This window comes from Pinus tabuliformis, chromosome 3_1 (assembly GCF_031772625.1).
Source record: "Pinus tabuliformis cultivar Carrire ecotype Pingquan chromosome 3_1, CPIR1, whole genome shotgun sequence".
Taxonomy (NCBI): Eukaryota; Viridiplantae; Streptophyta; class Pinopsida; order Pinales; family Pinaceae; genus Pinus; species Pinus tabuliformis.
The window spans coordinates 558,819,821-558,891,909 of record NC_142301.1 but is presented as its reverse complement, the minus strand read 5'-3'; the positions used below and the strand labels follow the sequence as shown (position 1 = coordinate 558,891,909).

Here is a 72,089-nt window from a genome sequence, read left to right as displayed (position 1 = left end):
TTTCCCCCTCAAGTTCTGTTACTATGTATTTTTGATGTCGTTCTCGTTCAAATTTTATTTGATTTGGTTTACCATTATAGGGCAGCCACATGTGTGATAGTCAGTTGCGACGTATCCATGAAGTTTTTCTGACCAATCTTTGCTAAGAATTAAGCCATAAAATTCTGGAATATCAGCAACTAAAATGTCGATAACTTGACATACCTTTAGGTTGGATGACAGCCTTATGGTAACTTGATTTAATTCGCCAATCACTTTGACTTGCGATTGATCTAGTTGAATTATTCACACAACAGATTTTTGTGGTTGAACGTTCAATTTTGTGCATATTGACATTGGTAAAATATTCGATGAAGCTCCAAAATCCACTAAGCAATTATGCACATTTTTATTAAAAATTTCATAAGTAAGGAGAAATGGGGGAGTATGAGATCTCGATCTTCCTCCAATTAAGGCGATATCGTTTGGATCAACTTTATTCATCGCATTAGTTGGAGGTCTTCCCATGTCATGGGAAGCTTTAGAGATTACAACAGCGGGCAAAGGTGCAACTGGCACAACATGTAATTCTTTCAAAAGTACTTTTTGCTGGTGTTTTAACTTGCTCAATTCTTAAAAAGTGATATTGGCCCTAGTATTTTTCATGTCTTCTATGATATTATACTCCATTTCATCTGAAACAATCAACGTTTTAGATGGAGTTTATGAATCTGTTTGCACTGAGCTGGTTTTAGTCGCTTTAGATGTCATTTTCTTAGTTGCGTCTTTATCCTTCATTGCCGAGCTTGCGCTCTTTAGCTTAGGGGTAGCTTGAGGAGGATCAAGCTGATTTCTACTTCGTGTACTAACCGGGAATGCTTCTTGATCTTCTTCTTGTAGGAGGATGAAATCCCACATACCTTGTAACTCTACAACCTCTTCTTCATTGGTTTGCTCTTCCATAGCGATTTCCTCTTCTTCTTCTTCAGATTCAGCACTTGTAATAGCATTGGGTGGTTTTGAATCAGTCGAAGGGTTTCTTTTAATAGCTTTGTATGGCTTTTTCAAAGAAGTTTCTACCACTTGTTTCTTGATGTCGACCATCTCATTAGACATGGTCTTCAAAACTTTTTGTAATCCTTCTAAATCGAATGGATCTTTCGATTGTTTTTTCTTGGGATCTTCTTTGAAAGAGACCTTCTTAGATTTTCTTTCTTCCATTGCATTTTTCTTTTCTAGGGCCATAATATGTTTCTCTACTGCTTCACTTCTTTCATATTTTTAACCAAGGTTGTTTTGTTAGCCCTGTCAACAAAGATTGCTATGTTTGATGGTAAAGCAGTGATGTACCATTCACTTCGCACTTCTTCGCTAGGCTGGGAAGCAATAGGAATTTTGTTTAAGATTTTATTGAAACGTAAATTGAAATCTTTGATAGGTTCTCTTGACTCGGCCCTAAGGTTTGACAAGTCATTTATCAGTGTCGCCGTAGACCTGTCATCACCGAACTTGGTCAGGAATTGTTCTTGGAAGATGTCCCAACTAGTGATAGATCCAAATGGTAATGAGAAATACCATGATTCAGCTGTTCCTTGCAGAGTATAAGGAAATAGTCGAACAACATCATCTTCGTTGGTAACTCCACTAAGATTTATGGATAGCATAAAGTTATTGATATGTTCTTCCGCTAGCATGGCTGATTCAAGATTAAACTGAGGCACCCATTTTTCAGGATGGGTCGGTATCTGACTTAAGGGCACAGGCATTAAGATTGCCCCTGGGTTATTCCATGGAGTTTAGGCCATTACTGAACTACTAACAGAGGGAAGTGCAGAAGATGATCCCTGTGGTTGGGAAGATGAGGATATTATGACTCCAGATGGTTGAGAAGGAGTTGAGGAAGTTCCAGTAGGCTAATGGACAATGATCTGAAGTGGAGGGGTGGATGGTTGACTTCACGGTGAAGAGGTTGAGATGGATGATGATGATGAAAAAGTCTCACTATCAAATTCTTTAGGAGAATTCCTTGCTTTCTTCCTTGTAGGCAGATGTAATTCGGTTGGTTAAACACCAAACTTTTCACTCTTTAATCTAGTAAGAGGATGAGCAGGGTTATATTGCGAAGTCACGCTGCCTTTAGATTTATCAAATTTTGAGGAGATATAGAAAATCACTGAAGTTTGTAAATCAAAGATTCGACCTCAAGAGGTTTAATAGTAGATTGTTCTGAAATGTCAGGGTTTGTAGCAGCGACTGTTGATCCAGCGACTTCTAGTTCTGGATTTAACGATTCTAAATGCAATGGATAAGTTGGGGGAGATGGTGAGGACGATTTACTCTCAGAATGGTATTTAGATTTATATTTTCTTGCCATTCACAGTTTGGGATCTCCTTCTAGCACGAAATATGTTGAAGGCCCCGAAAATCGGGTCTACAACAAGGGGGATACCCGCCCGGTCTGGACCTTGGTTGGCAGCTCCTTTTCCGTTTGGTATAGCAGGTCCAACTGGGGATATGGGACTAGTTTCCCAATTTGAGTGTGTGTGTGAGAAAGATTGATATTTCTGGTCTAACAGTTCCTAATTAAGATGCTCTAATTCTAACTTTAATCTAATGATATGCAATTGCATTCTAATCAAGCAGAAACATCTAAATCTATACTAACCCGGGGTGTAATCTTTCTTCTATGCGATCTAAAAGGATTTCAAATAACAACTGGTAATAAAGATCATTCAGCTATTATGAGAAAAGAATTCAATAAAGATGAACCACTTCGTATAAAAAGTTAGACGAAACAGTTGTGAAAAACATATCGCATAATGAGCTATTCATACAGTAAGCATAAATAAATAGCTATCATTGTACAAAAGTGCCAAATGATAACTCAGGCATTCACACATTAATATATAAACAACTAAACTTGGATATCACTTTATCACACAGGAAGAAATAGTTAAGAGATAGAAGTACCATTTATAACTAGTCCTACTCATGGGTTTCAAGTGATAATGATTTATCTCCTTTTGGTCTAACATCCACTAAGAGTACAGAAGTTCAACATCAGTAGCAGATATCAAATGCAAATATCAATAAATCTTGTTCCATTCATTCATCAAAACATCCTCAGAGGGTACAAAAGTGCATGTTCTGGGGATAAGTTTTTGATAAATTTCTGGACCCTTCTCTAAATGCATGAGAAGGGTTTAAATACTACTAACTAAAACTAAAAATAACTTATTTACAAAAATTTAGGATACGGTTTAAATGACCATCCTTTCTTTAGGAAAAAATAAAGCAAAACTATTTCTAAAATTAAATCTAACATCTAACTATTTCTGTATTTGCTCCTTAACGTCGCAAGCATTCAGTATTTCCTTGGGTAGAGTCGGTTGACTGTATTCCGATTTTAGCTGAGCTAAGCAAAAAGAATCGGCAAGATCTGGCTCCATATTCTCAGCAGATGATATACTTGAGAGTCATCCACTGAATATGTGGCTTTACCAAGTATGCCCAGTAATAATCCCAATTCAACTTGGTTAACCCTTGGATTGCTTCTACCTCTTCTAGAACTTTCTGTTTCCAATTTGTTTCTATCGTTGCTTTCTTGCAATTTTTGGGGCTTGCAGGTGACTGAGCAATCAGAAGCTCCCCTTTTCGAGAAATTTTCCTTAGCTAATCGCGCATTGGAAACTGCCTATGTTTCTTGATCTGGGCTTCCTTAATGTGTTTTCCACCTTTTGCGCTTCTTTCTTTTATAGGGTATAAAGCTAAAAATTTGTAAAAATAATGAATTCGTGAGATCTTGACCCTGAGCATTAAACTCTCTATTTTTGATATCATCATTGTTCAGTACCCATTTAACCATGACTGTATATGAGAGAATTTTGGGCCTTGTAGCTATCTGGTGCAGGAATGAATAGACTAGCTCTGTGATGGATGCTTTAAAAGAATTCTGTGAGCCTATAATAGCTGTAAACTCCATTACCTTGGGATTTTCTTCCTCAAGTAGATTATACAAGCCTTCCCAAGTGGAAATACCTGTGTCTCTATTGCATTCAGTGTTTGTGTCCAAGAGCGCCATTTCTTTATCTTCAGACATTGGAGTCTTGCCTTTCTTCCCCATAGTTTCCTGTATACTGCTTTGTATAACCTTTTGTTCTTCATTCCTGCAAATTACAAGTGAGGTGAGAGTAATTATAAGAAAAAGTGTCGGGAAATCATTAAATGCTGAAGACATGTAAAATGTACCCCCATACGTGAAATGGCTCTTCGAAAAACACAAAACCATATTTCATTAACAACTGGCAACTACCTCATTAATTAGCATTAAAGCGCATAACCAGGTCTCGTTTTATGGAAAAGTTTTTCTTGAATAATGAGCCAGAAAAAATCTGCGATGGAGCAGTTTTGTGATTTGCTTTGCAATATTGCAGAATTGTGACAGCTTGCTGTATTGCATTATCACATAGTTATGTCGCTTTATTGTAAAACTATGATATCGCACGGTCACTATGTCGCAACATCGCATGGTTACGATATTGCAAATCGCAATATCGCATATCCTTAGCATATGGCTCCGTTTTCTACGGTGTGTGATTTGCGATCGGCGTCATCACATATCGGCGCTGTGAGGCTTTTTTGGTATGAGTGTTCTTTAATGCATGCAATCCGATGGAGTTTCGCGTCGCAACCTCGCACTTTTTAGACTTCTACCTATATGGAGGTATCTGATATCTTTTTTGCAATGCGATCTTCTTTTAAGGAGTGATTTTATCTTTTCTCATCACGAAACTTAAGCTTTTTAGATTTCATAAGGATATTTTCTTAAGTTTATGATGGTAAGTTTTATTAAAAATGAATTATAATCACTAATTGATTTTTAAATAATTTGACTAAGGGTCCCCACTTATTTAGTATTAGTAATAACACTAAATAAGAAGGGGGGTTGTTGGTGGCTACAACAGGTCCACACCCTCGGCATCTATATCTTCGTTTCACTCTTCGGCTTCCAAATCTACAACCTTATCACATTGCTTGTCCTTCTTCTAGGTAGCAGAATGGTTTCTAAGCAACTCGCACACTAGCACTAGCTTCTTTTTCTTATCTTTCTTCAGCTTGTGTGTTTCACACAGTGGTGTAGCCTTTGGCCTAGGCGACCTCAACATCATAGGCACAGGAGCTGAAACCTCCATACTCACAACCTCTGGAGTCACTCCTTCGCAGGAAATAGTTCCTCTAGTGCTTGCAGTCTCACCTGGTCCTGACATAATGCTACAAATAAATTGTTGGGTTTCCTCGGTTAGAGTATCAAACACAGAGTTGGTGACCAAGTCTTTGAAAAACTTACAATTCATAAGCGACAGATATCACAACTTAAAAACTCTAAATGTGAAAAGTGTTCTTTGTTGGATGGGCACATGTAATTTAAAGGAGATTTTGAATTCAAACTTGACCATTCCCCCCCAAAATCCGTTCATAAATTTTGATTTGCTGGTAGCTATCCAAATATTTCAACCCTAAATTCTAGCCCCCTCTCCTCTTAATTATCTCGTGGCTATCAAATCATGAACAGTGACTCTAACGGTCACTTTCTCATGGTGCTGCGCATAATCTCCCGCTCATAGCGGAGCTTCCTTCGTGCCACTTCTGGCACTGTGACATCACCCTTTTTCCCGCAGCCCCCTTGTTGCGTAGTTCCACAAACCAGACAATGTATTTTATAGTTTCATGCTCCCTTGCAGTTGCCTGGAGCACTAGTACTGTCCTACCATCATGTATTCATTGAAACAGATCTCCTCCATATGGCTTCAACCGGCTTCGATTCACCTTTCCCAGAAAAGGTTCATCGTTCAGCTTAGCAAGTTGAACCGCGTCCCCATCTATGATTTCTTTGATGACATATGGCCCTAACCAGTTGTTGAGTGATAAAAGGTGCCCTTTTAACTCCTAATTATATTCACATTAATTATCAATCCAGGCAAGCCTTTCTATTTCAGGAGTGTACACAGTATGTGGCAGCTATTTAACTCAAAGAGTAGTGCTTCTAAATTGCAGTATAGTTCTTTCAAATACAAGAGTAAATGGATGCAACAAGTAAATTCTAATTGCAACTAAGAGAAAACTCAATCCTCTAGTGAAACTAAATCAGACACTTGTCAAAGTAACAATAATCATCAGTCAAGGATACAGTAGTAATAACTCATTCCTCTTTTAACTCATTTATTCTCAATCAACACAATTCTTAATATAAGCAGCATATGATAGTGATTCTTAATATAACTAGCAGATGATCTCAATCTGAGAGCTTCAATAGCAGTAGTCAATGCTCTTTACAGTAGATGATCTCAAAACAGAATACTTAACCAAATAACTAGATCTGAAATAACAATAAACTGTATCAATAATATTACTGCAAAATATATGAACAGAAAAATTCCATTGAGATTGGAAAACAGGAAATAGAAAAGCGATACAATTGCAGAAAGTAGAAATTCAATCAAACCATCACACTGCAAGAATCATAAATTCATGATACAGGAAAAGCAAGTGAATCCACCAAGGCTGGGCCCTTAGCCTCTATTGAACACTTCCAGATTACTTCAGGAGATGTGAAGGAACAACAATTGTTTTATATCTTAATCATTGCATAAGCGTTATAGTAAATTCATGCTCTGCTCTGCTCAGTAACAAGAGTCAGTGATAAACGTTACAATTTCTAAATAGTAATTCTCCTCCCCTCTGCTTACAATTATTTCCTTTTTATAATGGGAAAGAGATAAAAAGATAAACAGTAACAGCGATCCCTCAGGATCTCTTGATCCTGACTGATTCGCACAATTTTCTAAGCTCAAACATTTTTCCCTCCATGTGCTGATCCTATTGATTTGCTTTTGGACGTATCTGTAACCGCCGTGTCCTTCCTTGTCTTGCTTCTTTCTCGTTGTTCCTTGGTTAGGGAGCAATATTTGTCTCTTTTCGTATTTTTCTTGCATAAATAAGGATACGATCAGATAAATTGTAATTACATATATTTTCCTCATTCTTACCATAATCATTTGATATATTAACATTTTAGGATATAAAAGGGATATAACTAAAGGAAAAGGATGATGAAATAAGTAACATATGCATAGATTTTGCACGACTCAACATACTCCCCTGCTTACCCTTTTTTATGTCCTCATGAAAATCATGTAGTTCGTATGGAGAGCAGTCAAGGAATAAGCTAGAGAAGGGACGTCGTAAAGCGGTTTGAATCCATGATTTTTGGCCATGATTTGAAAAATGTGCCCTGTTTGTACTTGAGGGAGCTCATATATAGCCTGGTACCCCTCATCTGGATACCAAATAATAGGGCTATGAAACTAACAGCCTAGCCAATAAGGGCCTTCCCTTAGGATGAGATTACTATAGATGACAACGCATTCTGTAGCGAACCTAAAGTTTTTGGTAATTAAATGGCTCTCTATTCTATACATTGTTATTGGAAACTGTCCATCTAAACTTTGTTGCGGCCAAGGAACTTTCTTGAATGGAAAGGAAATACTCGACTCCTTTTCAGACAATTTCTTTCTGAATAGGCCCCAGAGTCTGGATTACTCCTTCCCTCTTCATCAAACTTTTGTGGTTGGCCAGCATTTGTAACAGGTGTTTTGGTTCAACTCTAACCCAAAGGTCTAGTCCATTTTCCTACCTCTGGAACGTGTTGTAAGACTTGAACCATTTCAGTTGGTTAACGACGAATGAAATGAAAGCCTGAAACTACACATCTCCTATAAAAGGACTGGGGTTCTCTTCAAGTTCTTGTTCTAATACAAAATTGTGTAAATAAAATTCACACAGTAGCCTCTATCCTTTTATCCCATGATGCTTACAACAATTTATAAAATCATCGATTGTTTTCAACTCTATTGGTTTTCTAGCTTTGATATCTTTGATCTTTAATTGTAAGTATCTTTCCATCAAAAATAGGGCATAGTTATTGGCAGGAGATCTGCATGCCAATATGTTAGTATATAAGGAGCAAATAGTATCCATTTGACTCCTAGCCTTTTCCAATCTGAGCTTTATTTTCTCAGTGCTCTCTTCTGCCTTTCCGTATTTCTCAAATGCCTCACTTTCTGACACATTCATATCCTGTAGTTGCCTATGTAATTCCTAGTACCTTTGTTGGGGGACATTTTCTTCCTGAAGCCATTTTATGGTAAGCCAAGCCTGTGCCAGATTTTTTTGAAGATTTGCTATACTAGGATCGCTGCTTGTCATAATGTCCTTGGCTTGAATATCTATCTGTGTACTCTTGCTGTGAGAGTGGATTTTTATTGTCTATGTCTTCTTGTTATGGGACTGAATTCTTATAGTCTGTGTACTTTTATTATGGACAGTGCATCCTTCTATCTGGGTGGCCATGTTGTCGGAGGGTACCACTTCCGTTTGAACAACTACGTTACGAAAATGTATACTCTCTGTTTGGGCAGCTGCTTCTACAATAGTGATGCTCTATTTCTTAACAATTGGAGTGAATATGGGCTCATTTTCAGTCCCAGTGACCTTTGTATCATGAAGTTCAGTTTGAATGGCTGCGTTCATTATTTCTAGGTTTCTACCTGAGACTTTCCCCCTTTTTAATGTCCTTATCTTTTGCCTGAGTGTTTTCACTAATTTCTGCAGTGCCTTCTGTTCCTTTTTAAGCCTTCTAATTTTTCTTTTCTTCTTTTCGGAAGGAACAACTGTTCCACTAATCGTTTATGCTCTTAGCGAGCTCGGTTGCTTATCTGGATTTTGTTCTTCAAGAGTTGTGTCCTTACCCTGACTTGTTCCTATTTCTCCTGTTTGTCCCACATCCTGTGTATTTAAACTGACCTGACTGGGTTCTCCTGGAGGTGCATTACTAGTTTGGTCTGCCTCTTCCTAAGTGGCTTCTGCCCCCGATTCTTCTCTACCGATTACATTTTCTGATATGCTCCTATTATGGGCAGAGTTTTCTTCCGATTGTGTTACTTCAACATTAAAGTGGAGCGGGCTGTCAGACTGTATAAATTCATTCATATTGGCCAAAATTTGGGCCAATTCAATATCAAATAAGTCTCGTGGGGGACTCGTGTTGGGTTTTAAGGGGAGTTCTATTTCATTCCTCTCCTCTTCACTAGAGTGCTCTATTTCCTCCTCAAGTTCCGACTCTCGGTCATCCCATCCTTCCAGTTGTAAATGTTTCTAATTTTCTGGACTAGATAGTTCTAGGGGTTTTCAGTTGTTCCCAAGCTTGTATTGGCAAAGTGTTTACTTTTTTGTGGAATGTTTGTTGTGCTGGTAGTCCTCTTCCTTTTTAGAACAGGGTTAGGAGCAGGTAAAGCTAACCCCCCTTCTATGGTAAATACTAATTATTACCAACTTGTTTGCTGCTGGGGAAGGTTGTAGCTTACTATTAGCCTAATTAATTAATGATGACTCACAACAGTTTCTATATGCCGGGATTTTTTTATGCTTCGAGCAGCATCATGCAATACGAAATTCAAATAAGAAGGCAAGTTTATAGAACATTTCTATTTCAAAACTGCTAATAATTTAAGCTGTCATGGCCTTACCACATCTTTTCCTCTGTCACATGTGATATATATTTGAACGATTATGGCCAGTTCTGTCCACGGTTCTCCAAGGGATGAAGGTTGAACTCATTTGCCTTTGACAATCAAGTCCTGTCCCTCATCCCAAAAGACTACAATTGTGTCCTGCAACCTCAATTTTTTATGAGTCCATATGGGTCCGACTGTTGGTAATCCAGACACTTCAGCTATTACTGCGTCTATCACTGTAATTTGACTTCCTCTTATCGTAGAATGTTCATTATGAAAATTCTGTAAGAATTCGATAGAAATGGCTTCATTGGGTTGCTGCAGTCATGTGAAATATGCAACCCATCCGGCTTCGACTAGAATTTCTCTGGCGGCGTTGGAAACAGCTAGTATCAGCAGCTCCCTGCGCATTGTTCTTCCTCCCATTTTTCCTGAATTCTGCACACTGTTAGCTTAACACAGGTAACACAGCAATAGACAGAGCCAACAATGGAACAACAAGTTGTTAATATCAAATGATACTTTTTCAGCATAGATACCGTTAAAGACTTGCTATTATGGAATGTCGTATAGTCCAGTATAACCAAATAAAGGACTAACATGCATGCATGAGTGCTTTGGGAGTCACCCTCCCCCCCCTTAAAATGATAGGTCACCTTCGACCGGTTAAATGAAGGAATGATGCACTGGCGGTGACGTATAGGAGTGGTAAAAATGGCAAGGTATACATATTTATGATAGGATCACAAAAATATCGGGGTACTGAAATTGATGCATAGAACAAGATTATGAATAAATGTGGACATGTCGTGGAATGATTCGAAAAGGGAGAAAGGACATCTTACGTGGGCAAGATGCTTTGCGGTCATTATTCCACTTAAACCACTATGATTGATTTTTAAAATATATCTCATGCATAAAGGTTCAAAAAATAAATTAGGGATATAATCTCTCTGTAATAAAGATAAAGAATAAGAAAAGGGAGTTATAATCACTATTGATGTTGAAAATTTGACTCCAATACCATCAGCAGAGCTTCTGTTGCCCACAGGTGTTTATAACCTTGACAGAGTTTCTTTTTCACCCTTTGGAACCATGATCCTTTATGTATAATTAGGAAAGTGCCTTATGATGTTAGAATGGAGGCCATTGTGCTGGCTTGGTGACCAGATGAATCACAATGCCATTCACTGGGGAGGAGCAAAAGGTGGGCAGGCCAACTCGTGATGAGACCTCCTATTCCAAGGACTTTATTTTTTCTGATGCATCCATTGGATCATATCCCTGGTGTGGTGGCCATAGTGGGAATGCCACTTTGCTGCTTCCTTATGATCATGGTAGGCTGGCTCATGATGAGACCCCCTATCCTCCACCTGAAAAATCATAAAATTGTTAGTAAATATATATATATATATATATTATTTAACTTTTTTTAGATAGAACTTCCTATTTATATATAGAGGGTGGCTCAACACTCTTTAAGAGTAGGGATGGTGGAAGAAGTTTGAACATACCAATAGAAAAAAATATGCCCTTACTCTTATTCAATGATAATGAGCAAAGAGAATTATAGGGGTTAGGGAAGAACCAACATGTTATAAATAATCAATCAATTTGACTTATAGTGAAGATAAGGACATCAAAGTGATATAGATGGTTGTGTGCTTCCCTTTTCTAATTAATACAAAGAAATCTCATTAAAGATGATAATATTTGATTTGCTTGTTTCAGTAACCTTCAAATTTGTATCCTTATATATATGTTTGTATTCTTGCCCTATAGAGGATCATAGAGAGTGAAATAATATTCACAAGATGCTTATTTTCTAAAGAAAACATTTCACAAAAAGTGTTGTTCCTTGTAGGGAACAGCAAGAAAAACACACGAAAAGGTGTTGTTCCTTAAAGGGAACCGCAACTGTTCCTTAGGAGGAACAATAAAAAGAAACAAAATTACACACCGAAACTGTTGTTCCTTAGAGGGAATAGCAGATATTTCTTAGAAGGAACAACAACTGTTCCTTATAAGAAACAACGAAAAGAAAGAAAAATAATTGGACGCGAAATCGTTGTTCCTTAAAGGGAACAACAGCTATTCCTTAGATGGAACAATGAGAAAACAAATGCAAAACGAAATTGTTGTTCCTTAGAGGAAGCATCATTAAAACAAACCCAAATGAAACTATTGTTCCTTAGAGGGAACAGTAGCTGTTCCTTAAAGGGAATGACAAAAAGCAAATACACACTGAATTGATGTCCCTTAGAGGGAATGACTGTTGTTCCTTATATGGAACATCAACTGTTCCTTAAAGGGAACAGTAAAAAAACAAATGCACGCACGGAATTGCTATTCCTTAGAGGGAACGACTGTTGTTTCTTAGAGGGAACGACAATTGTTCCTTAAAGGGAACAACAAAAAGAAAATGCACACAAAACTGCTATTCCTTAGAGGGAACGACTGTTGTTCCTGGGAACAACAACTATTCCTTAAAGGGAACAACAAAAACAAAATGCATGCAAAACTGTTGTTCCTTAGAGGGAACGATTGTTGTTCCTTAGAGGGAACAACAACTATTACTTAAAGGGAACAACAAAAAGCAAATTCATACGACACTGTTGTTCCTTAGAGGGAACGACTACTGTTCCTTAGAGGGAAAGGCTACTATTCCTTAGAGGGAATAACAATTGTTCCTTAAAGGGAACAACAAAATACAAATGCACAGAAAATTGTTGTTCCTTAGAGGGAACGACAGTTGCTCCTTATAGGGAACAACAATTGTTCCTTAAATGGAATAGCACGAAAATCGAATATACGGGGAACTGTTGCTCCTTAGATGGAATGACAACTATTCCTTAGAATGAACAAGAGTTGTTCCTGAAATGGAACAATAAAAACAAGTACACACGAAAAAACCATTCCTTAAAGGGAACAACATGAAAATCAAATATACAGGAGACTATTGTTCCTTAAATGGAATGGCAGTTGTTCCTTAGAGGGAACAACAATTGTTCCTTAGAGGGAACAACAGTTGTTCCTTTAAGGGAACAGAACGAAAATCTGTACACAAAATTGTTGTTCCTTAGAGGGAATGACAACTGTTCTTTGGAGGGAACAACAGTTGTTCCTTAGAGGGAACAGAAAAGGAAAAAAAGGGTTTATTTACACTTTATACAAGCAAATTCAATCAAAATAGAAAAAAAAAAAGTTATGTACAAAATTAAAAAACAAATGAATTATTCATTGGGTCAATGCTGAGGATGGGTTGTCCTCCTCAGCGAGAATTTGTATGGTGGAATCTTCCCGTAATTGTTGGCAAAAGGACTCCCTGGTAAGTGGTTTGTGATAAAGTCGTACTCGATGTCCATTCACTTTAAAAGAATAGCCAGACCCATCGATGGTGGCTAATGTGATGGTGCCATTATCATGCACCTTTTGTATCTCATAAGGTCCTAACCATCTGGTCTGGAGTTTTCCGGGGAAATCCTAGAACCTAGAATCATACAGGAGTGCCCAATCTCCTTCGTGGAAGATCTTATTTTTAATAAGGGCATCATGCCATCTTTCTCTTTTTTGTTGGATTAGTGCAGTGTGTTGAAGAGATGATAGCTAGATTTCATCCAATTCATTGATTTGATGTAGCCTATTAATATGTGCCTCGTTTAAGTCCAAGCCTACCTCCCGAGCTATCCTCAATGCCTGGATTTCAAGTTTAATTGGGAAAATAGGTTCTTTGCCAAACACTAATTGGTATGGGGAATATCCCATAATATTTCTCCATGTTGTACGATATGCCCACAGGGCTTCTGGCAATCAGGTAGCCCAGTCACATCTATGTGATGCAACTGTCTTTGTGAGTATTGCCTCGATCACTTTATTGGTGCTTGCTACCTGTCCATTTGCCTATGGGTGGTATGGAGTCGTGATTCTGTGCATGATATGATAATTCTTTAATGTTGTAGCAATCTTATTACCTATGAATTGTGGCCCTCCATCTGTGATTACCTATCTAGGCAAGCCATATCACATGAATAGTTGAAAAAGAAAGTGGATTACTGAATCCTCTGTTGCCCTTGGTAGTGCCTCTTCATCCACCCATTTAGTCACATACTCTGTTGCAACTAATATATATGTCTTTTGATTAGAGGGTGGGTTTATTGGACCGATGAAGTCTAACGATGATTGCTCAAAAGGTTCAGTGACTATCTGCAGGTGCAGGGGCATCTCATCAGACTGCCCGGGGCGTCCCATTCTCTAGCAACTGTCACATGCCTGGACAAACCTCTTGGCATCTTTAAAAATGGTGGGCCAATAATAGCCCATCTGTAAAACTTTTTGAGTAGTCCTACAATCTACAAAATGTTCACCACACGACCCATCATGGCATGCTTTCAGAATGTCAAAAAATTCATCTTCCTTGACACATCTTCTAATGTGAATATCAGCTCCTGTATGAAATAAATAGCCCCCGATCCAAGAGAATCGTGTGTTGTGCTGTACTATTTGTTTTCTTTCATTAGGCGTCAAGTGCTTGGGTAATTTTCCCACTGCCAAATAATTTGTGACATCCGCGTACCATGGTGTTTTCACTATTGCAACAAATAAATGTTCATCTGGAAACTGGTCTTTTATGGCTGCCCAGCCATCTATCTTTGGCATTCGTGAAAGGAAGTTTGCTACTAGATTTTCTTTTATGGGTCGATATTTAATTGTTATATCGAAATCCTGTAAAAGAATCAACCATCTTGTCACTCTTCCATTTGTAACTGGTTTATTAGCTAGATATTTAATAATAGACTGATCAGTGTATAAAGCCATAGGGTATCCTATTATATAATGTCTGAATTTATTGATAGCATAGACTACAGCCAAAAATTCTTTTTCAGTGACAGTATAACTTAATTCAGTAGGAGATAGATTTTTGCTAATATAGTATATTGCATATGGATTTTTATCTTCTTCCTAGCCGAGAACTGCTCCTATGGCTGTGTCTGAAGCGTCGAATGAAATCTAGAATGGCAGATCCCAGTTTGGTCCCCTTAATACTGGGGTTGTTGATACAAGCCGTTTTAAATCTTCAAAAGTGTTGTCACATTTATCTGTCCAAATGAAATTAGTATTACCTGTTAGTGCATATAACGGTGCAACAATCTGAGAAAAATTCTTTATAAACCTTTTATAATAACCAAAAAATCCCAAAAAAATGCGTACCTCTATTTGTGTGGTAGGGGTAGGTATTAAAAGAATTATCTGAATTTTTGTTGGATCTACCTGGATTCTAGCAGCTGAGATATAGTGACCCAAGATGAGGCCCTCAGTCATTATCATGTGGAATTTTTCATTGCTTAAATAGAGTCTGGTGGTAATGCATCTTTGCAAAACTTTCTCTAATGTTTATAATGTTGGCTCGAAGTCATCTTCATAAGGTGTAAAGTCATCCATGTACACATCAAGCCCTTCATTTATCAGATTTGAAAAAATGTTGAGTATAGCCCTCTGAAATTTGGCAGGGGCATCGCATAGCCCAAAAGGTAGGACCCTATAAGCGAATGTTCCCCAAGGGTAGGTAAAGGTAGTATTATCTTGATCTTCAGGGGAAATCTGAATTTGATTGTATCTGCTGAAACCATCTAGGAAAGAAAAGAATTTTTTTCCTGTCAAAGTTTCCAAGACCTGTTCAATGAATGGAAGGGGAAAATGGTCATTTTGGGTTTCTTTATTAAGATCTCTATAGTCAACACATATATGCCACTTTCCATTATTTTTCAACACCACTACTAATGGAGAGACCCATTTGCTATCAGATATTGGGTAGATAAAGTTTACATCTAGTAATTTTTGTAGTTCAGCTTTAACAATATCTTTAAGATGAGGATTTAACCTCCGTTGAGGTTGTCAAATGGGCCTGGTATCCTTCTCTGTATAAATGTCGTGCATGCATAATTGGGGATCAATCCCTTTCATGTCCAGGTAATCCCACGCAAAGGCCTCTTTATATTTTCTTAGGAGTTGAATAAGCTTCTACTCATGGTCAGCAGTCATGTTTTTGTTGATATTCAAAGTTTTTCTTGGCTCAATTTCTATGTTTTTGCTGTTATAGACAGAGGTAGTTGGTATTGATTGATTGTTAATATCTTTTAGGCGATCTTCTTCTATTTCGCTCTCGAATGTTGCTTTGATCATGTGACATTTTAGATGGGATCCAGCATTTGGTTGGTTAATATAGGTGTTAATGATGTCATCTTCTGTTTGATCTTTAAATTCAAGAGCATCTTCTATGGTTAGCGGTGATCTAATGTTTTCAGTTAGATATGATACATGTTGTTTTCTGGTTTTGATTATTGTTAAACTTGGCCGAGCTGGAGGATATAACGCTAAATTCTTTACATGGCTTCCTCTTGCTATATTCATGCTGTTTGTTCAACAGCTTATGTAAGAATCCATAGTTGCTAGCCAAGGTCTACCTAGAATTAAGGGATGCCCATCGAGTCGGTTTCTAGGCTTGATGATCAGAAAGTCTGCAGGGTATTCCCAAGAGTCTACAGACACCATTACATCCTGTAATGTGCCTTTTGGTTTGACTACCGATCAGTCAGCCAATTCCAACAAGGTCGTGGTTGGGTCCAAGGATGTAATGCCAAGCTTTTGACAAGTTGTGGTTGTAAGAATATTGATTGCTACTCCTAAATAAACTAAGGCATTGGGGAAGGAGCATCCATTTATTTGCACCGTGACTATAGGATTTCTTGGGTCCTCATATTTTACAGGTGTTTCTCTTCCTGATAGTAAATCAGATAAGGTACCAACTACATGAACAGTTGTATTTGTTGTTATTTTCCTCTTTGGCTTTTTCATACATAATTCCTTAATAGTTTTTGCATAAATTGGGATGTCTTGAATAGCCTGGAGGAGTGGTATTTTTATACACAAATTTTTCAATTCTCCCAGAAGATCAAAATCAGGATGTTCAATTGGGCGAGGTATGATTAATCTTTTTGGGAATGGTGGAGAAGAGGTGGTTGCTTGATCGTGAGTTTTTTGTCTAGCCATGTTCTCTTCTTGTGGTGCTTGCTCTACAAGTAACGGATCTTCAATTTGAACATTTTTACCCCACTCTAATTCTATTATCTGCCCAGATCTTAATTGAAGGTCATTGCACTCCTTTAACTCAGTTTCTGGGTCTGGTCCTTCAATGATTTGCACAGATTGGACCTGTTTGTTGTTGGGGTTTGGGTTGGGTTGGGCTGGGAGCTGTGGTCGTAAGTTGCTCTAAGGGTTCTGTTGCGATGTGTAGGGTGCTGGTAGTGTGGGTTGAGGTAGGGGGATTGTTCCTTCTAGCTAATTTGTAGGTCTCTACCAGTTTGACTGCCAGTTTTGGTTCTGTGAAGTTGAGGGTGGCCATTGGGATTGATATGCATTATTTTGCCAAAACGGTGGGAAGTAAGAGGAATTTTGCCAATTGTTATTTTGATTTGATTGGTTGGGCCAAGGTGACATAGGGGATGACTATTGTGACCAATTGGAAAATGATGGCTAGTTCTACCACATGGTTCCCAAGTATTGTTGTGAATTATATTGCGGCATTTGAAAGAAGGATGATGGATCAGTCGGTGTACCTATTTGTCGTGGCTGCAATTGGCGATGCTGATTTAGCAGGTAGACTGGTTCTGTATCTTCTTCTACCTCCTTATAGACTACTTTTAACCTTGGGAGTGATGGGTAGCTTTCTGAGCATGGTCTTTCGTACATATGGCGCAGGTTTGCACCATATCCAGCGAGCAATCTTTGTGACTATGCTTCTTTCTGCATCTATGACAGAATATTACCAAGTTTTGTTCTACTTCTGCCTGCTTTTATTTGGCTTGCATAATGTCCAATTGCATTGTCAGAGTCCCTAAAATATCAGTTTTCAAATCCTCTAGCAGATTTCCAATTTCTCCGCAAGTTATACCTCCACCAGAGATATTGTTGTCCCTTGCGGTTGTGTCAAGTTCCGTTGGCTTCAATCCCATGCTGCCTCTTGAACACCTGATACACAAATTAATGATGTTAGCATAATTCTCTTGATATATATCACCTTTACCCATAATATTTAATGTTTCTACCCATTGTTCTTTCATCCCTTTAATTAGTGTAGTTTTCAGCACATTATCAGGTAAAGGTAGAGTTACATAGGGAGACCACTGGAGGTTATATTGAAATCGTTCCACATATTCTTCTAATGTTTCACTTGGTCTTGATACAATCTGGAATATTTCATGTTTCAATTCCCTAGATCTACAATAGTCCTGATACTGTTTTAGGAAAGCAAATTTCATTTGTTCCCAATCATTTATTGTGCCTCCACCTAATCCCATAAACCATCGCAAGGCTGCTCCTTTCAATGTAGAGGGAAACAATTTTAATTTTTGGGGGTCGGTGGTATAATCATACCCTTGACATAACACATCAAACTCAAATAGGAATGCATCTGGATCCTCTCATGTTAGCCCATGAAAGGTAGGAATATTTTGGAGAGGGATGGCTTTCATAGGTGCGTTGACCACTGTGTCAATGATGGGATACTGCAGGATGGAGGTCTGAGGTGTTTGTGGGTTGTTGGCCATTTGATCATATATGTGCTAACACCCTTCTAGGATCTTTAGAGAGTTATTCCTAGGATGACTAGAAGGGGTGGGAATGAGCTTAACAACACTCCCCTGGTCTGGGATAATGAGCATTCATTGCTGAACTACTATCTGAGGGGATCTTGGCTCCTCTGTTTCCCCTACTTCTTCTTGAATGAACTTAACAACACTCCCTCTATCTGGGATGCTTGGTTGAATTATTACCTGAGGGGATCTTGGCTCCTCTATTTCCCCTGTTTCTCCTCCTCCTTCGCGAAGATTACTAGAATTCCCTTCTTGTAAAGAAATTGGGCGAGACTTTTCAATTTCTTGAAAACTCTGCTCAATCTCTTCTGTTTTGCTGTGGACCTTAGCGAAGGCTACATATGGTGAGCTTGCGGCCTGAAGGGAGCCAGTAGGTTGTCTGGAAGAAACCTTTCTAGGACCTACTGATGGCTGAGATTTGGCTTTCTTTATGATGTCGTCTATGAAATTTGATCATCCAAGGGTCACCGGTCCCTCAGCCTTGTCGGGTTTGGGTAGTGGAATTGGATTATTTTTAGTTTTTTTCTTCTTAGTCATACACACAATTCAAATATTTACCTCTACCCTAAGTTCTTAACAATTCTGCTGGAAAGCGGGTGGGGGAGTAGGCATTTTACGTGCTCCGTATGCAGGTTCTTACCTTTTTTTTTAATACCCAATTCTCTCCCAACAGACAAACAGCAAATACCTATTTCAGATTTCAATAATTGTGTTGAAAAGTGGGCAAGGGAGCAAGCACTTTACTTGCTCGTTACGTAGGTTCTTACCTTCCATTTTCAAAACCCAATTCTTCTTTAACAACAATCATCAGATGTACACTACTCCTGAAAAATGGCTACACTCTCCCTAGCAATGGCACCAAAATTTTGAGTGATAAAAGGTTCCTTTTTAACTCCTAATTATCTTCACATTAATTATCAATCCAGGCAAGTCTTTCTGTTTGAAGAGTGTACACAGTATGTGGCAGCTATTTAACTTAGAAAGTAGTGCTTCTAAATTGTAGTATAGTTCTTTCAAATACAAGAGTAAATGGATGCAGCAAGTAAATTCTAATTGAAACTAAAAGAAAACTCAATCCTCTAATGAAACTAAATTAGACACTCATCAAAGTACCAGCAATCATTAGTCGATAATACAGTAGTAATAACTCATTCCACTTTTAACTGATTTATTCTCAATCAACCCAATTCTTAATATAAGCAACAAATGATAGTGCTTCTTAATATAAGCAGCAAATGATCTCAATCTGATAGCTTTGACAGCAGTGGTCAATGCTCTTTACAGTAGATGATCTCAAAACAAAATACTTAACTAAATCACTAGATCTGAAATAACAATAAACTGTATCAATAATATTACTGCAAAATATATGAACAAAACAATTCCATTGAGATTGGAAAACAGGAAATAGCAAAGTGATACAATTGCAGAAAGTAGAAATTCAATCAAACCATCACACTACAAGAATCATAAGTGCATGATATAGGAACAGCAAGTGAATCCACCAGGGCCGGGCCATTAGCCTCCAGTGAACACCGTTGGATTACTTTAGGATATGCACAGGAACAACAACCGCTTTATATATTAATCATTGTATAAGAATTATAGTAAGTTCGTGCTCTGCTCTGCTCAACAGCAAGAGTCAGTGATAAATGTTACAATTTCTCAATAGTAATTATCCTCCCCTCTACTTACAATTGTTGCCTTTTTATAATGGGAAAGAGGTAAAAAGATAAATAGTAAAAGCGATCCCTCAGGATCTCTCGATCCTGAGGGATTCACACAATTTTCTAAGTTCAGACATTTTTCCCTCCTTGCGCTGATCCTATTGATTTGCTTTTGGACGTATCTGTAACCGCCGTGTCCTTCCTTATCTTGCTTCTTTCTCGTTGTTCCTTGGTTAGGGAACAACAGTTGTCTCTTTTCGTATTTTTCCTGCATAAAGAAGGATACGATCAGCTAAATTGTAATTACAGATGATTTCCTCATTCTTACCATAATCCTTTGATATATTAACATTTTAGGATATAAAAGGGATATAACTAAAGGAAAAGGATGATGAAATAAATAACATATGCATACCTTTTGCATGACTCAACACCAGTGCATCTGAAACTTTCCAGGAAACTTAGCCAACTTACTATCATATAATAAAACCAAGTCAGTTACCTTGAATGTGCACAACTTAATGTGGTGATCATTCCAAGCCTTTTCACGTTACTTCTAGACTTGCTGATGGAATCTGGCCAAGAATCTATCTTCTTTGAGCTCTTCTAGCTGCACGAGCTGCTCTTCCAAGGCTTCACGGTCCACCATTCCTGTGAAAGCCTATATGCATAGACTAGGCACGATATATTCCATGGCTATCACAGCTTCTACCAGATAGACCAACCGAAAAGATGTCTGACCTGTTAGCTTCTTGAAAGTAGTCCTATAGGCCCACAACACTGCTAGCATGTGCACATTCCAATTATTCCGCTGCGCGTTGCAAATTTTTGTCAGTGCATTCTCCAAGATTTTGTTGAAGGTCTCAGCTGTTCCATCATCTTAAGGATGATATGGCACACTCTTCTAATGATACACCTAGAATGATTATGTCAGTGCGCTGATAGTTTTATTAAGGAAGTGTGTACCATGATCACTCATAAATATTTTTGGGTAGCGAAACCTGGTTAGCCCATATTCAAACAATAACTTTGCTACCATGGCCCCTATACAATCCTTCACCGGTTGTGCCTTCGCCCCTCTGGTCAGATATTCTATCACAATGATGATATAACGTGCACTTGTTTTGTTTCCTAGACACTGAATCGGTCCTATAAATTAGATTGCCCATTTATCAAATGGCTACAATGACACCTGCAGATACCGCGGCAACACATCCCTCTGCGATGGTCTGCCAGTTCTGTGACATGCATCGCATGCCTTACAATATGCTTTAGTATCCTTATGTAATGTAGGCCACCACAACCCTGTGTGCAAGATCTTCTACATTGTCATTTTTCCTGCATAATTCCCTCTCGCGGCTCTGCCATGAGCTTGAGCAAGGATGCTATTTTGTTAGAAATCAGGCACATACTATTGGAGTACCTCATTCGATCCCTTCTTATATAAATGTCCTGCAATTACTGAGAAATATATCACACGCACTACCAACTCTTTCTTTTGTAGGTTGGTGTATCCTTCTAGAGCCATCTTAGTACTCAAGAAGTGGATAATGTCCACAAAATGGTTATTTTCTACATGCACCATGAAGAGATGCATGTGGCGTAGCCCTTCCTCCAGATTAGTAGGTTCTTGCCCTATCTCAATATGCGACAAATGGTCAGGCCCTACATTGAACCTTCTTGGCTCCAAAATTACCTCGACGTCATATTCATGAAATAACAATAGGCATCTGCATATTCCCCCCCCCCCAACACAGGCTTATTGACTAGATACTTCAATGTAGAATAGTCTGTGTACATCATGAACTGTCCACGAAACAGATAGTGTCTGAACTTTTGGAGCATGTACAACATAGAAAATGATTTGCGCTCTGTTGTTGAGTAATTCTTCTCCACCTTTAATATTTTTCTTCTCACAAATGCAATAGTATGATCCATCTCCCCTTCACCAGCCTGTGTCAACACTTCTCCTAATGCAATACACAAGGCATCAAAGCGCACATGGAATTCCTTCTTCCAATCTGGGAAGACCAACATCGACATGGTGACCATCTTTTCTTTCAATGCATCCAGACTGCACTGACATTCTTCATCCCAATAGATTGTAGCATCCTTTTTTAATAGCCTCTCCATAGGCGCGGTAATCTAAGCATAAGAATTTATGAACTTTTGATAGAATCCAGTATGGCCCAGCGTTGCATGTAGCTATTTGACACTCTTTGGAGCCTCCAAATTGACTATTACCACAATCTTAGCAGGGTCCACCATTAGTCCTTGCTTGCACACCACATGACGGAGCAAAATTCCAAAGGGGACACAGAATAAGCACTTCTTCAGGTTCAACGTAATTTGATACCTTCGACACATATCCAAAATTAAGCGTAGACTAACTATATGGTGCTTTACTAACTGAAACACTGTCTAGTCATCAAAATATACCTCCAAGAATTTGTGAATAAATTCTTTGAACGCCGCGATGACTACATAAGAGAATATATCCGGTGCATTCTTAAGTCCAAATGACATCAACGTATACTGGAAACAATCCCATTCTATCACGAAGTTTGTTTTACTCCTATCTTATGGAACGATCTTAATATGATGGTACCAAGAGAACCCATTAGTGAATGAGTAGCCCTCCTACCCTCCAACATTATCTAGTACCTCATTCGTAAACGATGTTAGAAAGGGATCAAGGACATAGGGATTGTTAAGCTTCCTAAGATCTACAAAAATTTGTATCTCTCCCTTCTGTTTCTTTTCTTGGACTACCATTGGGCTCACCCAATCATATTCCTCCACTAGTTTGATAATGCCTTCCTCAAGCATTTTGTCCAATTCCAAGTAGACATTTTCTTTGTATTTGGGATTAAGGCAATATGGACTCCACTTAATCGGCTTCACGTTTGGCTTCAAGTTAATTTTAATCACACCCAAGTCTCCTATGATAACTTTGATGTCAGAAAATTTTATAGGAAACAAATCTTGATACTCACGAAGCAACTGAACAACTTTTTCTACCATGGAATCATCCCAACAATTCCCAATCTTTGCAAATTTTGGCTCTGCTTAAATGCCAATGTTTACTTGCCTAGCTTTCAACGACACGGTGATGTCCAGGTTCTCTATCTTCAGAACTTCAACCTCATGGTGGCCTTCTTCTTCTAGGATATTAATATTCCTTGGATATTCATCCTCAATCTAGTTGATCTAATTCCAAAGAATCCTACGAAATTATGAAGATCACTGATTTAACCTCCTACAGAGCTTCATCAATGCTTTTGAACCTGTTGGATACCTATACCAATAGGTTTCATATTTCATGATTGGCAAGAGAAAGTCCAAATATGCTCTGCTTTGAGTTCACAAAGATCCCATATTTCCTAAAGAGCAAGGAGGTGTGTAAAGTGTTTCAAACGTTGATGACCCTATTACAAATTTTGATGGATGATCCAACAGTTTAACCTGGATCATGCCATATTTCAATTTTGTGTTATAGAATAGAGAAAGAAGTCTGTCCAAACAGCCTAATCTTGGCAGACAACTAGTTTAGGTAGAGAAGAAAAGGATCCCAACAGTTTAATCTGGGACCTTGGAAGAGATAAGGGTAGAAATAGATAGAGAAAAGAATAAAGAAAAAGCCAAAGAAAAGAAAAGGCAAGTAAGGGTTTGCAAGTCCAAGTGCACCCTCCAAGGAGAAACAAAAAATGCTAGGTAAGCAGCTGGGTAGGTAGTTGGGGTTGCAGAAAGTGAGTCCTATCATTGCAAGAATGGTGATGATGGGCAGCAAAGTAAAAGACTACAACAGGAGCATGACTAACCTCCCTCTCCCCCTTCATTTCATCACTAACATTCCCTCTCTTTTTAGCTGAGATTTATGGAGAAAGATCATGGTTTTTAGGTGGTTCTGGTTCATTCAGAAGCCACATTTCTTGTCTAAAATCTTTTCATTTTGATCTACTCTCAAAACTAAATCACTTTCATATAAACTCAGTGAGATCCCCTTCATTTGCTCCCTTCATTCATATTAACACTAATTCTATTGTATAAATCCTCATATCGCCTCTTCCCCTAATATTACTAACACCAAGGTGTATAAATCCCAAACTCTTATAAATACCCACCCCCTTGGCATTATAGCCAATAAAGTTACAAGTCAGGGATCAAATGACATCAGGTCATGTTGATAAACCTATGCCAAATACCCCTTTTCCTCATAAGCCAGTTCCTCTATCTCTACCCCCCTTTTGCACATAAAACCTTTAAAAAAAAAAAGGCCCTAAACCCCACCTTACCCGCTTCAAAGAGCCAAAAGAGCATAAAACCCACTTTCCGCCTGTTAGCCAAGGTTGGCGCATATAATTGTTTTTATCAAAATACATTAGAAAAGCGCTCAAAAGCAGGTTTATTTGCCTCCACCCTCATCCGTATATTCCACACATGTCACCTCCCCGACGACCATTAGATCAAAGGCCTACAGATCCGACGGCCCTGATCGCGTTGGACCCCTTCCGACGTCTGACCGATACTTGTACTAACCTCCCGTCACATCTGCCTCACGTCCGCCGTCCGATCAAAATCCGTAGATCTAACGATCATCATGACGTCGGAGCCCATCCGATGACCGATAGATATCTCCCGACGTCTGTATCTGGAGGACGTCATTCCACTGCGACGTGTCCTCACCACCATACGTCGGAGGTACTACTGACCGATACCGCCCCGTACAGGAGGCGGTGCGATATGAAACCACTGTTGGTTTCCGGATTTCCTTATCCCGCCCGCCCACGTCATCACCGCATCAGCAACGCGTCAGCGCCCCGTCACCCAGGTACGCTGCCCCGTCGACCTCCCTGTCCCTGCCATTGGTCCACCTGTCCTGCCATGTCACCGCCACCGTGTACCAACCAGACAGCGCCACGTCACCCGATGACGTCAGTATGACGTCACCCGATGACGTCAGTATGACGTCATCCGACCTTGACCCCACCCAATGACGTCATGCTGACGTCAGCACATATTCGCGCCAAAAGCGTAAAAAGGTCTATTTCACCCAAAATTTCGCGTTTTTGGTCATTTTGTGTGTTCATCGTTATTCTGCTCTGCATGCAAACAACGTCCAAATTGTCTACCAACCTGCTAAACTGACCAGAAGACCTCCAGCGCACCAGTTCAACCTGCGGTCACGACCTCTGCGCGTTGTTTTACCAGGTATTCCTCATCATTCATCCTCTGTGCGCCTGCAATTATCTATTTAACGCCTTAGAAAGCTTAAAGAAAGCCGAAAATCAGAAATTCACCACTGAATTCCTCAGCAAAGCATTGAAGTTCCAATTATCACTTCGAAAAACACCAGCCGAGCCTTTTCCCAGTGGCATTCTTCTAAGAAACCAGGCCCTGTCTGCGCAATCGTGGCAGGCGCATTTGAAACCAATTTTTAACATTGAAAGGTGCCAAAAAAAAAGCTAAGCTTCGCTCTTAATTACCATAAAGCAGCATTTCAACTGCTGCACACCCTGCATTTACCTCCCACTTGCATTTCCATCCCTCTACAAAGAAGCTTTGCTGTTGTTACTCTGCATAGTAACACAGCCCCTGAGTAAGAGTAAAATTTGCAAAGGAAAATCATGGACCCCCCTGTAGCTCCCATAGCCCTCAATGTGGCTCCCCTGAATGTTCCTAATAGAACATTTGACACCAGAGCATTGGCAGACCTGGACTACAAGATAGCAGAGGAAATGATGAGCAGAAGCAGGTTCCATCTGCAAATATTAAACGAGATAAAGATCAAACATGAGAGGGGGACAGACATCCTGGGAATTTGGGAGTCATTCCTCCCAATATTCAAACTTCCTCAGGTTAATCAATTCCCTGAGCTTGTGCACATAGTTGCTGAACACTATGATGCATCCCAGAGAGCAGTGCTAGATGCTGAAGGTTCAATCCTGTTCCTCATTACCCCTGAAGCCATCAGGGAGATGTTGCAATTCCAGACAGAGCATAAGTTGGTCCCTCTGTCACTAGCTGATTTAATAGTACAGGGAGCCAGAACCACAGAGGCCCAAATCACTAAGGTCAACCAGCTCTTCATCAAGGCTGACACTTTGCAGATTCCTCCCATCAACTGCGTTTACCTCAATCAATTGGGCCAAGACCTGGTTGACATGATCAGTCCCATCCTGGGATATGATTCAATAGAACATATTGATGAAACAGTTATACAAATGATGCTTATGTTCTCCCCAGGAAGGAAACCAATCCACTATGATTATGCAACATACATATCAGACAAAATGCATGAACAGTTGATGAATTTGCCAAGAGAAAGAGTGTTTAGGTACACCTCCTACCTATATCATCTGCTCATATACTTCCAGCATGATAAATTCTCCTTCCCAAAGAAGAGAGTAGATGCACAGGGCAATCTGAGATCAGTAGTATATTGGACATCTGTTTTCCACGTATCATGCTACTCTCCATATACCTACTGTGAGTTTATTGATCTCTTCATCCATCCAGCCTTGACTCTACTGATTGGTTCACCTCCTCCTAGACTGACAGAGGACATGAAAAGGTGCCTACATTTGTCAAAAGTATACAGTATTGGGGACTGGTATCTTTACCAACACCACACCGTTATCAGAATATATGGGTGTGAGTTACCCCCATTTAGACTACCCAAATTTGTGCCCATGAGGCTATTTGCCTTAGAATACTTCAGGCAGTTTGGCTATGTGGATATGTTCCACTTCTCAGGCAGAGGCAAGAAAGCACAGCTGAAAATCAAGAGCGAACTTGGCCATTTAGTCTACAATGAAAGGGATGAAGGGTGGAAGGAGGCAGATAGAATACTGGTGGGACTTGGTTTGAAGTACAGTTTTATATGGAAACCCTATGACCCCAACAACTTCATCACAATGAGGAGACTCAAATATAAACTGTCTGCTTACGGTCATCATAGCCTCCCCCAAATTGAAAAATATGCCAATCAAAGCAAGTGGAAAAGGGGAACTCTAGAAGAAGATATAACTCAAAAAGAGCTTGATCAAAGAGCTCTGAACAATCAAAAGAAGATGGCTGACCTTGAGTTTTATGCACAGGTCCCCTCACTGCCAAGCACACAAATTGGAGCAGCAGCCTCCTCTTCAACTACTCCACAGCAAACTACAAAAGTTGCTGGAAAAGTATCAGAAAAAGGAAAGGAAAAGGAAATGGAGGCAGAGCAAGAGCAACAGCAGGAACAGCAGCAAAATCAAAGTCAGCAAACACAAGAACAAGTAGAAGGACTACAGCAAGGGCAGCAGGAAGACATAGGACAGCAAGAGGAACAGCAGCAAGAAAAACAAGGGCAGGAGCCGCCTGCCCAGCAAAAGGAAACAGTGGATACTCCTCAGACCACTGAACAAGTCATGCCTACAAGGCAAGACTCTACATTTGATGCCTCGGTCCTCCAAACCCCTCAAAAGGAGGACACATTTCTCTTTAGGAAAAGGGAAAGAGAAACTCCCTTGACATCCTCTATCAATCAAGGAGAGAAAAGGCAAAGACTCAACGATTTTCCAGAAGAGGATATAGCCATCCGAGAAGCATTGGGCATGGGCCCACCAAGTCAAGAAATTTCAGCAAGTTCCTCCCAGCAGGAACTAGACAGGACAATGGGAGGGGAAGTCACCTCCTCCAGCCAGCAGAAAGAGGAAAGAGTGAGCATAAAGTAGCAGTTCATAGACATTAAGAGTAGGAGTGACCCAATCAAAGTTCAATTATACAATCACCTACTTAACATGGCTCCTTCCAATCAGCAGAGACTCATGTCTGCTTTTGATGTAGGTGAGGGCAAACTGACATTGAGTCATTTTATGCCTACGGAACTCAAGCCACAGTCTTCTGCTGATTATCTCAGGACCAATTTAGAGGTCCTTGCCAAAGACATACACCCCATGGACAAAATTGAGTTGCATAAACAAACAGGGGAAATGGTGTATGCTTCATTGGCCGATAAGACCTTGGACAACTACAAGTTAACAAGCAGTCTGAATGCTACGGCTTCCCAGCTGGAGCTAGAGAGAGCCTCTTCTCAGGCCAAAGACAACAGGATCAAAACCCTGGAAGAAATCATCATAGAGATTGGGCACAATCCCAATGATATTAAAGGGATACAAGAGATCTTAAAAATCAGAGATGCTGATATGGCTGCACTAAGGAAGAAGGTTAAACTTCCAGCCACTATCCATCCACAGACCGATGAAGTGGCAAAACAAAGGTATGAGCAGGATTCCACTACTCTGTTAATTTCTGTTTACAAAGAACTTCTGAAGGCACAAGAAAAATTGGGGCAATATGAGGCCACACAAGCACCTCTGAAAGGATCATCAACACAAGCGCAAGAGGGGCAAACATCTCAGCCCCCTCCACAGGTCATTAATCTTGAGGAGACTGCTCCTACTACTGCACCTCCACCTCAGCAGGTTGAACAACCAGCCACATCTACTTCAGCAGCACCCACCAGCACAGATCAGAGCTTAGACATGCAAAAGCTAAAAAGTGAAATACAAGCTTTAGAAGCACAAATGATGCAGCTGAATGAAATTAAGGAGAAGCTGGCCAAGGTGAATGAAAGGCATGACAAAACAAAAAGAGAAGTAGGAGAGAAGGCCAAAGAAATCAAAGCTCTTAAAGACAAAATCAAGGAGCTTGAGAAAGAGCTAAAGCTAGATAAAATCATAGCCGAAATCAGAGCAATGATATGGTCCAATATTGGTAAGTCCATCAATAACCAGTGGCCATACATTGAGACAATCCATGAGCAACTGGAGCTCATTCCAAAAGCACAGAGGGAAATCAGAACATCAAGGGCCTTGTTGGGGAACATGCCTGAAATTGCAACAAAAATGATCAATGTGCTCAATCATAAGACCAGTTCTCAGTTGACCATCATGGGAATCGCAAATAGAACTGATACTATCCAAATGATCAAGAGGGTTCTTACTCTTAGAAGTCTGATGCAAACCTTAGACAGAAGAACCCAGGATATGCAAACTGAGGTAAACAGGTTCTTTGAGAGGTTTCGGGTATTGGAAAGTAAAGGACTCCCTAGCTTGCTGAACAATGGAGGGAGATTATTCACCCATGAAGAATATGCCAAGAGAGTGAATGTTTTTGCCTCATCACAGGTAAATGAGAAGGCCAGCACCTCAGAGGATACAGGGCCTATCACAGGACAGATTTTCTATGGTAAGATAGAAAATCTACTTTTTATAATGAATGAAATGAATCATCTATTTGATGTAGCTCCCAACTTTTTCAAGTATACAGAAGCTGAAGAGACAATGCAGGCCATCCTCAAGCATCAGCTCCCTACACAGGAATGGTGGACAGATGCCATCCAGAGAATTTTGTAAACATTAAGCCATGCATCAATTTCTGTTTTTTCTATAAATTTTGATGGAAAGAACAGTCAGCAAAATCAGCAGGCATCATAAAGTCAAAGCTGAGCCAACTCAGCAGATGGAGTAGCCAACAAAGCAGGAAAGACAAACGCAGCTGGCAAAGCCGAGAAAATTCATTGCGCAGGCAAAAGTAAATGCGTACCTACAGGATCGATACATAGTAATGTAACCGACTCAGTGACTCCTTAAAGTCAAAACAATCATCTGACAGACATAAAGGGCATTTACTCTGCATTTAACGTTGTAATAAATCCCTGCCTACTTTCTGAACACTACTGAAGATATTTTCTCTCTCTCAGATGACTAAATGCCTGAGATATTTTGTATACTTATTTCTATATAAACCCCTGCGCATGATAGAGCAGAGGTTGTTGTAATTTCCTTTGAAGAGCTCTCGCTTGCTGTAAGATTCTCAGAGAAATAATACAAAGGGAGAATGGAATTTCCAAAGCTTGGTGTACTTTGATGCGTTGTGGTGAATGGTGAATGTTGCAGGATTCCAGACTGTTTTCATAAAACAATAAGTTTTCTCAAATCTCTGTATTACATGTTTTCGAGTCTTTTGTTCTCTTTTATTGTTCAGATGTTTTACACTTAATAGCAAAGTAGAAGAATGGTTCCAGGACTTAATCCATGATTACCCTGAACTCAAACTGAGCTATTGTCCATGTTTTCCTCAGATACAGTAACAGAAGTGTAATTCTTAGTTGCTGCACTTTGAAACTATATCTTTCGCTGTGATAGACATTCCCAGGGATTCAAGTTTGCCCCTGTGACATCTGTCTTTTCTCATAACCAGTTTGGTGGAAACATTTAAAAATGAGTGAAAATTCTTGAATGCTTTCATTGTTTGTCTTACCTGTTTCCTGTTATTAATCAAAATTTGTTCTATGAAGCATCCAAATGGCCCTGTAAGTTTCACCGGTTCATCTCAAAGTTTCTAGACACCTACAGCCACAGACTCCATTGCCCAATGATACTTGACTCTCTGAATATTACATCACAAGAGATCTGAAAGAAATTCTCCAACCAAAATATAAACAAAACCTGTGCTCAATACCTAGCCTAAAACATTATCATTACATATACAAATCATAAAGAGAGAGCCCTCTCTGATCACAGTTTGGCTAGAAACAGTGATTAAAAGACTGGTTAGTGGTTACCCCGGCCGTATTCCCTTGGGAGTCATAGGGAACAACCTGGGTGTTAACATAATTGGCGACTCCGCTGGGGACTTAAGATTTTTTCAATTACTATCTATCTTCCAAAGCTACCATCAAGCCTGAAACTAGCCAAGAGGCCTTAGGACTGTTTCTGCAAACACAGGGACAGCTTTAGGGAAGAGCTAACTAGGGAATCTTCATCCTAGCTTTGAAACATATATAGTCATTCCAGAATCCTTACCTAGTCCTTGTACATATATAACCTCCTGTATAAAGTTCTAAAAGAACACTTAGAAGCTGGCTCCCAAAAGAAACCCAAGGCACACTAGGGCAAACCCTGACCCTGATCAACCCATCATTGTTGATAATCCAAATATCATTCCAAAGAACATAAGGAGACAGCAAAAGCAGGAGAAGCCTGCTGATTCAGATATAAGTTCAGACCAACCTATCCTCATTCCAACTCCTTGCAAAGTCCTTTTCCGTTCCACACCTAATTCCCCTAGTTCATCATCAACCCCTCAGAGTCCTCCTCTTCCATCTTCACCATCTGCACATACTCTTTTAGCCAGCCCCCCGCTTATTACCCATCCTATTAACCCTGTTACACCTATAATCCCAGCTGTCCCATTTGTTCCTATTAACCCCATAAACCCTATAAACATGGCCAACAGATATGCACCTCTGCAGATACCAGCCAATGCTCCAGCTCTACCCCAAGACTACCAAACCAAAATTTCATTTTTTGACTCCCATGGCCCTTTGACAGCTGTCCAGCATGCTAAGAAGATGCAAGACCACTTTGAGACCTATGAAATAGATGATGACAGTGTTAGGATGAGAATTTTTGTTCAAAGCTTAACCGGGGATGTTAGAACTTGGTTTAGATCCCTGAATGCAAATTCCATTGCAACCCCTGAGGTCCTGTACCAAGAGTTTACCAACAGATGGGAGAAAAAGAAAGATCCACTACACATACTCGGTGAATACAACACTATTAAAAGAGGTCCCCAAGAAACGGTTCTGGAATATTGTGCTAGGTTTAACAATGTATATAACGCTATCCCCCAGAATTTAAGGCCCCCTCCTGATTTGGCCCTGTATAACTTCCCTGATGGTTTTGATTCTGATATGGCCTATCAGTTGAAAGAAAGAGATCCTCCAACCCTTGCAGAAGCCCAAAGAGTTGCAGTCACTGTAGAGGCCAACCTAATTGCCAAGAGAAACAGGGCAAAGCTGGAAAAGAAGGCTGGCTTCAGAGAAGAGCCCTCGGGCCTTGATCAAAAGTTGGATGCAATACTAAACAGCATGAAGAGACTGGGTGAAAGAGTGGAATCAGTTGAAAGAAAGTCATCATGGGAGGCATCACAAAGCAATCCTCCTAGAAACCCAAATTTTAGGAGAACGCAGAACCCAAACATAGGAAAAACAAGTGCAGACCAAGATATCAGACCCCCTTTTCAAGAAAACTATGCAGAAACTTCCTCAGCCAATCAGCTCAATGAAGATCCTGAAATCAACTTAATGGGTCTGGATGGTAAAAGCCATGTTTTCTTAACACAAGAAGACCATGAGGAGGATGAAAGCAAAACATTCCAAACAAAATCAGGAGAATCCTTTGACTTTAAACAAGGGTATGACACTGCTGTCTATGAAGTCCATAAACAATACAAACTAAGGAGTAGGACTGTAAATGTAAATCAGCCTGAAAAGGTAAAGGAGAAACAACAGTCCAAAGAAACCATGGTCACTGAACCTAATGACAACACAAACGTGCCTACAAAAGAAGTAGGGGTTGAGGAGGTTACTGAACTACTGTCCCCACTAGAACAGCCCATGGCAACCCCGTCCTCTCACCCTAACCCAAACATTACCCCTCAAGACATGAGTATAAGGGGCAGATTCCAAAATCAAGATGAAATCCATCAAGAAGATTTAATGAACAAAGAAAGAACTGTTATCCGTGATTCCAAAACCCAAGCTGATAAACCTTTTGACCTAGGTACAGAGATTGGCAAGTTAAAGATAGCAATTCCTCTCTCAGAGCTAGCCAAGCATGACATATACAAGCAACAGATAAAGAAATCCCTACAGCTCACCAATAGCAAAGATGATGTAAATGTGCTAGATGACACTCCAGAATTACTGTTTGGCCCAGAGGTAGATGGAAAAACAGTAGTCACAGGGGTTTTACCTTTTTATGTCAGCCTGCATGTACATGATAAAATACTGCACAATGCAATGTTTGACTCAGGTGCCTCTCACAACCTTATGCCAAAAGCTGTCATGGAAAGATTAAACTTGGATATAACAAGACCATACAAAGACCTGTTTTCCTTTGATTCTAGTCAAGTCAAATGTTTGGGCCTAATAAAAGATTTATGTGTGTCCCTGGTTCAATTTCCCAACAAAACCATACTAATGGATGTGGTAGTTGCTGATATCCCACCCAAATACGGGATGCTCTTATCAAGATCATGGGGAGCCAAGCTCCAAGGCTCCCTGCAATTAGATATGTCATATGCAACCATCTCTGTCTTTGGGCAACCAAAAAGACTTTATAGGGAAACACTCATGAAGTATATGGTCAGCAGTGAAGAAAAGCCTCAAAATTTTCCAATATATGCTGTCCATTCGGACATAGACTCCTTCATCCTCTTCAATGACAGCGCAAGCCTCTCAAACAATGACATTAAGACCGAAACACTCATACAAGAACAAAACATTGATCAAACAAGTAGCACCTGCCGAACTTCAATTAGCCCAACAATACACATTAACCCTCCTCTAGTTGTCAAAAACTGTCAAACAAGTGATGAAATTATCCCAGAAAACAAATGGGAAAAGAAACCCCAACTCATGCTCACATTGCCATCCCATGAACAGAATGTTAAATCTCCTATTCAGCAAGATATTCTGTGGGTTCTAGAGTTTGATGGCTCAGTCAACAAGTTAGGGGCAGGGGCTGGAGTATGGATACATAATAAAGAGAAAGATTATGCAGAAGGTAGGGCTTACAGATTGAAGTTTAGATGCACTAACAACATGGCAGAATATGAAGCTCTGCTGTTGGGCCTAAAGCTAGCAAAATCACTACAGGCTCCTAAACTCTCCATCATGGGAGACTCTGATCTAGTAATTCAACAAGTGAAAGGAAATTTTGTTACCAATGACAAAAGATTGAGGTCCTATAGGTCTGCTGTAATTGAAATATTAGAGACCTTCTCCGAGTTTGTTATCACAAAAATTCCAAGGGGCCACAATCTCCGTGCACACAGCTTGGCAACATTTGCCAGCACCTTCAAATTCCCATTGGAACCCAACAATTGTTTCACGGCAGAGGTCAAATATAGGCCTTCTATTCCAAACAATGTCAAAGAGTGGCAAGTATTTGAGAATGACATGCAAATAAACAACTTTTTAACCTTGCAACAAGAGTTCACAGGATTAAATATTGACCTTGCGACAGCAAGTCAATCACAAATGCTTGAGACAGCAAGTCAATCACAAATGCTTGAGACAGCAAGTTAATCACAAATATTTGATGGAGCAAGTCCATCACAATTACAGTTTCAACAGTCTGCCCACCCAATGTCACCTAGAACAGCCAAACAATTACTCAGTCCAACCATTTTCAACAAAGAAAACATTCAGCAAATTAACCAAATTGACTGTGAAGAGATGAGTAGCATTGAGGCTGAAATCATACAACTCAAAGACAATTTCCTTCCTGTGGGCCTTACCCCACTAGAGGATATTTTTGACTCGAATGACATCCCTAGAAAGCCAAAGATGCAGCCATTGGATGCAAGAGTTGAAGAATGCAACATTGGTACTGTTGACAAGCCTAAAATAATAAAGCTATCTGCCTCTTTGCCCCCTGATCAAAAGCCCAAATACATTGATCTCTTTAAAGAATTTCAAGATGTTTTTGCTTGGGGTTATGAGGACTTGAAGTCTTATGATACCTCTGTCATCCAGCATACCATTCCCCTCAAGCCTAATCAAAAACCATTCAAACAGAAACTGAGAAGAATCAATCCTGTGCTCCTTCCTTCCATTGAAAAAGAGTTGCATAAAATGTTCAAAGCTGGTATCATAGCACCAATTAGGTTCTCTGAATGGATTTCAAATTTGGTCCCTACAAGAAAGAAAACTGGTGAGATTAGACTTTGTGTAGACTTAAGAAATTTAAATCAAGTGTCACTCAAAGACAACTACCCCTTACCCAAAATGGATCACATTCTTCAAAGAGTAGTAGGGGCTTCAAGGATATCATTGCTTGATGGATTCTCAGGCTTCAATCAAATCCTAGTACACCCTGATGATCAAGACAAAACTGCATTTACAACCCCATGGGGAACTTTCAAGTATGTGAAAATGCCATTTGGATTGAAAAATGCAGGGGCAACATTTCAAAGAGCAATGGACATTGCTTTTGCAAAAGAGATTCATGACTTCTTGGTCATTTACTTAGATGATCTTACACCCTTTTCAAAATCTGACCAAGAACACTTGAAACATTTGAGACAGATTTTCATAACATGCATGAAATATGGTATTTCCTTAAACCCCAAGAAGTCATTATTTGGCTTGGAAGAAGGGAAACTTCTAGGGCATATTATTTCAAAAAATGGCATAAGAATTGATCCAGATAGGATACAAGCTATCCTACAAATGCCTCACCCAAGGAATGTCAAGGAATTGCAAGGATTCTTAGGGAAAATCAATTTTTTAAGGAGGTTTATCCCAAATTTAGCAGAGTTAATCAGATTACTAAACAATATGCTAAAGAAAGATTCAAAGGTCAAATGGACTGTTGAAGCAAAACAAGCCTTTGAAAGTATAAAGTTGGCCTTGACTCAAACCCCAGTGTTAACCAATCCGCAGTTTGACAGAGACTTCATCATTTTCTCCTTTGCCTCCCAACATACTATTGCTGCTGTTTTATTACAGAAAGATGACCAAGGGAATGAGAAACCTATTGCCTTTTTCAGCAGAGCTCTTAGAGATGCTCCTCTAAAGTACCAAATAATGGAAAAACAAGCCTATGCCTTGATCAAAGCTATTAAAGACTTTAGGATTTACATTCTCTACTCCCATGTTGTGGCTTATGTACCAAGTCCTATTGTCAAAGACATTCTCACCCAAGAAAACTTAGAGGGTAGGAGAGGAAAATGGATTGCCAATATACTAGAATTTGACATTGAAATAAAGCCTACAAAGCTGATAAAAGGGCAAGGTTTGGCCAAATTAATGACAGAAGCAAATTTCCAAGCCTTAGATATCAACCAACTGGACAGTGAAACAGAGCTGGCGACTCCAAAGATCAATGTAGCCTTTGAACAATCTCCTTGGTACTCTGATATCTGTTATGTGTTACAAAACCTGTGTGCTCCCTCAGGACTGTCCAGAACTAAGTGTAGATTCCTAAAAATGAAAACAGCTAGATTTTGTGTGATGGATGGAAATCTACTTTGGAAAAACCATGAAGGTATATTGCTGCACTGTCTAATAGAGAATGAAACTAACCATATCATGCAAGAATTCCATGCTGGAGACTGTGGTGGACATTTGTACTGGAAGTCCACCGTGGACAAGATATTGAGGGCTGGTTATTACTGGCCTACTATGTTCTCTGATGTGAAGAAATTCACAGCCTCATGCCACAAATGCCAACTGTTTGAAGGCAAAAGACAGCTGCTGCCACTTCCTTTGAAGCCCATTGCAACAGAGAGACCTTTTCAACAATGGGGCTTGGATTTCATTGGGGAAATTCATCCCTCATCTTCAGGGCAACACAGATGGATTCTAACAGCAACAGACTACTTCACCAAGTGGATTGAAGCTGCCCCATGCAGACAAGCAAATGATTCAGTAATCATTCAATTTTTGGAAAACAATATACTGGCTAGATTTGGCTGCCCAGACAAGATAATAACAGACAATGCTGCTGCCTTCAGATCCAAGAAGATGGTGAACTTCTGCCATAAATTTCACATTACTTTGGGCCATTCTACAGCTTACTATCCTCAAGGAAATGGCCTTGCTGAATCATCAAACAAAAGTTTGATAAATATCATAAAGAAAGTGCTAGAAGAGAACAAAAAGAACTGGCACAAGAAACTAGTAAACGCTTTATGGGCAGACAGACTAACAACTAAAAGATCAATTGGGACCAGCCCATATGAGTTAGTCTATGGATTAGAGGCCAGATTTCCTTCATCACTAGGAGTGCCGGTTATGAAACTTCTACAAGAAAGCCAAGCAGAGCCAAATGACATGCAAAGAAGGATTAACCAGATAATTTGTTTACAGCAGACCAGAGAACAAGTTTTCAGCAGAGTGCAGATACTACAAGAGAAACTGAAAAAGGCCTTTGATAGAAGAACCAAAGCAGAAGATTTCAATGTAGGGGACAAAGTTCTAAAGTGGGATGCAAGAAGAGAAGAGAAAGGGAAGCATGGAAAGTTTGATTCTTTATGGATAGGACCATTTGCTGTCCAAGCAGTGCAAGGTAATAACACCTACTTCCTCAAAAGTTTGACCGAAACTGACTTGGATGAAGGTCCTGTCAATGGCAGGATGCTGAAGCACTACTTTGATTATTCCCCATGAGTGGAACCTAAAGATTCATTGTATATATACAGATGTACATATTATCTTCTGTTTTAGATTGTAAAGAGCAGTTTTCCCAAGTAATTCACCAAGCAGCAAGAGGCTGATAGAATCAGAGGCCTTCCAAGAAAGAAGCACACCATTTTGACACATTGAGGCAGCTAGTTTCAAAGATTGGTATGGGCAGCTAAGGAGCAAGGCAATCTGACCTGCTGTTCTTGGTCTTTCAAAAGAAAAACCATCCCCATGTGGAGCCACTGTTGGATACCTATACCAATAGGTTTCATATTTCATGATTGGCAAGAGAAAGTCCAAATATGCTCTGCTTTGAGTTCACAAAGATCCCATATTTCCTAAAGAGCAAGGAGGTGTGTAAAGTGTTTCAAACGTTGATGACCCTATTACAAATTTTGATGGATGATCCAACAGTTTAACCTGGATCATGCCATATTTCAATTTTGTGTTATAGAATAGAGAAAGAAGTCTGTCCAAACAGCCTAATCTTGGCAGACAACTAGTTTAGGTAGAGAAGAAAAGGATCCCAACAGTTTAATCTGGGACCTTGGAAGAGATAAGGGTAGAAATAGATAGAGAAAAGAATAAAGAAAAAGCCAAAGAAAAGAAAAGGCAAGTAAGGGTTTGCAAGTCCAAGTGCACCCTCCAAGGAGAAACAAAAAATGCTAGGTAAGCAGCTGGGTAGGTAGTTGGGGTTGCAGAAAGTGAGTCCTATCATTGCAAGAATGGTGATGATGGGCAGCAAAGTAAAAGACTACAGCAGGAGCATGACTAACCTCCCTCTCCCCCTTCATTTCATCACTAACATTCCCTCTCTTTTTAGCTGAGATTTATGGAGAAAGATCATGGTTTTTAGGTGGTTCTGGTTCATTCAGAAGCCACATTTCTTGTCTAAAATCTTTTCATTTTGATCTACTCTCAAAACTAAATCACTTTCATATAAACTCAGTGAGATCCCCTTCATTTGCTCCCTTCATTCATATTAACACTAATTCTATTGTATAAATCCTCATATCGCCTCTTCCCCTAATATTACTAACACCAAGGTGTATAAATCCCAAACTCTTATAAATACCCACCCCCTTGGCATTATAGCCAATAAAGTTACAAGTCAGGGATCAAATGACATCAGGTCATGTTGATAAACCTATGCCAAATACCCCTTTTCCTCATAAGCCAGTTCCTCTATCTCTACCCCCTTTTGCACATAAAACCTTTAAAAAAAAGGCCCTAAACCCCACCTTACCCGCTTCAAAGAGCCAAAAGAGCATAAAACCCACTTTCCGCCTGTTAGCCAAGGTTGGCGCATATAATTGTTTTTATCAAAATACATTAGAAAAGCGCTCAAAAGCAGGTTTATTTGCCTCCGCCCTCATCCGTATATTCCACACATGTCACCTCCCCGACGACCATTAGATCAAAGGCCTACAGATCCGACGGCCCTGATCGCGTTGGACCCCTTCCGACGTCTGACCGATACCTGTACTAACCTCCCGTCACATCTGCCTCGCGTCCGCCGTCCGATCAAAATCCGTAGATCTAACGATCATCGTGACGTCGGAGCCCATCCGATGACCGATAGATATCTCCCGACGTCCGTATCTGGAGGACGTCATTCCACTGCGACGTGTCCTCACCACCATACGTCGGAGGTACTACTGACCGATACCGCCCCGTACAGGAGGCGGTGCGATATGAAACCACTGCTGGTTTCCGGATTTCCTTATCCCCCCGCCCACGTCATCACCGCATCAGCAACGCGTCAGCGCCCCGTCACCCAGGTACGCTGCCCCGTCGACCTCCCTGTCCCTGCCATTGGTCCACCTGTCCTGCCATGTCACCGCCACCGTGTACCAACCAGACAGCGCCACGTCACCCGATGACGTCAGTATGACGTCATCCGACCTTGACCCCACCCAATGACATCATGCTGACGTCAGCACATATTCGCGCCAAAAGCGTAAAAAGGTCTATTTCACCCAAAATTTCGCGTTTTTTGGTCATTTTGTGTGTTCATCGTTATTCTGCTCTGCATGCAAACAACGTCCAAATTGTCTACCAACCTGCTAAACTGACCAGAAGACCTCCAGCGCACCAGTTCAACCTGCGGTCACGACCTCTGCGCGTTGTTTTACCAGGTATTCCTCATCATTCATCCTCTGTGCGCCTGCAATTATCTATTTAACGCCTTAGAAAGCTTAAAGAAAGCCGAAAATCAGAAATTCACCACTGAATTCCTCAGCAAAGCCTTGAAGTTCCAATTATCACTTCGAAAAACACCAGCCGAGCCTTTTCCCAGTGGCATTCTGCTAAGAAACCAGGCCCTGTCTGCGCAATCGTGGCAGGCGCATTTGAAACCAATTTTTAACATTGAAAGGTGCCAAAAAAAAAGCTAAGCTTCGCTCTTAATTACCATAAAGCAGCATTTCAACTGCTGCACACCCTGCATTTACCTCCCACTTGCATTTCCATCCCTCTACAAAGAAGCTTTGCTGTTGTTACTCTACATAGTAACACAGCCCCTGAGTAAGAGTAAAATTTGCAAAGGAAAATCATGGACCCCCCTGTAGCTCCCATAGCCCTCAATGTGGCTCCCCTGAATGTTCCTAATAGAACATTTGACACCAGAGCATTGGCAGACCTGGACTACAAGATAGCAGAGGAAATGATGAGCAGAAGCAGGTTCCATCTGCAAATATTAAACGAGATAAAGATCAAACATGAGAGGGGGACAGACATCCTGGGAATTTGGGAGTCATTCCTCCCAATATTCAAACTTCCTCAGGTTAATCAATTCCCTGAGCTTGTGCACATAGTTGCTGAACACTATGATGCATCCCAGAGAGCAGTGCTAGATGCTGAAGGTTCAATCCTGTTCCTCATTACCCCTGAAGCCATCAGGGAGATGTTGCAATTCCAGACAGAGCATAAGTTGGTCCCTCTGTCACTAGCTGATTTAATAGTACAGGGAGCCAGAACCACAGAGGCCCAAATCACTAAGGTCAACCAGCTCTTCATCAAGGCTGACACTTTGCAGATTCCTCCCATCAACTGCGTTTACCTCAATCAATTGGGCCAAGACCTGGTTGACATGATCAGTCCCATCCTGGGATATGATTCAATAGAACATATTGATGAAACAGTTATACAAATGATGCTTATGTTCTCCCCAGGAAGGAAACCAATCCACTATGATTATGCAACATACATATCAGACAAAATGCATGAACAGTTGATGAATTTGCCAAGAGAAAGAGTGTTTAGGTACACCTCCTACCTATATCATCTGCTCATATACTTCCAGCATGATAAATTCTCCTTCCCAAAGAAGAGAGTAGATGCACAGGGCAATCTGAGATCAGTAGTATATTGGACATCTGTTTTCCACGTATCATGCTACTCTCCATATACCTACTGTGAGTTTATTGATCTCTTCATCCATCCAGCCTTGACTCTACTGATTGGTTCACCTCCTCCTAGACTGACAGAGGACATGAAAAGGTGCCTACATTTGTCAAAAGTATACAGTATTGGGGACTGGTATCTTTACCAACACCACACCGTTATCAGAATATATGGGTGTGAGTTACCCCCATTTAGACTACCCAAATTTGTGCCCATGAGGCTATTTGCCTTAGAATACTTCAGGCAGTTTGGCTATGTGGATATGTTCCACTTCTCAGGCAGAGGCAAGAAAGTACAGCTGAAAATCAAGAGCCAACTTGGCCATTTAGTCTACAATGAAAGGGATGAAGGGTGGAAGGAGGCAGATAGAATACTGGTGGGACTTGGTTTGAAGTACAGTTTTATATGGAAACCCTATGACCCCAACAACTTCATCACAATGAGGAGACTCAAATATAAGCTGTCTGCTTACGGTCATCATAGCCTCCCCCAAATTGAAAAATATGCCAATCAAAGCAAGTGGAAAAGGGGAACTCTAGAAGAAGATATAACTCAAAAAGAGCTTGATCAAAGAGCTCTGAACAATCAAAAGAAGATGGCTGACCTTGAGTTTTATGCACAGGTCCCCTCACTGCCAAGCACACAAATTGGAGCAGCAGCCTCCTCTTCAACTACTCCACAGCAAACTACAAAAGTTGCTGGAAAAGTATCAGAAAAAGGAAAGGAAAAGGAAATGGAGGCAGAGCAAGAGCAACAGCAGGAACAGCAGCAAAATCAAAGTCAGCAAACACAAGAACAAGTAGAAGGACTACAGCAAGGGCAGCAGGAAGACATAGGACAGCAAGAGGAACAACAGCAAGAAAAACAAGGGCAGGAGCCGCCTGCCCAGCAAAAGGAAACAGTGGATACTCCTCAGACCACTGAACAAGTCATGCCTACAAGGCAAGACTCTACATTTGATGCCTCGGTCCTCCAAACCCCTCAAAAGGAGGACACATTTCTCTTTAGGAAAAGGGAAAGAGAAACTCCCTTGACATCCTCTATCAATCAAGGAGAGAAAAGGCAAAGACTCAACGATTTTCCAGAAGAGGATATAGCCATCCGAAAAGCATTGGGCATGGGCCCACCAAGTCAAGAAATTTCAGCAAGTTCCTCCCAGCAGGAACTAGACAGGACAATGGGAGGGGAAGTCACCTCCTCCAGCCAGCAGAAAGAGGAAAGAGTGAGCATAAAGCAGCAGTTCATAGACATTAAGAGTAGGAGTGACCCAATCAAAGTTCAATTATACAATCACCTACTTAACATGGCTCCTTCCAATCAGCAGAGACTCATGTCTGCTTTTGATGTAGGTGAGGGCAAACTGACATTGAGTCATTTTATGCCTACGGCACTCAAGCCACAGCCTTCTGCTGATTATCTCAGGACCAATTTAGAGGTCCTTGCCAAAGACATACACCCCATGGACAAAATTGAGTTGCATAAACAAACAGGGGAAATGGTGTATGCTTCATTGGCCGATAAGACCTTGGACAACTACAAGTTAACAAGCAGTCTGAATGCTACGGCTTCCCAGCTGGAGCTAGAGAGAGCCTCTTCTCAGGCCAAAGACAACAGGATCAAAACCCTGGAAGAAATCATCATAGAGATTGGGAACAATCCCAATGATATTAAAGGGATACAAGAGATCTTAAAAATCAGAGATGCTGATATGGCTGCACTAAGGAAGAAGGTTAAACTTCCAGCCACTATCCATCCACAGACCGATGAAGTGGCAAAACAAAGGTATGAGCAGGATTCCACTGCTCTGTTAATTTCTGTTTACAAAGAACTTCTGAAGGCACAAGAAAAATTGGGGCAATATGAGGCCACACAAGCACCTCTGAAAGGATCATCAACACAAGCGCAAGAGGGGCAAACATCTCAGCCCCCTCCACAGGTCATTAATCTTGAGGAGACTGCTCCTACTACTGCACCTCCACCTCAGCAGGTTGAACAACCAGCCACATCTACTTCAGCAGCACCCACCAGCACAGATCAGAGCTTAGACATGCAAAAGCTAAAAAGCGAAATACAAGCTTTAGAAGCACAAATGATGCAGCTGAATGAAATTAAGGAGCAGCTGGCCAAGGTGAATGAAAGGCATGACAAAACAAAAAGAGAAGTAGGAGAGAAGGCCAAAGAAATCAAAGCTCTTAAAGACAAAATCAAGGAGCTTGAGAAAGAGCTAAAGCTAGATAAAATCATAGCCGAAATCAGAGCAATGATATGGTCCAATATTGGTAAGTCCATCAATAACCAGTGGCCATACATTGAGACAATCCATGAGCAACTGGAGCTCATTCCAAAAGCACAGAGGGAAATCAGAACATCAAGGGCCTTGTTGGGGAACATGCCTGAAATTGCAACAAAAATGATCAATGTGCTCAATCATAAGACCAGTTCTCAGTTGACCATCATGGGAATCGCAAATAGAAATGATACTATCCAAATGATCAAGAGGGTTCTTACTCTTAGAAGTCTGATGCAAACCTTAGACAGAAGAACCCAGGATATGCAAACTGAGGTAAACAGGTTCTTTGAGAGGTTTCGGGTATTGGAAAGTAAAGGACTCCCTAGCTTGCTGAACAATGGAGGGAGATTATTCACCCATGAAGAATATGCCAAGAGAGTGAATGTTTTTGCCTCATCACAGGTAAATGAGAAGGCCAGCACCTCAGAGGATACAGGGCCTATCACAGGACAGATTTTCTATGGTAAGATAGAAAATCTACTTTTTATAATGAATGAAATGAATCATCTATTTGATGTAGCTCCCAACTTTTTCAAGTATACAGAAGCTGAAGAGACAATGCAGGCCATCCTCAAGCATCAGCTCCCTACACAGGAATGGTGGACAGATGCCATCCAGAGAATTTTGTAAACATTAAGCCATGCATCAATTTCTGTTTTTTCTATAAATTTTGATGGAAAGAACAGTCAGCAAAATCAGCAGGCATCATAAAGTCAAAGCTGAGCCAACTCAGCAGATGGAGCAGCCAACAAAGCAGGAAAGACAAACGCAGCTGGCAAAGCCGAGAAAATTCATTGCGCAGGCAAAAGTAAATGCGTACCTACAGGATCGATACATAGTAATGTAACCGACTCAGTGACTCCTTAAAGTCAAAACAATCATCTGACAGACATAAAGGGCATTTACTCTGCATTTAACGTTGTAATAACTCCCTGCCTACTTTCTGAACACTACTGAAGATATTTTCTCTCTCTCAGATGACTAAATGCCTGAGATATTTTGTATACTTATTTCTATATAAACCCCTGCGCATGATAGAGCAGAGGTTGTTGTAATTTCCTTTGAAGAGCTCTCGCTTGCTGTAAGATTCTCAGAGAAATAATACAAAGGGAGAATGGAATTTCCAAAGCTTGGTGTACTTTGATGCGTTGTGGTGAATGGTGAATGTTGCAGGATTCCAGACTGTTTTCATAAAACAATAAGTTTTCTCAAATCTCTGTATTACATGTTTTCGAGTCTTTTGTTCTCTTTTATTGTTCAGATGTTTTACACTTAATAGCAAAGTAGAAGAATGGTTCCAGGACTTAATCCATGATTACCCTGAACTCAAACTGAGCTATTATCCATGTTTTCCTCAGATACAGTAACAGAAGTGTAATTCTTAGTTGCTGCACTTTGAAACTATATCTTTCGCTGTGATAGACATTCCCAGGGATTCAAGTTTGCCCCTGTGACATCTGTCTTTTCTCATAACCAGTTTGGTGGAAACATTTAAAAATGAGTGAAAATTCTTGAATGCTTTCATTGTTTGTCTTACCTGTTTCCTGTTATTAATCAAAATTTGTTCTATGAAGCATCCAAATGGCCCTGTAAGTTTCACCGGTTCATCTCAAAGTTTCTAGACACCTACAGCCACAGACTCCATTGCCCAATGATACTTGACTCTCTGAATATTACATCACAAGAGATCTGAAAGAAATTCTCCAACCAAAATATAAACAAAACCTGTGCTCAATACCTAGCCTAAAACATTATCATTACAGATACAAATCATAAAGAGAGAGCCCTCTCTGATCACAGTTTGGCTAGAAACAGTGATTAAAAGACTGGTTAGTGGTTACCCCGGCCGTATTCCCTTGGGAGTCATAGGGAACAACCTGGGTGTTAACAGAACCCATCCTCAAAACTCAAGGTCATAAAAAACCATTCCCTTTAGATATCCCACTCCGTGGTGCCATGGCGGAGCTCCGTTTCCAGGTACTAATTAATAGGGATTATATCCAAAGTGTGATAGAATAAATGCACCCAATCTAGTTGCGGCTCCATTCCATAAACTGTAGTCCATTTTTCTAAATGATCACAAAGATCATTCCTACCATAATATTTATGAGTTAGCCAAACCTTTGGGCAGCCAAATCGCAACCTCATCATTCTCCTATACTCACGCCATTCATCAAATTTTTCTTTCTACGTACCCCACCACCATGTGGGTGTAGCATGTAGCACCAAATCTAGTGCTTGAAAGCGATGATGCTCTGGGACTTCCCTTTCAAAAGCATCCAAAAATTTATCCACATCAGTTAAACCATCATAATAAGGTAAAGTTCTTACCTACGATGACACACAGCACAACGATTTGGCCATCATGTTGTTGCATAGTGTAGAGACTTCATGAAGCTTGTTCTGCCAGTGTTCTAATTCTTCATCTGAAGTTGAGGTACAAGAAAGTTCACGCTCCCATGCAATCCATCCATCAGCCTTGGATTGACCCAGTCTTGGTCTCGCACTATAATTTTATCGATTTGATCCAAATCATCATCGCTTTCTTGATAGTCACGAACTAGTTCAGTATAGCGCGCTCCTTTCACAAGGTCCAAAGGTATTAGAATGTGGAGCAATTTCCTTTCGAATGACATTTTCTGCATCTTCAAGTGGATGAATTTGTTCATATTGATGGCCTAGTTAATTCCAAGGAGTGTGAGGTATGGATTTTTGTCATCAACAATTTCTATAACTTCGAAATCAGCCAACGCACTCACACCCTCTATATCTACGGTCACTCCATGCAATCGTCCCATAGCGATAATCTTTTGCTGGTTCACCATGCTTAATTAAATTGGAGACCACTGCAGTGCAGGTATCCCCATTCTCTCCCATGTTTGTTTAGGAAAAATTTTCGCATTAGATCCCAAGTTCAAAATAATCTGGTCCATCTCATAGTCTCCTATCTGCATGGTGAGCCTCATCTCACGCCTTGTTCTTACCTTATGTTTACCAATCTTTCGAACTACACAGTTTCCATCAAGAGAATTATCCTTACCATAACATTTATTTATCAACTCCTATATCCCCTTCATAGCCTTACTATCACGCAGTAGGTTCATACAAGTCTCCAAGAAGGTGGTAGGAATAGAGGGGTCAACCACACTAGGCATGCCGATTTCTCGCAGTTTGTCTTGACTTCTTGAGGTAGAGGCCTCAACGAAGCTTTTATTTGCCTCCATAAACATTTCCTTCACACGCTCCAGATCAAAGCAAACATCCTTTTCTTGGGCCTTGTGGACCCACCCACTTTCTTCAGGGTGTTTTTCTTTATCATCACCAGTCATTATTCCACTTTGAAGCACGATATTCACATTTGGGTCTTCCTGGAGGGGCTCTTCCATCATCATCTATAAGTTTTGGGTAGGATGCAGAGGTTGCGCCTTCTTCTCCCTCATCTTAGCTATCGACATAGGGAATTATTCTATTGTGTTTTCAAACTGAGTTCAGTATTGACATAATGGGCGTGTCTGGCTCATACACTCCCATGCGTAGTGCCCAAATATTCTGCAATTGTAGAAAATGAACTGTCCACGACCTCTACCAATTCCTCCTCCTCCCCAGCCTTGTCCGCACCCCTGATATCCTTTGCATGCTAATCCAACGACCTAAGCTGGAGGCTGCATTTCTTCCTTCATTCGATACGTAGGCGTCCTTTCCATCATCAATTCATAGCTATGACAATGGCATTCATCGTGCCCACCGATTTACAGAAATCATAGAATAATTGTTGCAGTGTCTATACAAAATTTTGTAGCAAATGGAAATTATCCGTTACATTCTTTCCAGCCACCTAACAAATAGTGCACCATAGCGCAGGCCCTGTACTTTCTCTTACTAGAGCTTCCTTCCTTAGGCGCATTACCCCCACCCCATGATAGAATTCGCGAGGATAGGGCGGTGATCTTTACCATGCCGTTGGCTTTTACATTTGAGGCACCAAACTTCTTTGTGCACCTCCAGCCAAGACGCTTTTTCATTTTTCAAGCTCTACAACCCCAAGCAAAGGTTTTGCAACTATGCATGAATTTGTTGAACTCCCAAAGAAGCATCCTGAATAGGTGTTTCATGGAATCTCATCGTGATTTCTAGAGCTTCTACCCGAGTCCCTATATTTTGCTGAAATAAAGCAATCCTTAAGTGGGAGAGGAGTGAAGCTATAAACCATTCGTGGTGCTGCCTATCTGTGAGGTTCATATTAGCTTTGCGGATCACACACTTCAATCTTTGATCTAACCCCCAAGGCATTTCACCAGTCCTCATCATGATTTAGTTGAATCGAATTACTGATTGCGAGTCAGATTTAGGTTAGTCAAATTCTTTGTTCAAGGCGGTCTGCGTGTCCACCAATGACGCCAATGAATTATTGGTGCAGTACTTAATCTACCATGTTAGCACGTGATCCTGTAGAGTGGTGACCAACTGCACCTTCTTCATATTATTATCTGTAATTTGTTGTGATGTCCACATAGCCTTCACAACATACCAAAACTGATCTAGATCCTCACATCCTAAGCCCTTAAAAACTGGCAACTTCATTGTATTCGACATGTTGAACAGTGGCGGTGGTGGTCGTGGTGTGGGCGAAGGTGTATGTTGTGGAGGTGAAGGTGGAGGTGGCATGGAAGGATGATTTATTTACAGAAAACCCTACCTTATCAACTGGATAGTGCTCCGCGTTGAGGTTTGTACCATTCCCTCGTTGTCACTCGAAGGAGGTCCGATTAATGGACTATATTCAAGACCTATTTTTCTTGATTTCCAAAGGTTTGTCCACTTCGCATAGATCCAAACATCAAGGCAATGTCATAACCCACTTTTCACACATGAGAACCTTAATCCAGGTATTCAAAGATCTCAAATACTTACCTCATAGTCATTGGAAGAAGCGTCACTCTGCTTCACTATACTTGACTGAGGTATCAATTACGAACTCTGTCAAAAACCCTCCTATGACACAACCAAGCCAATGATCAATAGCACGCGCAACCTTATATTCAGAAGCTTCCAACCTCAACACTGGCTCTGGGGTCCACACTATTGGACCGTCAAGCCTCCACCTTCCTTGGTCGTCTGGAAACTTAGCAATCCACTCGTATAGTTCGATTGAGAAGGTGTAGAAGAAAATTTCCCTTTTCTTTGTGTACAAATATTTGTCCAACCACATTTCTTTCATCAAGAATGGATCTCTTTTCTCTTGTGCTACGAATTTGTGGATCTTCCTATCCAACCAGTTCTCAACTTCCTTTTTGTTCGGATTCCAGAGATGCGACATCACACATCTCTTTATGCGGATCCTGGTCCCGACAACATAATCATTTTTTGGCTTAGGGGGTCCTGACCTAGTTTCAGAGTTAGTTGTGCCAAACAAACCCCTACACTACTAGCCCTTTCGACATCAATCCGTGTGTGCAGACTAATGTCTCACCCGAAATAGTATGGGGGGATGCTAGAACCAAGCTTCTACACCCAGAGATCAGTGTGATGTTCTTTTATGACCTAGATCTAGCTCCATGTAGATCTATAAGCCCTTACTTCCTATCACTATAGCTTCCCTCAATTAGCATCTAGACCTTCATGAAGGTCTACGATTGGCTTTTGCGAACCCTAAACATGTTGATTAGCTACTTACATGGACCATAGATTACCCTTAGATCAGTATTTACTCAAATCTACCTAAGTATTCAATAACTTTAACAGAGAGTGTTATGATCTTCACGTAATCACTAAACATTAATGTTGTTTAGATAATAAGACAGATCAAGTAAATTTGCACATCAATACATCATTATTTTATAAAGACATCATTCCATCACATCATATATCGCAATCATACATTACAGAAGTAAAGAGATAAAACACAACAATTTCTGCAACAGTCCTCTTTATTGATCTTCAGTATAGGTTTACAGACTCAAAACTTCCATGCGCATTTAGTTGCAGGGGTTCACGCACTCAGCTGAAAGCACTACTCTAGGCTTTTGCAAACTCTGCTGTAGAGATTTTCCTCTTACTTTCATACGCTAACTCTCTAGACTCCTTCAATCATATCCACAGACAAAAGACTTCTATCTCTATCTATATGTATTAGACTCTCTAAGACACACCTATTTAGTGGATCTCAAAACTGACTCAAATTTACATGAATGAGGGTAAAAACCCTTTTTTACTCTTAACTAACTCTTCTCTCCACATCCATAATTCATGGACACTTTACATCTTTTTACATCAAAAACTTGGGATTTGGCCGCAAAACTGAACCTAGGGATCCCATCCCAACAATTATCCTTGCACAATGTCAAAACCAATAGCTAATTCTCTAGCTAACCTTGGCAAACCATCTTAGGGTTGAAATGAGTTAACAAGTGCTCTGATACCAACCTGATCTGAAATCTTGGGAAAACTTGTTAATGTTATGCAAGCTCCCTCATCAGTTAAAATATGTTTAGGATCGTCACATTTTAACTAGGTGTACAAGGGTTTAGGTGTCAAGATTCATGTGTATTTAGAGAATGATTTAATCAGTTAATTAGCTGATTAAATGAAATGAACAAAAAGGAAAATTTCAGACATAATACATAGCAAACTCACAACAAAATAATTATCAAGGAGTTCACCCTCCAGTACTGGGCTACATCTCGTAGGACCTCCTTCAATGTTTAGGACCTCTTTGGAATTATTGGCTAAATGTCTGATTATAAGCTTCCATTCAACTCCAATGGTTTTCAGGACTATACCATTGGGATCAAAGGACCCAAAAACCCCAAAAACCCCAAAAATGACTATTAGATCTCTTAAAACTGACGATGGCTGACCTGGGCATGACCTCCTTCCTTGGTGGCCCTAGGCTTCCCTGAACTTGCTTGTGGAAACATCACCTATATAAGTCTTCTATTTCCTTTGCAACCTATTATATTAGCTTCATAACCTGAAAATCATCCAAAATTGACTATTCATTTTCCAAAATTGGTTGAAATCTCATCAAATTATGGTCTTTTTAATTTTTCCCTACGAATCTCCTCCAAATCTGGAAAAATTCAGTTAATCCTACTAAATATGGGGGCAATTATGGATTTGGTGGAATCTACCAAAATCTCCACCAAGTTAACTGCGGGTTTAATTAACGGTTAAAGTAGGTTAATTAGCACTAGTCGTGCTTAACACAAAACCTGCAGAATTTGTAAAGCATGTTTAATTAGCACCTAAGTGTAGTTTATTAGCACTAATAAACAACTAATCTATGTGGTTTAAGGTTTAATGATGGTGGTTATTGGTGTGGTCACATGCACATTTAAACATTAGTGTTAACTGCTAGTGGTCAACCCCTAACCTTCAACACTTAACCTTTAACATGAGGTGCATTCCATTACATAACAAGAATTAATGTGCAGTGCAGCTGGTAAGGAATGTGGTTAGTGGAGGGGAGGTCACTCGGTCAAACCCTAGAAACTCCAAAATATTTTGACCAAATGCACATTAGACATTTGACCTTTGGGAGGTGCCATGTGGTGGCCTTCGGGCTTGCCACATGGCATTCTCTCATTGGTCCACTAAGAACCAATCACGATGTGCCACATCACCAAACTACAAACCAATAACATAGTGACACTTGGTGAGCCTTCATTGGGCGTTGACTCCGTTGACTTGCCGATGTCACTTGCCCAATCACCTACCATGTTAATAGTATGGACTATTGACTCAGCAGTACCTACAAATTTTTTTGTTGTTTAGTGAAACGGCCAGGGGCTTTAATTCCTCATACTAACTCCGTTTTGAACAAAACGAGTTGCGTTGGGATTGTTTTGACGAGATGGAAGCAATAGTTTAGGATTTACACAATTCTGGGCACTTTCATTTTTGAGCTAATTTTTGCCCCTAATCCATATTCCGATCATAACCATGACCTGGGATTGCCTCATTCTGTAAAATCAGTTTATGTATATATGTACATATTCTCCAAATCTATGTTTTAAATTTTCCCTCTACTTTTTTTTTCTCAAATTTCATCACAAATTGCAAAGGGTATCCCTTCCTCCCTCTTTCTCTTACACACCTCACAAGCACAAACACAGACACTCGTTCTTGAATAAATAAATATATCATAGTACAAGTATTGATCATGCAAAACCAAATGAATCATGTGAAAATCAAGTGAAATTGGTTGCTTATCCTCTATGTCTATATGAGTACAACTAGAACATGGATAAGGCTTAAAACGTAATAAAACTGGAGAACCCAGTGGAAGGGTTAAATTTGATGCCTGTTTACACGTTTTTAATTTTTTTAGCCATCAAATACAGTCCATTTTAAAATAAACCCATCATTGGTAACTTTCAAATAATTTTGAAAAGTGTCATAATGACGGGCATATAGGAAAATCAGAAGTTTGAAATTATATATATATATTTTATAGATATATATATATATATATATATATATATATATATATATATATATATATATATATATATATATATATATATATATATATATATATATATATATATATATATATATATATATATATATATATATATATATATATATATATATTTGTTCACGAGTAGCGACCACCATTATTTTACTTCCGAAATCAATAAATGTATTCAAGGTTGGTCACTCCCTTTTGTGTTTGGTACCCACCATTTCAGAAATCCTGACAAATTAATTTAAAAACATGTAGTCATGATATGGCCTCACCTCCAAGAACAAGGACGCCATTTCTTTCTCTCCATGGAGACCATAGGTGTCCAAGCTCACATGATCTCCATAGCAAGAAAATACAACCATATAGAATTAGTAATAATCTGGGCCTCTGGACTTGCATGTCTGTCACACCTAGATCGCATAGAAGGATCACACATTATCATTACCATTTTACTACTCATAAATATCTATAAGATATACCATAACAAAATACTTACAACAACCATGGGGTTCCAACTTCCTAGTATAAGATATGGTAGATGGGATAAGATTTTGGGGCTCATGGGTTCATGCATTTTTTCAGCATTGGTATAGCTTTTTCATTGTTTTGAGCACATTACTATTGATGGAAATGTATTGTGTTGCAGTACTCGATGACAGTGGAGTTGCCCATGCGAAGTAGGAAGAGGAGAATCTCATGAACAAAGATGTATGGTGAGGTGAGGAATGTGGGTAGCATGTGTTTGTATACCAAATTGTTGGAAATAATACTGAGAGGGGCGGGGGGGGTGAATCAGTATTATTAGATCAATAATACTTTTCAAATTTCATGCTCAGAAACATATACGCTACTTCAGTTAAGTGAACCTGCGTGTACACGCTACTGTGTCTAAAGCAACTAGCGTATATCCAGAAATCTTATGATTCAGTTAGCTTATCTTTAGTAAATGCATCAGAACATTATTAACCACATTGACAGTAAACAGGTGCAGTATATGCATACTCTACTTCGCTATACCAAAACCGCGTGTATACGCGCTTTCTCCAAAGGCAACCCGCGTGCAGATCTAGAAATAATTACTTATACCTTCGCTATCAGATCCAACCCTTGCCAAGCGTCCCGAACAGATAACCAGCAATACCAGATATTCTCACTTCATCAGACACACCTTGCTTACCTCTCTTTGCCTAATGATCTTCTCCTTATATAGCCTTAGGCCCTTCACAATACCACGGTCCAAAACCATAGTAACACAATACCATCAACTTCAAAACTAGGGATCGACACGATCGTCGAGACACCATGGTCCAAAACCATAGGCACAACTTCCAAGGACTAACCGCCATGGACCAAAGGTATGTTTTCACATGTACGCGCTTTTACTGAAGCCAACCTGCGTGTATACGCTGATTTTCCTTAACGAACCTGCGTATATCTCTTTCTTGTCCTGCTGTACTAAGATCTGTCCTCTGATTAAGTTGCCATCACTTGTACCTGCTTCTGAGTGAGTTGCCATCAAGGACAACACTTGTATCATAATGCCAACAATCTCCCCCTTTGGACTTGATGGCAACCACCACACCAAGTCACTCTCCCCCTTTGACATCAAGGGCAAAGGGCGGACCAAGATATTCTCTTCTTTGGTATACCTTCTGTTGTCCATACTCCCCCTGAGTACATGCTGAAGTTTCTGATTTGGCTCCCCTTTGTATATGCCAAGTTGTATCAATCCATCCATGCTCCCCCTGAGCAGATGCAGGTTCTAAGACCAGCAATAACTATCATTTATCATATATGATCTGTACCATACGCATAAGCCTGCAATACCATTCCTTTGATCAAACAACAAGATGTATCATTTAGTTTCATCAGCAACTTCTAACCATAATGCCAACAATGAATTATTTGAAGTATATGCTCCCCCTGAGCGTGAGCCAACCATGACCATTTCCTGAGTCTGTTCTGCTGCCCTTTATGCTCCCCCTGAGCCTGAGCCAACCATGATTGAAACATTTCCTGGGTCTGTTCTGCTGCCCTTTCTACATATACGCGACTTTGCAGCCTGTAACTCACGTATATACGCAACTTGTCTTCATTATATCAGCATATGCAAGATGGAATACTGAAATTCATCACTTTCAGATTCCCCTGTGTCCGTTATGTCAGCTGTCTGAGTTATGCCACACCTTTCTGTCTCTAATTTTGTCTCCTTCAATTCCTGGAACTGTGATGATGTATGGTCCTCTTGTTTTGAATTTTGAAATCTGCTCCTGCATTCCCTTGCTTTATGCCCATATTTGTTGCATGTATAACATCTTACATATTTCACATTCCTTCTATTGCAATCAATTGCTTTGTGTCCATATTCATTGCAGCCAAAGCAATATCCTCTGAAATACTTGGGATGCGATGATCTTTTGTAATGGTCTTGAACCATTCTACTTCTACATCTAGCTGCAACATGTCCAAGATTATGACATACATAACATTCAACATTATTCAGTGGAGGAAATAATCGTCTATCATGTCCATAGTTAGGAGTAAAGGATCTTCCTTGAGGAATTTCTTTCCTTGGTTGTTCCTTGTTGAGAATTTCAGATTTCTCTTTAGAGTTTCTTGACTCACCTTGTGAACTAGATTCACCTTCAACATATTCATGAAAACCAAGACCAGTTTTGATAGCAGGAGACCTTTGACTATTAAGAATATCATCCAAGACTTTAGTACTATCTTGAAATCGTAAAAGCTTATCCTTTTCTCCTAGTTTACCTTTCAAGATATTTACCTCAACTTGATGTTGTTCTTCCTTTTCCAGATACTGATTCCTTAGGTCTTCTTCAGCTTTTCTTCCTTCTTCCACTTGTTGCTTTAGTTTGATCACTTCATGTTCTTGATCTTCAAGAGCTTCTCTGTTCTGTTCTCTTGATTTTTTAAGATCTTCTTTTAGAGAGAGGATCTTTGATTCAAGTCTTTGAATTGTTATGCTTTGCTCCTTTATATATCCTGCAATTGCTCTCTTACCCTGGTTTCTGTCTCCAATTGTTCATTTAATTTGGTAACTTCTTTGGTTTCTGCATTCTTCTGTTCATGTGCCATGAGACTTCTAATATCTTCACTATTATTGGATGAAGCATTCTTCTTTTCATGTGCCATGAGGCTTCTAATATCTTCACTATCATTGAATGAAATTTTAATATGGGTATAATAGCTTCTACCATCTTCTTCAGATATCTTTCCTTTGTTATGAGGGCATCTAGCAACATAGTGACCAACTCTACCACATAGAAAACATTTGAAAGGTAGCTTACCTTTCAACCATCCAGTTCCCCGTTCAAGATTCTTGACAAAATTTACCTCATCTTCTTCCTCTGACGCTTTGAATGCAGCTTCTGATGGTACCTCTTGTCGCATTTCAAAAGCAGTTAAGATCCCGTGAACCTGTGACATCGTGATTTTCTGTACATTCTCCTTTTCTTCTATGGCAGATACTTTAGAATCAAATTTAGTAGACAGAGATCTCAAAACCTTTTCAACTAAGACAACTTCCTCAAATTCTTCACCCAGATCCCTCATACAATTTACAATCTCATCCATACGCAGGACATAATTAGCTATGCTTTCATTACTATGCATCTTAAGAGTTTCATACCGGATTCTGAGAGTTTGAAGCTTTGCTCTTTTTACCTAATCATCTCCTTCGTAGCTTGTAACGATTTTGTCCCATATTTCCTTGGATGATTTGAAATGCATGATCTTCATAAATTTTGATTGTGTCAAACTACTCAATAGGACAATAACAGCTTTGGCATTGAGCTCATATTGCTTTTTCTCTGCTGGATCTGTAGGAGTTGCTGATGGGAATTTGTATCCTCCTTCTACGATTCCCCAAACTTCTGCTCCAAGTGATTGTAGATATGCAGTGGTTCTTATCTTCCAGTGGGTAAAATTGTTCCCATCAAAGACTGGTGGCCTGATGTGTGCCTCTCTTTCTAGATTAGCCATTCTGATGGATCTTTTCCTTCAAGCAATCAAGCTTCCTCTGAAGGACCTGCTCCGATACCAATTGTTGAAAATAATACTGAGAGGGGGGGGTGAATCAGTATTATCAGATCAGTAAAACCTTTCCAATTTCATACTCAGAAACATATACGCTACTTCAGTTAAGTGAACCGGCGTGTACACGCAACTGTGTCTAAAGCAACCAGTGTATAACCAGAAATCTTATGATTCAGTTAGCTTATATTTAGTAAATGCATCAGGACATTATTAACCATATTAATAGTAAGCAGGTGCAGTATAACAGAACAGATCATCACACAAAAGCCACACACATGAGCACCATGATATAAGGTGGAAACCTAATGTGGGTGAAAACCACCTGCTGCAAGTCGTCTCTTTCTTTCTTTAATAAGAAACTTTAGTTTACAATCTTTTGTACTGGTGCAGCCTTATACCAGTACGAAGGCTACAACCTGCAGAGGGCTACAACCCTCTCTCGTTTTCCAGCTACTTCTGGAAGGGAGGTACAACCCCCTTAGCTCTTGTACTAGCAGATCCATTTACTAGTACGTAGTTGCTGACCCTACAGAAGGTTACAACCTTCTTTCCTTCAGGGACCACGTTTCATCAATTTTCAGACTAGATCCATGAGTACAAAACAAACACTGCTTCAATACAATCATCAACTTATACTTGCATCATAATCACCCAATACTGAATCACTGAAACCCTGTCATCAAGAACACAGAACACAAACCAGAGCCCAGAACTCTGCAACAATCACCAGAATCAACAGCAACCTGAAATATCAAATCTTATTATGCATACGCTACTTCTCTATACCAAAACCGCGTGTATATGCACTTTCTCCAAAGGCAAACCGCGTGCAGATCTAGAAATAATTACTTATGCCTTCGCTATCAGATCCGACCCTTGCCAAGCGTCCCAAACAGATAACCAGTAATACCAGATCTTCTCACTTCATCAGACACACCTTGCTTGCCTCTCTTTGCCTAATGATCTTCTCCTTATATAGCCTTAGGCCCTTCACAATACCACGGTCCAAAACCATAGTAACACAATACCATCAACTTCAAAACTAGGGATCGACACGACCGTCGAGACACCATGGTCCAAAACCATAGGCACAACTTCCAAGGACTAACCGCCATGGACCAAAGGTACATTTTCACATGTACGCACTTTTACTGAAGCCAACCTGCGTGTATACACTGATTTTCCTTAATGAACCTGCGTATGTCTCTTTCTTGTCCTGCTGTACTAAGATCTGTCCTCTGATTAAGTTGTCATCACTTGTACCTGCTTCTGAGTGAGTTGCCATCAAGGACAACACTTGTATCATAATGCCAACATAAATTACCTGTCCACAGTGGATATGATGATTACTTGGGGGTGGTTTTATTGTTATGAGAATGGGAACATAGCACATAAAATTTAAGGAAGAAGAAAATTCATCTGAGGATTCTGTGAGGAGCTTTAGGTTGCAAGTGCCTTCCGAGACTATGGAGGAATCATGGGGAGAATGAGAACTAGTCTCAATACCACCCATGCCCATGGGTGCCACGCCCCCTTTCACCCTTGGTGCTCATTCTCCCCACCACCATATTTCTACCAATTCTCCTTCTCATGTTGTTACCCCTAGGTAGAGATCCCCCAAATCTTCTCAGACACCTACTAGCACTTTCCCTCCTTCATCCTTGGTGTCTCCTTTTGTGCCCAGGTCCCCTCAGCTCAAGGCTCCTAGGACTCCAAGGACACCATGGACTCCTTCCCTTATCTCTCCCAGGTTTCTAAGCCACATTGGGACTCCCAAGAGAAGGGTTTTGACCAATATGAAGACCTATCTGGAGGAGGTTGGGCACCTCACCAAGCTCAATCCTCAAGATGTGTGGCTCCCCATCATAGACTCTAGGAATGGGAATGCTTACTATGTAGTGTTTCATAATCTCAATGTAGGGATTGGGTTTCAGGCCTTGATTCTGCCAATGGATTTTACCTTCTTGGGATGGTATGCAGGATGTTCTTGATTTCTCTATTTTTTTGCTTTCATGTTTCAATTGTTTTTTTTACAAAATTGATTTTTAGGTCCATCAAAATATGATATAATGTCAGATCACATGGATGTATTTTGTAAAATAATTTGAAGTGATTTTAGATTCATATTGACCCTAATTTGTTATACTTCAAAAAATGATCAAATTCCTCAAGTTAGCAATCTCAAAGTTTTCACACCCACTTGGTGTGATTAAATCATATTGATACTGTTATATCTACCTAGGTTGTAGAATGTGCCTATGTAGAATGTGTTAGTTCAAAGGAATGTAATGGATAAATACATGGGTTTCCTCTGTAGAATGTGTCTCAGTCCAATGGAGTGCAATGGATAAAAATGTGGGTTGTTGTGAGTTTGTTTCTTCTGCAACCATTGTTTTCATTTGCATTTTATTTTTTCTTTGATATTTGTACTGTGACATTTGTTGATAATTGTACTATGACTTAGAACTAATTTCTATTAGTTTTACATTTAAATAGATCTATCTAAACTCCATAATTCTAGATATGTTCAAATAAATATTGTATTTTTAAAAATAACATTTTTTATGTTTTTGCACCCACTTGATGGAGTTAAATAGTCATTTAAGCTATTGGGATTCAAAATCATTGATATTACTACCTCTTCCTTGGATTTAGAATGTTCCTTTAAGAGATATGAATATAGAAGTGTGTTGGTGTGGGTTTATTCCTTCTACAACATTGTTGTGATTTGTACTTTGTTTCCCAAATTCTAGATCTGTTCAAATAAATATTAAATTCCTAAAAGTGACAATTTTTATGTTTTGAATTCTTAAAGGTAAATTTATTTTATGTTTTTGCACCCACTTGATGGGGTTAAATAGTCCTTTAACCTGTTGGGATTCAAAATCACTGATATTACTACCTCTACCTTGGTTTTAGAATGTGCCTCTCAGAGCTATGAATACAAAAGTGTGTTGTTGTGGGTTTATTCCTTCTACAACTTTGTTGTGATTTGTACTTTCTTTTCCATGAATATAAACAGGAGTTGGGGAATAATCTGTCTGACCATAGCATACTTGTGGAAACTCTACACTTTGTGGGTTCTTATCATGCTTCATGAAGATGTTCCTGGGAAATGCTACAACAAATATGTGGAGCTTGCACAAGCTGCATTTGGTAACAATAACATATACCTTCTGCAATTGCAATCTTGATATCTAGGTTTCTTTATTACTAAGCTTAAGCTACATGTCTGTTTCAGTTGGATATCAAAATGTGGATTTCTATCTCTAATGCAGAGTCCATACAATCTTCAGTTTTAGGTATAAACATCTGAGTTTAGATATATTTGTTGTAGACCTAATAGCTTCAAGTATATATTAATGTTGGATATAATAATCCTATATGGAAGGAATGTATGGATGCAAATTTGTCTTTAAACATTGCAAGGGAGAGGCTTGGTGTATGGTTGACTCTATTTCCAACTGTTTATCTATCAGTCAAGATGGCAACTGCCCTGATATTGATTGGTGGAGAGACAATGAAGTTGTTTTTTCAAATAGTTTGTGGCCCAACTTGTGGATCCAATCCACTTACTATAGTGGAATGATATTTGTTTTTGTGTCCACTTACTATAGTGGAATGATATTTGGTTTTCGTATCCCTTTGCATTATTTTGTCCTAGCTGCCTAATCTTAACTCCATTGCAAGACTCTACCTTATAGGTGTTATAACTGCAATTACCTAATACACTATGGTCTGGGGTTTGTCCACAAGAAAACCTAGACACTTGGGCATATCTTATGAAAACCTAAAGTCCAAGATGGATACTACAACAACAGAATTATTTCTTTGACTTCAAGGGTCACAATCTTTCTCTGGAAATATAGGTATTGTGCTTTTGTAGCAGCATAGACTTGTGTTTCCTTATGATTTCTTATCTTTGTCTATATTTTCTAGAGAAGGTTACATGTTGATAGCTTACCTTATCAATGATCTTTCTTTCCTATGAGATTGAATAGGAAGTTGTATCTGAGAATGCAGGCTACTATGCCATCTAGTCTCAAGCATCCTGCCTCTATACCAATGTGGAGAGGAGCAAAGGTTGCTTATTTACTTGTGGCCATGTGTGTGTTCCCCATTGAAATTGGAGGTTATTGGGCTTATGGATATTTTGTAAGTATCAATCACTTTCCTTCTCAAACTTGTATTTGAGTAAAATCATATGTTGGCATTATGATGCATGTGTTGTCCTTGATGGAAATTAACTTGTAATAGAACAAGTATATGGTAACTAGATGAATCTATAGGTCATATCAGAGGTGACAAAATGATGGAACAGAATGATGGTCATAGGTTTACACCTCAGAATCAGAAGCTTGATACGAGAAATTGTTGGTATTTGTTATTAGGTGTTGTCCTTGATATCGACCGACCTAATGTGTTGTCCTTCATGACAACCTATTTGATGAATAGACTACTTGATAAAGGTATAAACAGGATGTGACGGAATGCATGGAAGTTGCGTTTACGGGTGTGACAAAATGCAAGGCAGTTTAGAGGAATCAGTTTAGAAGTGATGTGTGATGGAAAATCACATTGTAACATGTTAATTCAGAGGTAACAGAGTAATGGTACCGAAGGATAGGACGTTGGGACAAAGGATTACAGATCAAAATCAAGAAATTGAGGAACGATAATGTTTTAAGTTGTATATGTTGTTTACCCTAGTCCAAGTAGCGTATACACACTAGTACACATAATAAAAGGCATGTATACACATGCACACAGTTTCATAGAAGGGAAAGGATTTATGGGTTGGAAAATTAAGTTTAAAGAATACCAGGGGTTCCTACCATGGTATTAGCCTATTGGGTTATGTTATATTAGGTTGGGCAGACCTACCTATGGTTTTGTGCATGGTTTTCGCACATGGTTTTGGACACGATGGTTTTCGGTTCATGGTTTTGGACAACATAGTTTTCGGTCCATCGTATTGGATGTTTTGGAATGTATAAATATGTATTGTAACATTGAAAGGAAAATAATGAAAAATAAATCTAGCAGTCTCGATTTTGGGATCGAGGGGAAAATATCTGTGTTTTTTTGTTCTATGTGTTATTCTCTCACATTGTTTATTTTCTGTGTTTTAGAATTCCTATGCAGGTAATTTTTGTATGTGGTTAAAAGCTACATTTGGTATCAGAGTTGTTTTGGCTTCAAGGGGATGCCTTTGTTGTTGACAAGTTTTGCTCGAGCCTATGGTAGACCCTATTCAGTGGGAGATCTTTGAGATCCATTATGGTGGTGAAAGAAGATGGCGAGCAGTGGAAAGATAGAGATCGAGAAATTTAATGGTCAGAGTTTTTAGTTATGGAAACTCAAGATGGAGGATCTATTGGTGATAAAGATTAGTGGATCGCAGTAGATCTAGGTGCTAAACCAATGGGAGTGTCTGATGAAGAATGGAAGAAGTTGGATTAGAAGGCAAAGAGCACAATACGATTGTGGGTCTCAAATTCAATATTTCTGAATGTATTAGGGGAAGCTACGGCTAAGGATTTATAGGACAAGTTAGGGACTTTGTACCAATCTAAGTCTCTGGTGAATAAACTATTCCTACGAAAAAATCTGTATAACCTGAGGATGAAAGATGGAGACTCAGTGAAAGATCATCTGAATGCATTTAATATTGTGGTAAGTTAGTTATTATTTGTTGATATTAAAATTTTAGATGAAGATAAGTGCATCAGTTTGCTGTGTTCTCTACCATATTCGTGGGACAGTCTAGTTATTACAATAGGTAGCAATGCAACTGCCTTGCAATTTGATGAAATACTCTCATCCTTGCTGATGGAGGAGATGAGACAAAAAAATATGGACATCTAGAGTGGTGATGCCTTGTTTGTATGAGGACGGTCCCATAAAAGAAACAAAAATAATTCATCGAGTGGGAAATCTAAATCTAGAGGGAGATCTAAATCTCTAGGAAAACTTGTAAAGATGGTTTGCTGGAAATGCGGAAAGGAAGGGCACTACAAAAGGGACCATAAATCTAAATCTTTTGACAAAGGAAAGGCATCTGATGATGCTCCTTCTGCAGAGGTGAAAGCCACCTCAGATGAAGGTGGGGATGTGTACTTGGATTCTTCAAGTACAGATGTAAATCATGAGGCATGGTTGATTGGCTTAGGTGCATCCTTTCACTTCACTCCCCATAGACAGTGGTTCTATGAGTATGAGAAATATGATGGTGATGATGTCTTCTTATGGGATTATAGGAAGGCTAGAATCATTGGTCGAGGAAAAGTAATGTTCAAGTTCCAATGTGGAAGGGTTAGAATACTTTTGGGTGTTTTGCATATTCCTGCATTGGCCAGAAATCTAATTTTTGTAAGCAAGATGGATGATGCAGGTGTAAAAATAATGTTCGAGAAGGATACCTACAAGATGGTTCGGGGAGCACTAGTATTGATACGGGGAGTTCAGATTGGAACTCTGTACAAGCTACAAGGTAGCGCTATTGTTGATGGGTGCAATAGTTCTGTGGTTCCTGAAAGTGGAGCAAAAAATCTAGTGGTCTCTGGAGAGAATACCATGTTGTGGCATCAAAGGCTTCCACATACTGGAGAGAAGGGCCTTCGAATACCTCATGGTAAAGGTATGGTAGAAGGTATGAGTAATATTTTTCTAGAGTTTGATTTCTGTGAAAATCATGTATATGGGAAGCAGAATTGGGTGAGTTTCCCCTCTGGTAGTAAGAGGACAAAACAAATATTAGAACTTGTGCACAGTGATGTATTTGGACCTATGAAGGTTCCATCACTGGGTAAGTCTGTGTACGATGTATCATTTATAGATGAATTCCCAAGAAATACATGGATATATTTCCTTAAGGAGAAATCTGAAGTCTTTATCAAGTTTGAAGAATTTAAGGCTTTGGTGGAAAACCAAACAGAGAAGAAGATAAAGGTGTTGAGGTCAGATAATGGTGGAGAGTTTTGCAGCAAGGAATTTGAAGAATTCTTTAAGAAGTGTGGTATAGCACGAAAAAAGACTACTCCTTACACACCCGAGAAAAATGGAGTTGCATAAAGAATGAACAAGACGTCGATGGAAATGGCAAGAAGCATGCTCAATGGTGCCAGGTTAGGACAGGAATTCTGGATTGAGGTAGTGGAGACAGCATGTTACCTGGTCAATAGATGACCTTCATCAGCGTTGGAGGATAAGACTCCACAAGAGGTATGGACTGGTAAGAAACCCTCTCTTTCACATCTGAGGGTATTTGGATGTGATGCATATGTACGTGTTCCAAAGGAGAAAAGAACCAAGTTGGATAGTAAATCTGAAAAGTTCATCTTTATTGGGTATAAGGATGGTTTAAAGGGTTATAAGCTTTGGAACCTAGTAACAAAGAAGGTTGTGTATAGCCAAGATGTGGTGTTCAGAGAGGTGAAAGATGTTATTAAACATGAAGTCCCATCAAAGGAACCTGAGAAGATAAAGTTTGAGCTTAAGGAGGAAGAATCAGAATCTACAAGGGAAGAGGATTCAAAAGATGAAGATCCACAAACTTTGGTTGTGAGAAGATCAGTTCGAGAAAGAAGGAAACCAGAAAGGTATAGTCCATTTTCTTTCTATTCAATGTTTTCTTTATCTATTACTGATGATGATCCCAGAACTATGAAGGAAGCACTAGATTTATAGGATGGAAAACTCTGGAAAGAGGCCATGGTTGATGAAATGGAATCTTTGCACAAAAATGAGGCTTGAGATCCGGTGGAGTTTCCGGCTAAAAGGAAACCCATTGTCATAAAATGGGTGTTCAAGAAGAAGACAAATGTAGAAGGAAAGGTGGAGAGATACAAAGTTCGGTTGGTAGCAAAGGGTTATTCCCAGGTGCCGAGAATTGATTTTGGTGATATTTCTTCTTGTGTTGCCAAGGTAGCTTCTATTAGATTACTTTTATCTGTTGTTACTGCTTTTGATTTTGAGGTAGAATATATGGATGTGAAGACAACATTTCTTAACAGGGATATGGAAGAGAAGATCTACATGAAGAAACTTGAAGGCTTTGCGGTGAAGGATAATAAAGAACTAGTATGCAAGTTAAAAACGTTTATGTATGGGTTAAACTAGTAACCAAGGATGTGGTATCAGAAATTTGATACATTTATAGAGGACTTGGCTTCACCAGAAGAAAAGCAGATCACTGTGTGTATTTTAAATTAATGGGTGACCATGTTATTTATCTAGTCTTGTATGTGGATGATATGTTGCTGGTTGGAAATGACAAATAAATTATCCAGGATTTGAAGACCCAATTGTCCTCCAAATTTGACATGAAAGATCTTGGTGCTACAAACTATATTTTGCGCATGGAAATTGAAAGAGATCAGGCAAAGAGGAAGCTCTTCTTAAACCAGAGGAAGTATGTCGAGACAATACTGCAGAGGTTTAGTATGCAGGATAGTAAACTAGTTAAGGTCCCTATTCCTGTAGGTGTAAATTTATCTAGTGAACAGTGTCCGAAGACACAAGAAAGGAAGAGGACATATCTCGTGTTCCATATGCATGTGCAGTTAGTAGTCTGATGTATGCGATGGTTTTTATTAGACCAGACATTCCACATGAAAAGGGAGTATTGAGCAGGTTTATGTCAAAACCAAGGAAGGAGCATTGGATAGCAGTGAAGCAGGTTCTCAGGTATTTGCATTGCACTAGTGATTATGGTTTGTGATACCAAGGAAGACCTAGAATGGACAGAGTTATGGACATCCGTGGCTTTGTTAATGCAGACTGGGCTAGAGATCTGGAATAGAGAATATCTACAAGTGGGTATGTGTTTAACCTATTCAGAGGTGCAGACAGCTGGATGAGTAAGAAACAATCTGTAGTTGCCTTATCAACTACAAAGGTAGAATACATGGCAGCCACTCATGGAAGCAAGGAAGCAGTTTGGTTGCAGAGATTGTGTTCAAGTATGGGGTTAGTACAACGAGCTATAACAATAGACTGTGACAGCGAAAGTGCAATTTTCTTCACAAAGAACCCTGCTTATCATTGAAAGACAAAGCACATTAATGTTTAGTATCACTTTGTGAGGGATATTATAGAAGACAAAAAGGTGTTGCTAGTAATGGTGGACACTTAGAAGAATATTGTAGATGCATTGAAAAAAAATTTGAGCTCTAAGAAGTTCTCTTGGTGTATAGAAACAATGGGTATTTTAGGGCTAGATAAATGAATAAGCTCTCCTATCACCCCCTATGGAAAGAAAACAACAAGTGGGAGAATGTTGGGTTGTGTTATATTCTTTCCACGAATAGCCCACGTAGTTAACCGAGGGATTAGAGTGGGGGTAGAGCCCCCCCTTCATTGCTCCTATTGTGTAGCGAGGGGGCGGAAACCACCCCTGTCTAAGGGGTTTAAGGGGGGTGGATGGCCCCCCACTATGGGGTTCAGGGCAACTCCCTGGGGAATTTTTTTTTGGACCCTATATTAGGTTGGGCGGACCTACCTATGGTTTTGTGCATGGTTTTCGCACATTGTTTTGGACGTGATGGTTTTCGATCCATGGTTTTGGACGCGATGGTTCTCGTTCCATGGTATTGGATGCTTCGGCATGTATAAATATGTATTGTAACATTGAAAGGAAAATAATGAAAAATCAATCTAGAATTCCTAGTTTTGGGATCCAGGGGAAAATCTCTGTGTATATGTGTTTTATGTGTTATTCTCTCGCATTATTTATTTTCTATGTTTTACAATTTGTATGCATGTAATTTTTGTATAGGGTTAAAACCTACATGGAACATAGTAATGAGTGTAGCAAAGAATATTGGTCCCTTCAACTAATACATCAGCATAACTATGGTTTTGACCCGAGGTATTGAAAAAGGCTAAAACTATATAAAGAGATGAAGATCAAACTGTGAGAGCGTGCAAGTGATGAAAATATTATGAAGAGTTAGATCAAAAGAAAATATGCATGTTATGGGTTTTTGATGCTTTTCTTGGTCTGAACTAAGTATGCACCTGAGTGCTTAATGATGGATAAGATCTAATGATGGATCAAGATCATGAAACCTGAAACTACTTATCATTGTATGATATGATAATTGATAGGCTAGATATAAGTGCTAACACATGTTTTATCATTTAAATGATATGATCTGGGTATATCTGAAGTCTTGAAAAGTTGTGAAGTTATAAGTCATTATTTGCATATCTATACACAGGCTCACCTCGGTGAAGGTGCACATACATGCATATTAGGCACTTCTAGGTAGAGTATGTAGAGTAAGGGCTTATTGTTCAGAAATGACTAATCTATCTTATCAGTTCTATTGTTTTACTTTTGTTTTTCATTGATGTCTTTGTTAGATCTGAAGTAAAACTGATTGTATAAGGAGATTGAGTCTGGATGATCGTTTGATTGAGAAAGAAGGGTTTCTATTCATAAATGAATGATCTATCTGATCAGTGCTGCTACTTCTCTATTGTCTGTCAATGATGTCCTCTTGATTTATTTGGGTTAAATGATCATGTTTGAAGTAGATTTGATTGAATGTTGAAGTTGAATGAGGTTATGAATAGTGTAAATATTACTGACTAATTGTGATTGATTACAGAAACAATTATGTGATTGATTTAAAATGTTGTGGTAGATCTGAGTATAGCTCAAGATTCTCTTTAGAAATGTAGTAGTCAAGTTTTCAGTTGTTAGTATTTTAAGTTCTATACAAAGGTTTCTCTAGTAAAAAGGGCGTATGCACACAGGTTTCCTTAAGTGAAGTAGTGTATGCATTTTGGTATTTGAATGATCAAGATTGCAGTTGGTTTTGGTTATTAAGGCGGTGTTCTAAGTTTCGTTTTGTGTATTGGTTATAGTGATCTCACTGTTCCAGTTGATTGGTTGAATTTTGGCTAAGTGACAGTTGATTAGATTTTGAGTGAATGGTTGATTGAGTTGTATCAGAAACTGATTATTGGGTGATTCAGTTGTGTCAAAGGTTTTAGTGATTTTTCGTTTCAGTTGTGTTAGAAGTTTCAATGATTGGTTGATTCAATAAGTGATGATTAGGTTTTAGTTATGTCAGAGATTGATGATTGGGTTTCATTGATTGATTGGTTCATATGTATCAATGATGGATGAATGTGCTAAAATGATGAGTTATAGTTTTGAGTTTCGATATTTACCTTAAGTGTTGATAATGGATGCAGTCTGAAAATTTGATGAAACATAGACGAGATATTGTGTTGATGTGTACCAGGAGTATCCAGACTCAAAATTTATGAAATGAGGTCCCTAGAGGAAGAGTGAAGGTGGTTTCCTTCTGCAGGCCAACGGCTACGTACTGGTAAGCATATCATCTAGTACAATGTTTGTATTATGACACAAGTGTTGTCCTTGATGGCAACTCACTCAAGTGATAGATCACAGCACAACAGGTTAACAACACAGAGTTACAGATCAAATTTCAGAGAATGAATCAAGAGAGGTATACACAGGTTCACCATTAGCCAAGGTGCGTATACATGCAAGTTCACTGTATACAAGTTGCGTTTACGTACACATGCACTTTCACAAAAGGAAAAGTGTGTATACCTTGGAATCTAAGTTTTGTTCCAAAGTATTTGGTCCATGCTATTTTGATCCATGGTACTGGTCCAAGGTATCAGGTCCAAGGTATTGACCCTAGGTATTTGGTCAAAGGTATTGGTCCTAAGTGGTTTTGGTCTATGGTATTGAGAAATGCCTAAAACTATATAAGGAGGAGAAGATTATTAGGCCATGGGTGCAAGTATCGAATATCTGATGAAGTGTGAGATCGAGTATGCAGGTGATTGGGTTATGGTGCATAGCTGGATCTGAGCCAAGGATGAACTTTCGCTGATGTTGAGGAATCTGATCTAATGATGAATCAGGATCTTAAGGTGTAAAATGAACCATTTTTTTGTTGAAACTCATGTATATTCTAGATTTGAATACAGATGCATATATTATTTTGTAAATGATATGATCTTGGTATAACAAAAGTCTGGAATAGCAACAGAACTATGAATTTATGTTTGCAGATGTATACATTGGTAGGCTTTGAGAAAAGTGCATGTATACACCGGTTTGACACATGGAAGTAGCGTATACCTTATAAAATATGTTTTAGTTGTTGTTGTTTGTTATTGTAGAGTTTTCGGTTCTAGCTTGGGTTCTGGTTACTGTATTCTGGTGATAGCATTCTAAAAGATCAGATTGATGGGTTGTCAAAGTAATTGATAGATTCGGTTGTTTCTGAAAGGAGATTGGTTGATGCAGATATATTTGATTATTGAATGATTTTGTTGATGGATCCAGTCTGAAAATTTATGAAATGTGGTCCCTGGAAGAAAAGAGAAGGTTGTAGCCTTCTATAGGCCGGAATCTATGTAGTAGTAAACATATCAGCTAGCACAAGAGCTAGGGGGTTGTAGCTCCCTTCCAGTAGAAGCTGGAGAACAAGAGAAGGTTGTAGCCTTCTACAAGTAGAAGCCTGCATACTGGTCTACGACTGCACTAGTACAAAAATTGTAAACAGATTTTCTTATTAAAAGAAGACAGAGACGACAGTAACAATATTATTTCCAACAATTGGTATCAAAGCAAGTCCTTCAGAAGAAGCTTGATCGCTTGAAGGAAGATCCATCATCATGAGTAATCAAGAAAGTTGGGGATCCATCAGACCACCAATCTTTGATGGGAGAAATTTTGTTTATTGGAAGGTAAGAACCACATCCTATCTTCAATCACTTGGAATAGATGTCTCGGAAATCGTGGAAGGAGGATATACATTTCCAACAACAATTCCTACAGATACGGAAGGTAAAAAGCAATATGAAAACAATGCCAGGGCTGTCAATACATTATTGGGAAGTCTATCACAATAAGATTTTGTCAAAGTTATGGAGCTCAAATCCGCCAAAGAAATATGGGATAAAATCATTCTAAGCTACGAAGGAGACTCTCAAGTAAAACGTGCTAAACTGCAAACTCTCAGAATTGAATATGAAACTCTCAAGATGCACAATTATGAAAGTATAGCTAGTTAATTTTTACGTATAGATGAGATTGTTAGTTGTATGAAGAATCTGGGTGAAGAGATAAAGGAAGTTACCTTAGTTGAAAAAGTTTTAAGATCCTTGTCTACTAAGTTTGAATCAAAAGTATCTACCATAGAAGAAAAGTAGGATCTACAGACTATTACTTTGACACAGCTGCATGGAATCTTAACTGCTTTTGAGATGAGAAAAGGAGGTCCATTAGATATGAGAGAAGATGCATTTAAAGATTCAGCAAAAGGAAAAGAATAACTCAATGAATCAGGACATCTCTTAGAAGAAGAAGAGGAAGTAAACTTTGTCAAGAAGCTTCAACAGGGTTTCGGAAGATTCAGAGGTAAACTACCTTTCAAATGTTTTGCCTGCGGTAGAGTCGGTCATTATGCTGCCAAATGTCCTCAAAAAGATAAATATGATAAAGGGAAGGAATCTGAAAAATGAAATAGAAAACAAAGTGTAAGTAAGATCTACTATACTCATGAAGATAGCGATGGACTACCAATTAGTGATGAAGATGAAAATAGTAATGACTATAGGCTTCTGATGGCTTATGAAGATGATGATTTTTTGGATGCTTTAGATGAAGACGACCTTTATGAAGAAATCTCAAAACTCAAAATCTATTTAGAAGAAAAGAATATGACTATAGATACCTTGACATTCTGATCCAGGTGGATGTTGGTGGCCACCCACCTATCCCATTTCAACCCCCACAACTATCTCTTTCAGTCTTTCTTGTTTCCTAAATTGTAGCACAGTTTAGTATTTTTAGCAGTTTTTCGGGTCCTGAACTTCCGGAGCCGTATTGAGGCCCTAAACGATGTTTTTTGGGAAATCTTGGGGCAACATGGGTCCATGGACTATTGTTGCCCTACCCAAAGTGGTAGTGCTCGGATAGATCTTTCTAACAAGCTATTGTACGCGTAAAACGAAGATCGTATGCCAAAGTTACGACCCCGGGAAATTGATGTACCAATTTACCCAAACGGGGCCCACAATTTGGTGTTTCATCTTCTAGGGTTAGGCTTTCGGATGTGAAGGTTTTTCCATCCTTTCTTAACAATGAATAGGCCTTCGAGCCTAATTGTCACACAGTTCAGAGGCATGTAGCCACCACATCTCTTCTCAGAGATAAGCTAGCATCGCCCTAGCTGGTTTATTTCCATTTCTGGTTGTAAGCATATTTCAGTATTCTACAGTAATGAAATGAAGTATTATTTCCGTTGCATATCTATCTTTATGGTTATCTCTATATTTTATTGCGTTCCTGTTTAAATCCGGATCAGTGGTATCAGAGCGGGTCTGCTTTTTCTCTACTTTTCTTTGCATGTCCCTAACAAGGTCAGGATATAAGGAGTTAGGGCTTGAACTGGTCGAACCTTTGCAAGACCAGCTTCGCAAATCCTAACGGCCTCCCATGGCGGATGAGAAGAAAGACGAGGGGGCAGGAGATCTGTTACACTAAAATTTGTCACCATGACTATATGCAGTTAGTATGGCTCCATCAACTGTCATACTATCCTCCTTAGCAAGCCTCATACCTCTGCTCTCCATGTCAAACTCCAAGAAAGAGAGAAAGTCATTAAAAATCTATATATCTCTGGGTACGCAGTTTCTCTTAGCCTTACCTGCGTGTACGCACTCCAAGTTCACAATACCTGCGTACTCGTACGCTCTGTATGTAAAGCAATGGGTGCGTACTCCTGTAAAGGTCAAAAGGCACAAGTTTCACTCCAAAAAAAGTTACTTGTGGTCATTTCTAGAGCATTCTAGAAGCTTGTTTGACGTGTATGAAGCGCCTCCAGATGGTTCATGTATCCCTACCAAAGAGGAACTTATCCCATCAAGAGGGGAGCTATCCTATCCAAAGAGGGGATTATCCCATTCATGGTGGACTTGAATAACTTCCTCTAGAGCACTATAAATATAGGCATTGGGCCAAAGGGGGAGAGGTTGAAAGCTGAACATTCCTAAGGGTAGATGCTGCTGGAATTAGGACTTCCTTGTAAAGCTTGAGAGGAGAGATTCCCATCCTTTCCTAGCATTATTTGAGAGTGGGTGAGCTGATCAAAGTAAAGGAAAACTCTTGCTGGACCCTAGGAGGGACTTGCACAACACCAAGGCTTAGGTTGTAATGGTTCCTTTTGTTTCCTCTTAATACAAATGAACTCATTTTTCTCAACAGATTGTTATTCATGATTTGTTTCATATACTCCTTGGTCTGTATGATAGATATGTATTGTTTTATGAGTTTATCAGGTGCTATTTAATCTTTTGGCTTGTTAGTGTATGCAGGTTTCGAAGAGAAGGAGGAGCTCATCCGGATCGGCGAGGCTGGACTACTACAAAGCGTTGGACTAAAGGTATGTTAAAATCACCTGATTACTTGTTTTCTCAATGCATGTTTAGAGAAAGGTGGTGTTTATTTGTCTTGCTTGTCACTAGAAAGCTTTTGCTTCTAGGGAGGTCGGTTGTGTCTGCACTATCGACTCTTTCCGCATGACAAAATGGCGACTCCGCTGGGGAATCCATTGATGTGAATGTTTTTTTCCGTTGTATCAAACTTTGATTTGAGAAAAGTCGTTTGTTTTCTGGTTTTTGGCTGTCTGACTGTGTATTTGGGTGGGCTAGCTTAGGGTTAAATTAGATTTTAGTTTTTCTTTGTTTTGCTAGAAGTATGCAACCTCTGAGTTGAGCACAGTGCGTACTTGTACGCACTGTCGCTTTGTGCACAGAGCGTACCCGCACCTGTGCAAACAAGTCGCCTGCGTACCCTGTCAAAATTAAGAAAATTTCAATTTTCTTCTTTTTGCCTTTTAGATTTTGTTTTTACTTTGTTTTTTCTACCCAGATCCACTGGTTTTCTGCCATAAATCTTCACCTAAGCTTGTTTCGTCAGTGTTGAGAGTTTTAGTAAAATTCATAGGGATTTTGCCTTAGGGTTTGATTTTTAACTGGTCCTGTAGTGACTTTGGCGTTAGAGGTTGTCAAACTTTGGATCTCCTTGGTTTTGTTCAATCCTCTTAGGGGTCGGGCCTGTCATAGAATTCACCCTTGTGAGAGACCTAGCTTTGCGTCTTCTCTTTGCGAATCTCGAAAAATTTTGTTGTTTGAACTTTGAATTTTATTCTTGAGAAAAAGAACAAAAGATTTTGATTTTTGTTTTTGACTGGTTTTTGGTTCTGCATTAACTAGTCCTTAGTTACATTTTGACTGAGTAAAACATCCAGGAATCATCTTTAGTAAGCTTTTGACTCGTTAGATTTACTTTTAGGTGCTTTTCTCTTAGATTTTCTTTTGAGTTGATTTGATTGCCATAGCTTTTTTAACTTTGATTTTTGTTAAAGTAAGTTTTACATGCTTTATTAATTAGGAAAAAATACAAAAACATCTTTTAAAGGAAAGTTTGATTTGGTAGCATTTGAGTCTTTGAAAGAAAAAGGAATTTTCGTGAAGTGATTAGTGGTCATGTGTCATATGTTTTGAAAAGATAAAGAGTCTTTGATTTTCATTGCCAAGAAAGTTGTCTTTATATCAAGTTTGCATTCTCCAACTCTCTTAGCTAAGGAATTCATTGAAAGAGAAAAAATTAGTTGTAAATCATCCTAAGTGCATCTTTTTAGTGGATTTCGGTCGAGTCTACACACCATCAATTTCATCTCCACTACCTTTTGTCTTAA

General features: G+C 39.5%; 1 pseudogene; it reads left to right on the top strand.

Annotated features, from left to right (window-relative positions):
* Nucleotides 1-17,077: 17,077 nt before the first annotated feature.
* LOC149188220 (lysine histidine transporter-like 8) lies at nucleotides 17,078-59,868 on the top strand (annotated as a pseudogene).
* The last annotated feature ends 12,221 nt before the right edge of the window (nucleotides 59,869-72,089 follow it).